Source organism: Haemaphysalis longicornis, unplaced genomic scaffold (assembly GCF_048455015.1).
Source record: "Haemaphysalis longicornis isolate Haplotype H1 unplaced genomic scaffold, Haemaphysalis longicornis Haplotype H1 scaffold_11, whole genome shotgun sequence".
NCBI lineage: Eukaryota > Metazoa > Arthropoda > Arachnida > Ixodida > Ixodidae > Haemaphysalis > Haemaphysalis longicornis.
Genome location: NW_027526214.1, coordinates 60,637,873 through 60,709,961, shown reverse-complemented (window position 1 = coordinate 60,709,961; position 72,089 = coordinate 60,637,873). Strand labels below are relative to the sequence as shown.

At 46.3% G+C, this 72,089-nt stretch overlaps 2 protein-coding genes across 2 annotated transcripts; both read right to left on the bottom strand.

The window, feature by feature from the left end:
- Positions 1–28,884: 28,884 nt before the first annotated feature.
- LOC144160660 (uncharacterized) lies at positions 28,885–29,559 on the bottom strand. Its single transcript, XM_077691881.1, has one exon. The coding sequence runs from the start codon at positions 29,557–29,559 to the stop codon at positions 28,885–28,887; it is 675 nt and encodes a 224-aa protein (XP_077548007.1).
- A 9-nt stretch (positions 29,560–29,568) lies between these two features.
- On the bottom strand, positions 29,569–48,857 carry LOC144160659 (uncharacterized). Its single transcript, XM_077691880.1, has 2 exons — positions 48,789–48,857; positions 29,569–31,398 (listed from the first exon to the last, which is right to left on the bottom strand). Exons 1-2 carry the CDS (start codon positions 48,855–48,857, stop codon positions 29,569–29,571), a joined length of 1,899 nt encoding a protein of 632 aa, XP_077548006.1.
- Between the last annotated feature and the right edge of the window lie 23,232 nt (positions 48,858–72,089).

Genomic DNA, 72,089 nt, shown 5'->3' with positions numbered 1-72,089 from the left:
AGTCTGACCGCCGCCGATATCCGTTGCTTTGCAGCCACTGGAAACTGAGGGCTAGGGGTTAGCTAAAGTATTCATGGGAGGTTATGGCCATTACTACAGAAGGGTAACAAATCATGCTCTGGTGAGGCAATGCGTTACCCACAATGGTCGCCGGGATAAGGCCGCACACCAAGCCTGCTTCTGCCATTCCGTCGAAAGGTACATTTTTCTAATCCGGTTGGAATTGTTTGGCACCAGCATTGAAGCCACGGCGCTTCTGCTTGCGAGGCGGGTTCTTTGCCTTTATGCCGTCGCTGTACCCTGATTTAAAGTCAATTCCATACAAACGCGTTTAGTCGATTTTGTTGATTTTTATATCATTTGATTGACAACATAAATGTGATCCGTGGTTGAGTACCATTTCCTACACCCAGCCTAATTTCTGGGCTGTTGGAAATCCAGGCTTCCACTTATGTGGCCAACTATACCTTCGGTCAAAACTTTATACACAACAGAGAGTAGGCTAAAGGGTCTGTAATTGCCGAGCTTCTTGGTATGTCCCTTCTTATAAATGAAGATAATTTTGGCGTTTTTTTAGGCAATTAGCATTTTTTTGTCTTCAATCATTCACAAAATAGTATAGGAACTTTTTCAAGAACAATATCTCCTCCCGCCTTCAAACGATGTTCGGTTATGTCGTCTTTACCTCTAGCTTTATTAATTTTTATGACTTTCTGAGCCTTCCTTACATCCTCTTTATTACTAAGGGCACATCGTAAGTGAAGGTTGTACTCGGCAGCTTCCACTGGTATAACGTCGCTGACATTCAGCCTTGTGTACAATCATTCCGCTACCTTTATGATACCACCGAACTCTAGCATTTAGTTGTCGTGCTCGTCTCGGTGGAACATTCTGAATTTTTTTTTGCGTAGACCTCTCTCAGTTGCTTTTAAGATTCCCGCTTTGTTAAACAGTTTCTCAATGGCTGCCGTGTTATATGCACGAATGCACTGTTTCATTTCTTCTAATTCATTTTGATCGCTTGTTTTGTTCAAACAGCCCTGCCATACTTGGCCCTAAAGTGTAATTACGCTTGCCAATTTGTTACTGCGTACTCTTACTAGTATTCTTTGTTTCTGTCTTTCTACCCTACATGTTGCCTCTCAAACAGCCGCTGTTGGCTCCCTGAGTGCCGATGTTAAGTGGTCATTTGCCCTCTCTACGCTGACCTCACTGTGCAAGTCCATTAACGCGAATTTGTTTTGAAGAGTTATTTTAAAATCTTGCGATCTGGCTCTGACTGACGCCATGCGTGGTTACGTTGTTTTCACGAGTTTTCTCTTTTCTCTTTTAACATTCAGCCTTGGCTTGCACGTACCTATTATACATCACTGCTCCGAATAATACATCAGGTTTTAGTAAATGTTGCCCATCGAGTAGCCAATTATTTGCCCATCGATTTCTTTGCAATTGAATCCTGCAATTCCTTCCAATATGCTTAATTTTTGAATAAAGGCAAGCAACGTGCCGTACGTAAGGGGTACGCTTAGCAATTCGCCACAGTTGCATATTCTCGAATGGGCATTACTTATGTGCAGGGAGTTATAGCAGTATTATTGTTATGGCTACACAGCGGCAACTTTTTTAAAAGGAGGTCTAGCAATTGCGCCTGGGCACCGCTGACATCACTATGTGTTTTCCTCAGCAATGGTCACCGCACTGAACGTCGTCAAGATAAACATGGTCACCGCAGCCACGGGGATAATTTAAGGAGCACTGACTTGGTTCCCGCTAGAAAGATTGTTAGTAGATGAAAACATCAATGCGTTTTTGCAACACTTCAAAAGTATTCAGAAATATGCGGGGAAATATTTTCGCCGCAGCACAGAGTACGTCTTTTCTTTTCATCTTAGCACGACTTTCAAGCACGCAGCGCTTTGAGGACGTCCCGGGTGGAATTACGGGTGGACCTACGTCAATGTTGCTGTTCTTTTATAAGAACACTGAGGAAGCGTTCTTTTGCTGATGTTTCCTATAATGTATTTTACTTGAAGATAAAACAGGGAGGACCACCGCCTGTTTCGGTATTTAATTTCATACAAAAGGTAGACGCTGAGTTATATCCCCCACATTTAGGTTAGCGTTTTACAACTGGGGCCTATTTTTTCGAGCTTTCTTTTCAGGTTCTCCAAAATATCGCTTAGGGCTTCTTGGATTGGTTTTAATTATTTCTGGTTGACTTCGCAAAATTATGACACACCACCGGAGACAACCTGCACCAACATATTTGCGTGTAAAATTAGAAAACATTTAAAAGTGGCCCCTGTAATTCCCACAACGCAATGCATTTTCGAAGGGCATAGGAAAGCCTCTCGGAAGACTTCGCAATCAGTGAAGCACTGCCTTCATAAAGGACGCCCGTGTGATACGTAGTGAACTTTCATTTCGAAGTTCTCATGTGGAACAGGTGCAAATCTTTATCCCCATGGTTCACCCGTTTATTCTTACCGGCACAACTGTTTGCGTAGAGGAAGCATTCATGTAATCCTTACAATTTTCACCATAGCTTGCTGCCATTTCCCGCAGCATTCGAATTCAGTGACAACAATATCTTCCTAATAAACACTCCCGCCATTTTGAGGCTGTGGTGTTTGTACCAAATCTCGTGCACCACAACCGCTGTCAGTCTTCGAGGCATAGAAACATGGTGTCGCAAAAACGCCTCCCGATTCACTCTCCCTGCCGGATATGCCAGCTTGTGAGCCCTCCTAAAAATGCGTAATTATTTGCTAAGTCGGACAGCTACCACCCTTGGCTAGTTAGACCAGCTTTCGTCCATGATGCAGGAACTCGCACAGTCTACCAGCGTGTGTTTCGAAAGGAATGGGAGGTGCGTAAGAGTGTGTCAAGGAAAACGTAATATCCCTTAAATCATTGTTTTGCCGCATTCACTAAAATATTTTTGTGAGCGCTAAGGTCGAATCTGTAGTCCTCACGATTGCATTGCAGGTCTCTGTTGTGGGGTACGGCGTCCTAGTTCCTATGTTAATATGTGTTGCTCCCTTTAGGGTGACTAAGCCAAAACGGAAGCCTCTTCACGTCAAATGCAACAAAATAGCCCCAGGTTTTCGACCCTCCTGTCTTAAAAAAACTTGCGGTATCTCCTACCGTTTTTGAGTGCAGAAACGTTTCTGGAAACTTCCAAATTTCCCACCTATTTTACCCCGCACCAAAAGAAGTCTTCAGTCATCAGCAAGCTGAAGCTTCCTTGGTCAATGTAAATAAACGACTGTCTTTTAACCCCGAGTAAGCGTATAATTTAATATTTACCGCTATAAATATTTGCCATCCATAGAACTTCATTTCTGGCGAAAACGCCATGTAGTTTTCAAAATACATTAGCATTGTTACATACTGCAAAGCCGTTTTCACAAACACCATGCGGACCACAAACGGAGGCAGAAGCGCGACTGTCGTCGTACCGGCCTCTTATTGAGTACACCTAATACTGCATCCTATACCATCACATGTTTCTTTCTCTCTTTTGATTTATTTATATTAGCGACATTGTATCTTCAATATTATTATTTTGAATTCCACAGCCATCTTTCTTATCAATTGTAGTAAATCAATTTCTAGTTCGTCGCAATATGACGGTAGTGAAACCGCCTGCGAATGCTGTAATGACCCCTACTCCACAGGTACTCTGAAGTGACAGCTGTGGGAGCCGTCCCTAATGTTTGACGCACCCTCTGAGAAATGCGACGCAAAGAAAAAACTCTGCTGTCAAATGCAGCACCATGCAGGCGAGTAATTTAACTAGTGGTCGAGGCTATATGCAGAGCTGGTCAGGATATTACACAATCCGGAGAAAGGTCGGTTGGTTGAATTCATCTTTCTCTTGATATGGTAGGCATTAGGACAGGATTGCAATTCAACAATAGGTATTTAGGACGCCTTTTCTCAACTGAAACCACTTACCTGAAGCAGGGACAGTAACCAATGCGATATGAAAGCGAATTTTGGCTACTAAAACAACCACTCCGTCACCTATGTGCATACCAACATATGAAGCTTCAAAGGACTAAATCTGCTCTACGAGAAAGTGCCAGAGAGGAGATTTGTCGCGCTTACACATTTGTGTCTTTAATAGTACAGGACCATGTAACCTGCAATATTTATTACCTTGTTGCAAACAAGACTTTCAGCTTGCCTGCAAAGTTTTTATACCATTGTGTAAATATTATGCTGGGAAGTTTGAATTTATAAAAGAATTTATTATCACATATTGACGCTTTTGTCTGCGGGACATCTTTCGCAATCGCTTGTCATTTTATAAAAACTAAAAAATTTTACTGCTGCAAAAACTTACCAAGTTCCTTTTATGCAGGATGCAAATTTTCTGTTGAGGATCGATCGTCATGCTGCTAGTTCTTAGTAGGCTCGGAATTGTGCTTTTATGTAAAAAATGTTAAATATCTGCTTATACATTAGTTCATACTTTGTGTATGTGATGTGAGACATAAACGCTAATTTACAAGTTTCTCCCCTGAACCTGTATATCATTTTCGGTCTTCAGGCCTCCTGAGGCGTACAATTTATGAATATTTGGTATTTGTGGTTAATAATCAAACTGCTCGCGAGGTTCGTTTGTTTTTCAATTTCACTAGTACTAACTTTAGGATTGCCTATTGTGTGCACTTGCACGGCTTTTCTTTTCAACTAATATATTGTTTAAGTGAATACTAAAATAATATATTCCAGGAATATTTGGAGAATTGGAAATATTTGTTGTTGCGTTATAAAAATTTATATTTGGCCCTGCTTTTAGGCAAAATTACAACAAAGAAATTGGCACTATTTAAAAGCACAAGCTTTCTGTGCACTTCTGCCACTTCAATTAGTTTTTTCTTTTTTTTGTCTGCGAAGATCCCTAAAAGCGTAAGTAAGCTATTGTTTTTTCTGCCCTTACACATGCAATGTTTGTGTTGAAACTGAAAATCCTTTAAACAATTGCGAACTCGAAAAGCTTACATCTTGGCCATGCTTGATGTAGCTCAGTGATATTTTACACTGGTGCGCACAGATTACTGAAGGTGTCTTGACGAGCCCGCCATGCAACCCATTCATTCCCAATTTGGGATCACATTTATAGTTAGGATAGCATAGATCACACGGTCAGAATGGCCACCGAACACGGAAAAACACATGCACCCCGCACTGAATATTTTACTGGTCATGTCATCCAACCGCAAGACGAATGGGGTGGAAATAATTGCGGCGAAGCCGCTAATAAGGGGCCAGGCGTCTGATGCATCTTGTCACATCATGAGCTTTCGAAGGACACCAAGCTTTTTGAAAGGAACTTATCATAAAACTTGTTTTGAAAGGTTGCAATTTTAAAAATGTTCTGAAAAAAATCAACGTTGCAAGATGTTTGCTCTTTAGCCCATGATGTAAAGATGTGTGCGTCATTACTCCTTCGGCGAGAACTGCGGCCTTATGAATCGCGATTGCCGTCAAGGATCTGTATCATCACTGCCCACTACGACGTGCAGTCGAAAGCTCGCGAGGGAGAAGGCTTTTGGAGGCCCGGCTGTGCAGTCCCCCTAAATACCACAGCTTTTGCGGCGTTTCTGACCTTTTTTTTTATTTTATCAAAAGTGGTTTGATCATCCCGCTTCTGGAAAATGTCGTAGCGGTGCCCATCGCTTTCAATACGGAATAAGCGAACTTCGGAGGTGTCTGAAGTTGAGGCGACAGGTATCCAAGGTAAGGCAGTTGTTTATTTCCGTAGCGGTTTTTAAGAACAACCAGAATGACGTCACAGACACGTGATGTCATTCATGCATTAAAATGGAGAAATCGACTGGGGAAGCGGAAGGTGCATTCATAAAAAAAGTTCAATCTAGCACGCTTCCGTCCAAACTTGAGGTAGTAAAAAAACATAAACGCAATAATGCAACTTAAGTTGAATGTTCATCTCCACACACACATTGCACTCTCCTAGTACTCATACCCTTAAGATGCAATCAGAGAAAGCGAATCGATGATCGGCCTTAATAAAAATGTAGAAAAGGAAACCAACGAATATAAGGAATTCTTGATTGACGTCACGGCTACGGCAATGTCCATGTTTTAAAGAAAGATCCAGACCTGAATCAGTGGAAAGCCATAAATGTATATTCAGAAACAACCGAGCCCTCCCAAAACTATCCGTAACACCCCCTATACAGAAGTAATTTTCTATCGATGTTCCAGATGAAGCTTGAAAAGCACGGCATGATACTTCGTTAAAACATTTTTAAGACCAAACACATATTAAGTTACAAAATTCATATCTTATATTCCGTAGAAAGAAAAGTGCTGCACATGTGAGAATTGAGCAGCGTCCAGAGCAGGCGCACACACTTTTGTAACTGGAGGAACATCTTATCAAACTGGAGGAAGCATCGGAAAACAACTTGCACATACATACCCAAAATACCGCCGATTTGGAGAAATGCCAGTCCCTGGCAATAACTTCCTTGAAATTGTTTAAGGGGGAAAAGCTTGTTGGGTAGCTGAAAATCAAAAGGCAAATAAAAGGCCTCATAAAGAGCACAGGGTATTTTTAAAACAAGTACAGAGGCAGGGATGCGCATAAGATGTCGTAACTTTGAGTATTTTGTAATAAACGTGAACTCACCATGTGCTGCAGAAGAATAGGGCACGACTAAAGTTAGGCGACGTTGGATTAAAATAATGCCGCTTGGTTAAGGCCAATACAAGGGAGTTAGCCTTCTATGACATCAATAGCAGTACTGCTCGCTATAAACTAACCCGAAAGTGTGATCTACCACAAAAAAAAATTAAGGAGACGATTCACAATCACTTCTCCGGACACATAGCAGCAAAGGCAAACACACAATTCCAAGAAATGAAAGAGCGACACCGCAAACAAATGGATGCCCATTTCATCCTGCAAATAACATATATGTCTCATTTCTTCACAGCAAAGCAAATACACGGAAAAGATCGCCTAGAAGATTTGATTCTGTGCAGTCTTGAATATATGATGCAATACCTTACACCGCTATTATAAACCCGTATTGAATGAAAAAAAAATCACCACCATAACCGAGGATCTAAGACATCAGGCTGCTGTACCTGAGAAAGCACAGGCTGGGTAGATTGGTCTATCAAAAACAACTCCCCGCAACTCGTTCCTATCGCTATTGCAGAAACGGAAAACGTGCGCTTCAACAGTTCATGAAGTACCCAGAATTAGGAATACTGTACCTACTTACAATACCTACCAACTACAGAAATACCCCTCCTAACACGCAGCCCTAGAAATCAAAGAGTGTATAATAAACATCACTATTCGAGCCTTGCCCTAAGATTGATGGTGTTCCATTAAATGAATTTTTGATGATTTCTCTCAACCGGCGATATTTGAAATCTAAGCATGGCAAAAACAACTCTTACTAAACACCTTCTCACCGCACGGGCTGATGCATTTATTGCGTTTGAAGATGGCAAAAAGGGCTCAACTATGCAAAGCGCACGTGTGCTTTTTGTTATCTATGTTCCTCGGTTCGTTAGCACGATGGCTTATTCGTGGTTGTCGGTGGGGTCGGTGCCACTCTGCCCGGACAGGAATGAGTTTTCCCTGCTCATATTAGTTCGTCCGTCAAACTGTCGCCACCTGCTTTCCCTTGTGCTGACCACTGTGGCGCTCCGCTCCTTCAAAAAACCTTCAACTGGGCCTATACAGCCACCTCCTTTACGACTCGGATTCAGTGGGCATTTCGGCAAGTGCTCAACAGCTATGCTGACCGCACGTGTGCCCTTTGTAATGCAGAGTTTTTAGCCAAACCTTTAGGCCAAATGTAGCCACACGTGTCTCGTGACCCTGCCGTGCCCACGTATATGTTCACGTAATATGTGTGACTATGAGTTTGTTTTAAAGTTCTCTCATTCGCGACAGTTAGAACTATTATCGGTCATATTACGCGCTCTGCTGACCTCCTTGCGAGTGAAAGCTTGCGCGCTGATTGGGCAGACAACATATATGGTGCTCTTTTACCAGCTCACGAACGTGTAGTCCCGTTCCTTATAAGCGGAAAAGATTCAGGTTGATATAGAAGCTTGGCTTGAAACTCTGAAAGCTAGTCGAAAGAAATTTGCGGTCAGCAAAAAGAACATTCAAACGCGTCCATCGTCATTAAAAAAACTGAAGTGCTGTATTATTGTGAGCATCCGGGATGTGCATTGAGAATATGTCCCCTGAACCTGGCAGCACCATCACCCATTCTGCTGACCAAGGGGTATGCTCCTCGATCCCTGATAGCCAGCTGCCCATCGTCATTATTAACTGTGGATAATCATTATCATCGGGCGTTCGGCATCCTGGGAACGTTCGGAGTCAGCAAGCTAGTAAATGCGGTCTCCAGGAACAACCCGTCTCTCTCAATATACATAACGAGATGGCATCACTGTCTACTTAGAACAATATTTTGCTGTCACGAGTCGACGAGAAACAAGATAGGCGCCGATGAAATGACTGGATATTTTGGGGGTTTTTTGAACTCTTTTCGTGATATTCGTGATTAAACAGAATTACTTAAAAGGGGTGTGCTCATCCGTACGCAGACGCTCTCCCCGGTTTTCCTGATAACGCATAGGTAGCGCACATCGCGTAGGGTCTCTTTCCGCCCAAGAAATCCCGTTCATTATTATGTCTAAGAAATAAGAAAAGAGTTAAAAAAGGGCAAATACTTTCTTCGCGCAGGAAACTAAGAAAAGAACATAGCAGTTTCAGAATGTTTGTGTACTGCTAAGCCGGAAATTTGCGACAAGGTAAGCTCGTTCATGAAAAGCGCCTGTAGAACCTCTCTTTCACCGCAGTGATGCCTCAGAGGTACAGGCCCCGCCTCGTACGCGGGAGGTACCGTGACAAATTGTGGTACCGCCGGGCACCCACTGGTTACTTTTATGTGTACGGGCGTCCCTGGTGCAGTGTGGACATGTGAAAGCCGGATTCCATGCCTTGAAAGCTGCCTTTCGCGTTGCGAGGGGCTCGTACCCCTTGTCCACCTGGTGGGGCCTCCGACAATCATGTGGCCTTGCGGATTTGCATGGGGTGAAAGAGTCTGGCGGCATGTCTTCCCACAGGAAGTTCCGAGTTGAGCGCTCATGGTGTCTGTGAAATGTACTATGTGCACTAGTGTGCCTTGGTTGCGCCGGCACGAACCGGTACAATAGGTACAAGCGAATCCATGGCCTGGCCCTCGGGCCTTGTGTGGGAACACAACGCTTGGGAAGTTCACCCAACTTGCATCGAAAATCGCCCCAATGGAGCGGGGCGGCTGCGAAAAAGCAGGAACTTTTTTAACCTGCGTTATAACAGAATCTGAAATAACAAGACTCACTTCATCAACAATCGGGCTACTGGTGAAATATGCGAAGTCGTATGACAACCCACACGTAGTAAAGATGAGTGTAAGTTGAACCCGCGTACATCCAGGTAAGTACGCGCTAGGCGAAGGGGTCACGGTGTGTCGCGTATGTAGGTTTCTCAATAATATTCTTCGTAAGTATAACACAAGTACACTGACGTCAACAATCGATAGATGCAATGTGGACCTTTTATTCCTAAATAGACCTGGCTAGAGCTGCATATTTCTGATCACGAAGTATTTTTTCATCGCCAACCTTTTCCGGTTATTCGGTGCGACCATGCTTTGCGATCGGGGAGAAGTGTCCTTCTAGCGTTTTCTAAAATTATCCCGTTATTGTAGTCATGTTTAAAGTAACCTGAAAACAGGTTTCGCTATCTTTGAGCTAGACTCACGATAACGTGTTCTTGGTGTTTTTTACCCCGGGCTTCATAACTCCCTAATTTTGTTAAAAAGATACATAAAGCCATCAAACTCCTTTGCACGCGTTTTCCTCCTATATTGGGGTTTCTGGTTGCTGACTAACATTTCAAATATATTTTAGGAAAGCGAATTTCCCGCTATGAGTCAATTCTCACCCTAAGCTTAAGTATTTCTGGAAACATTTTCTATTTTTTCTTTAGCCTGCTTATTTGAAAGCACTCTAGTTGAACAAATACTGCCGCCAACAACCTTTATCTTCTACTCACCTCCAGGCCTGATTATTGTTTTCGGTAATTTGCATTGACCCGGCTTAAGCAACCATGGTATTTTATCGTTTACACAAACTTACCGCGTTCGAAATATAAAAATCAGACGAAAACGAATCTGCTTAACATAAAACGGAAGTTCAGCTTCATTAACGAACTATTTAATTACGTGACACCACGCTAGCAGATGTTGACCTCGGCTATCTAAAATCTATTTGGAATTTGTTTTGTGTGAAATTATTACACTAACATAAAAGTACACACTGATTGCCACTCTGCTCTCTAGTAAAAATTCGCCGTGGTATTCTATTCAATTTAAACGCTTGTCTAGTCGCAAGAAACGTATGTGCAGATTAGGATGGCTTTTTCTAAGCTTTTTATGGTAGGCTGCCTATAAATCGCTATCCAAGGTTAAGTAAATGCTCTTGTAGTTGCGCAGGACCGCCGCGCCGAGACGACGACGCCGGCAACGAAGGCGGACCCACGAGGCGTACGCTCACGTGCGCTCGCGCTGGAGAGAATAAAGATCAGTTCGAGCCCAAACGCTGTCGCGGCTGGTTGTCTCTGCGCCGGCCGCGCCACTCTTAAAGGAGGACGAGGAAAAAAACTTAATTTGTCCCATCCGTTGAGTGCAGTTACTCCGGACCAGTGAGGGGTGTCCTCAGTCCAGGACTCCCTGGCTGTAGTCGGCCTTCCGGGCCCTATTCACCAGCCCAAGCTGGGAGCAGGGGTCGGAGCTCGTCAGCGCCGCCGCCCACTGTGAAGATGTAGGGTTGGGATTGGGAGGGAGGTCTGGGATGTTCGGGCATTCCCACACTATCTGGTATAGTGTTCCTGATGTGGGGCAGAAGATGCACTGAGGGGAGAATTGGGTGGGGAATATTTTGTGCCAGAGCGTGTTGTGGGGAAAGGTGTTAGTTTGAAGCTGGCGAAGTATAACTCCTTCCTCTTTGGTCAGTTGCTTATGTGGGGGAGGAAACAGTTGGCGGGATAGTCGGTAGTGAGAGAGGATGTCGTTGTATCTTAGCAGGGGTTGGAGCGTATAGTTAGTGGGGGTGGTTGGCATAGGGTTGTGGCTGTCCGCAATGGCCCAGTGTACTGCTTCTCGAGCTGCGGTATGCACCGCTTTATTGCCGACTACGCCTGACTGACTTGGTGCCCAGATAATGCAGAGGTCAGGTGGGTGAGTTTTGGTTTTGAGAATATTGAGGTTTGCTGGGGAGAGAGTGCCTCGCAGAAAGTTGCGGCAAGCCTCTTGAGAATCGGTCAGTATCGTAACGTAGTCGCTCTGTGTTGTGGCTGCCACGGCTATTGCTGCTTCCTCTGCAATTGCGGTGTCCGTGGTGAGGACAGTGGCTGTGGCTACGGTCAGAAGTGTATTATTTACAACTGAAATCGCATAGGCGTTTTTGGTGACGTAGGGAGAGGCATCTGCGTACAGCACCTCCTTTTGATTTTGAAATTGTGCCTGAAGATAGTTGGCACGGGTCCTTCGTCTTCCAATGTGATAAGTAGGATGCATATTTCTAGGAATTGGGGAAACGCGGATGTGTTTCCGTATAGACAGTGGAACACGTACTCTGCATCTGGAGACCGGAGGCAGTGGATATCCAAGGCGCACTGGGGTCGCACGTCCAGCATTAGTGAGTTGGAGCCGTTGGAGTTGTGAAGTGCGTTGTGCCTCACAGAGCTCTTCCCAGGTGTTGTGTAAGCCCAGTTGCAACAGCTTGGCGTTCGATGTGCATGTAGGAATTCCGAGGGCCGTCTTGTATGTTTGTCGGATAAGAATATTTAGCTTTCGCCGTTCGGCTGGCTTGAGGGACAGGTAAGGCTACCGTACGTAACTCGGCTGATAAGCACAGCTTGAATGAGTCGGATGAGGTCTGGTTCTTTCAGTCCGGTCCGTTCGTGCGTGATACGGCGAATTAATTGGGTTATCTGAGTCATGGTGCGTTGAAGTTGTAGGATTGTATGGGAGCCCGATCCGTCCTGTGGGATGGTGAGTCCGAGCATGCGCAAGTGAGTAACAGTTGGAAGGGGAAAGTTTTGAATATGGAGTTTAGGGACTGGTACTGGGGAGATTCTTCTATCCTTTGTGCGTTGTTGAAGGATAAGGAGCGCCGATTTCTCTGGTGCGCATGTAAGACCGCGCTCTTGTAAGTACCTGCATGTATATTCAACAGCTGTTTGAAGGGCTTCCTGCTGGTCTCCGATGGATCCTGTGGTAGTCTATATAGTTAAATCATCTGCGCACAAAGCATGCTTCAGGTCCGGTATGGCAGATTGTTGCGCAGATACATCTTTGATAGCGATGTTGAAAAGGAGTGGGGAAATGACAGACTCCTGTGGGGTACCACGTGGAATAGCGGTAAACTTAGGTGAGCGTAGGTTTCCAAGTCCCACTGTCGCCGTGCGCTCTGTTAGAAACGCCTAAACGTAGTTGTAGGTGTTCGAACCGGGGTTGAGGGTGGCGAGGCCTTGTAGGATGGCGTCGTGAGTGAAGTTATCGAAGGCTCCTTTGATATCCAAAGCAAGAATGCAGTATTTGTGATTTTTAGGAATACGATGAATGATGTCTTCCTTTAGCTGAAGTAGAATATCTTGAGTGGACAGATGTGGTCTAAAGCCGTACATGGTATTCGGTAGTAATGCGTTCTCTTCTATATAGTCAGTCAAGCGAGTGTGAACCAAATGTTTCATGAGCTTACCGACGCACGAGGTAAGAGAAATAGGACGTAGGTTTGAAAGGGAGACGGATTTCTGAGGTTTTGGAATAAGTGTGATGTCGGCATGGCGCCACTGTGGTGGGAGCGTGCCGCGGGCCCAGTGGTCGTATATGTATTGGAGGAGATTCTCAAGAGCCAAGTCGTTCAGATTGCGGAGGAGCTTATTGGGGATGTGGTCGTGTCCAGGCGTAGTGTTGCGGAAGAGTTTACTCAGTTCGGCTTCGAGTTCTTGCATGGTGAAGGGTGTGTCAAGGGCGGAATTGTGGCTGCCCGAGTACACCGGATATTGAGGAGAAGGTTGTGACGGGTCACGTGCGAATTTCTTTTGTAAGGTGTCAAATAATTCTTGCTCGGTGCCTGGGTGGTTGTGTATAAGGTGGTGTATGCGCTGTTCAGTGGCTGATTTTGTCTCTTTCGTTCCCATTAGGGATCGTATTAGGTGCCATGTTTTACGGGTGCCCAAAGTGCCCTGCAAGCGATCGCAGAATTGCATCCAGTTGTGTTTGCTCAAAGATTGTGCATATTCTTCAGCTTGCCGTGTGAGGTGCGCTATGCGTAATTTAAACTTCCGATTTGTCTTGTTGCGCTTCCAACGCTTGATGAGGCTGTTTCTCGCCGTCCACAAGTTGTTCAGGCGTTGGTCGACGGCTGGATAGTCGGTGGTGAGAGGGAATTCTTTTGAGTGGGCTTTCAGTACATCCGAAAGAGCGGCGGTCCATCTATCGAGGTCTTTAATTTCTTCCGCGGGAAAATGTTCGCGAAGGGCTTTCCAGTCCGTGAGTCGGGCTGTGCCTATGCGAGAAGGGGCAATGCCTTGGATAGTTATGGATATAATGTGGTGGTCGCTACCAAAAGTGTCAGGAAGGCATTGCCATGTGTATTCCGTCACGTTGCGAACAAAAGTGAGGTCTGGAGTAGTATCCCTTGATACACTGTTGCCTATCCTGTTGGGAGTGTTCGGGAGGTTGCAGAGCGTAAGCCGGTGTTGATTCATAGCGTCCCATACGATGGTGCCTTTGCGGGCATTACGGGGGTACCCCCAGGCCATATGCGGAGCATTGAAATCTCCAGTGATCACAAGCTGGTGGTGTTTAGCGAGGGAAAGCACTTGTTTTAAAAGGGAGGGGAAATCGGCCAGAGTGAGCTGAGGGGGGCTATAGACGTTTAGCACAAATATACTGCGGTCACCCTTTCAAGTTGGTAGTATTTCCACGAGGATACAATCAAATGTGGATGTCAAGGCATGGTGCTGGGCAGTGTATCGGTTGTGGACGAGCTAGCTGTGCGTATGGTACAGTCGTTTTGGAAGGTATTGTAGTCTCGAAAGGTAGGGTGCTGTGCGTCAGCTTCTTGAAGGGTGATGACGGCTGGGAGGTGTTGCGATGTATATGGTTGGAGGGAGGCTTTCTTTTTACGGAATGATCGACAGTTCCAGTGCCATATTGTGAGGGGTTGAGTAGGCGCGCGGAGTTTTCGTGGAGAGCGTGGAGGAGGCATCGTCGTCCATAATGGCGTCAGCGAACGAGGCAGGGGTGAGAGCAGGGCCCGGTTTCTGTTGCTTCTTCCGTTTGGTGGTGTCAGTTGCTTTATCTTCCAAGGCCTGAATTCTGACTACAAGAGCAGTGAATTCTGACTGGAACAGTAGTTTAAGGTCGGCAATGGAAGAAGTGAGGGGTGCCAGAGGTGAGGTAGAGGGAAGGGGGTCGGCTGGTGGGGTTGACTGCATGTATGCTGGGTGCTTGTATTAAGTAGTGTTCGCAACTCTGATATTTGTTCTTGAAGAAGGGTTATTTGACGTTCATTGTCAACTATTTGCCCTTTCAACTGGGCGTTTTCAAGGATTAAGGCGTCTAACTGTGTAGTTGGTTCTGTTTCCTGTTGGGGATCAAGGGGTGGGGAGTCGGCTTTAGTGGGAGGAGGCGGGGCGGCGACGCATGACCAGCTCACCTGTGGTTTCCGTTGGGAATCCGGCTTCAGAGGTGGGGGTCTTCTGGTGGAGGAGAGGGCGGGATGCCAAAGTTCTTGTGTTTGCTAACGGATGCGCACGTGTGCGGGGGGTGGAGGTGGTCGTAGTTTGCGGCGGCACTCTTTGCTGGCAGTAAGGTGTTCTAGTCCGCAGAGCTTGCACTGGGGGCGGCTAGGGTGGTCGGGAGCAGGATCCGGTGTGTGGCACTGGGGGCAGATGCTCGGGCGGTGAGAGGGGCACACATCGGAGCGGTGTCCGAGTTCACCACAGCGCACACAGCACTGATAGGTGTTGCAGTAGGGTTTGCAGCGAACAAGTGTTCTGTAGACACGCACGTAGAAAGGCACGTGGGAGCCGTCGAAGGTGATGGTCGCCGTGTCGGACATACCGAGCATGCGACCTTCCAGTATCTGGGGTCCTGTTGTTGTGATGAGCGTGAGGAGCTGCTCGGGAGAGGTGCCGGCATCTATGCCTGGTATGACGCCATGACAAGTGCCCGGAGGGTGCTTAAGATAGGTCGTGATTTCGTAGTCGGTGGTGCCCAAGTGACTGCTGGTAAGTTTGCGTAGTGCGTCAGCGGAGGCTTCGCTGGGTGTGCTGGCCGCGATGAGGTTCTGAGCGGGTTGTGGAAACGTGATGACTTCTGAGCAGAAGACCTGTATAGGAATGTTGCTTGCTTGCTGAATACTGGTGGCCAACTGTCCGGATGTCCAGGCGTCGACTCGTAGGCCGCCTCGAGGTCGAATGATGATCTTGTAGTCGTTTGCGGGCAGCTTTGAGAGTGTTGGCTTGCGTGGGGCGGGAGTAGCTGGAAGCGGTGGATCTGCTTGCGGGAGTCTCTTGCGTTGATGGCAGGCATGGAGCACTTGTTGCCACGGGTCATAGCGCGGGAGTGTGCGTCCACTGGCGGGATCATGCGTTGGTTGCATTTGGTTCGATTCATCCATGGCACGTGGAGGCGTGCACGAGGAGTAGAACGCTGTCGATGTGAATCGCGACGTGCTCGGGGGCACGCGCAGCCGCTGCGCGCATTGCCAGGAACAGGTTAGCGTTAACAACGTTCCCCCACCTCAAATCTTGAAGCACTGGTTGCGGTCCACTGGATGCACAGGCTGGGTCATGGGTGGTATCGGCGAATAGCTGGTGACGCTACAAACACCTTCGTAGTAAACTTGCTGCGGTGGCGGTTGTCGTTTCGGAGCCAAGGAGTCCAAAAGCGGGAGCACATGCGAGGTGACTGTGCGCTCCCACTCAGAAAACTGCAAAAATGTTTTGTTGAATACTACAGTGCCAGCAACGTTAGGAGCTGACCCTTCATTGTTTTGCGGGTTATATCACCCTCGAAGATTGCGGCTCTTTAACACATTCTGATAAAGTAAAAGTAAATAGTACAAATTAGATACACAGTATAACACACGTAGTAGAATTTAGATAGAAAGTGATATAGAAATTGGGAACACTAACATTTTTCACATTTATTGCTGCTATAGAGAAGCGAGGCAAGGTGGGGGCGTGCTTGAAGTTAACAGTTTGAGTCCTTTGCCCACAATATTCAGACAAATCTAGAAATAGTCTGGGTATCTGTAAACCTATCCCGTCGCCGCATTATCTTGGCAGTATACTATCGACTGGCAAAGTCCCCGTCTCCTTTTGCTGCAAAGCTTCACGACACCATAAATTTTGTAGTAACACATTATCCTTCAGTCCGTCTCTTTCCATTATGCGATTTTAACTTCCGTGGGACTACGTGGACCAAACTTACGCCACAATAAAATCCATTCTCTTCAATTAATGAAGAATTTATAAATTTATGCTCCGCGTTACCTAACACAAATAGTAGACCAACCTACTAGGACAAACCCCACCAGCGAAAATTTATTAGAATCTAGTTGTTACAGCGTGCCCAGACTTGTGCTCTCCGATAATGTTCATGCCTAAGTTGAGTGATCGTTCATTGCTAAATTTTTCTGTTGCAATACCAGTAAAAAAGCTTACTTAAACAACCAAAATTTTAGGTGATTTGTGAAACGCGGACTTTCCCCAAATGAAGGATGAGTTCGATACTTTCCTGACAACTTATTTGACAGGTTTTAGGACCACCCTGCAGAGTATATTTGGTGTTTATTCAAAAACAAAATCCTTGCTCTGACCCACCGTTTCGTTCCTGCACGCGTAAGCTCGTACAACCCAAAAGCACCCTAATACAATGCCCATATTCGACGGCTTTCTAACAGAAAAAAAACGCTTTCATCGCCTGGCGGAAAAATCCTGAAGCCAACACCGCTGGACTCTGTACCGCGCAGCTGCAAAAGCGTATGTTTCAGCGGTTCAAACCGCAAAAAAAAGATTTCCTGAAAAACACCTTACCAAGAATGTTTCCCAATAACCCCCCAAAATTATGGAATGTTCTAAGCCCCCTTAAAAAGAATAGAATAGTTCTTACAAGCCCTAAAGGTGGACCAGTTGGTAGAAAAGAATGCTCAACCGTATTAAACAATGTGTTTTTGATTCATTTACAAAGCCGTCATTTTCGCAACTACCAGAGTTTCCCCGCCATACTAATGTGCCTATGTATCTAATAATAATTGACAGTAGTGGTATGGCTAAGATCATAATTTGTATTAAAACATCGGGAGCGTTTGGCATTGACGGCCTGTGTTCCCAATTTCTAAAAAAACGCCCTTGTATGTTTTTTTTTATTTGCTAAAATTTTTCAGCAGTAACCGGACATCGTCAAATTACCGGATGATTTAAAAATCGTGAAATTTATACCAGCGTTCGAATCTGGACATAAACAATCACCCTTAAATTACAGATCAAGTTCCATCACTACCGTGCCATGCAAAATTCTTGAGCATATATTTGATTCGCACATCTTCAACGTTCTCGAGTATAATTCATTTTTCCGCGCGTCCCGGCATAAACTCAGCAAAGCATTCCTTTGCGAGACGCAATTCCTCCTATTCACACACAAACTTCATGGTGTTCTTGACCGTCTTCTTTTGCAGACAACATTTTTATTATTTTACACAAGCTTTTTAAAGCCTCTCACCGGTTACTTCTACTAAAACTGAAATATTGAAACTGAATCTAGTGTTCTAAAGTGGCCTAAAGTTTTCTTACTAATCCCCAACGATTTGTCACATCTAACGACATCAGCTCATGGCTTGTCCTTGTATTATCAGGCTTTCCTTAGGGAACAGCAATGAGCCTTTACTTTTACTTATTTACAATAACGACCTACGTACTCGCGTTTTCTCGTCGATTTATTCATTTGCAGATTATTGTGTTTTTTTGCCGAGAAATAACTAATGACGACATTCATGCTCTTCAAAGTGACATCAATGCCATTTCCTACTTGTGTAGGACGTGGTAGATCAAAGTAAAAGTTGAAAAGATGTAACTTCATGCGCGTTTCCCATCTTTCGACAATCACGCCTTCGTATCACCTGGATGACATTGCCCTTTCATCAGACCGATCGTAAAAATATATCGGCCTTCATATAACAACCGATATTTTCGCACCAAAAAAACACATTGATTTCATCACTAACAAACGAAACCACATGCTCGGGTATCTTAAACGAAACTCTCAGTCTGTGCCTTAATCTATCAAAGTACTTTTTTACAAATACATTGTCTACAGCCAACTCGAGTATGCCTCATTGATTATGGATCCTGACGTAAAGTACTTATTCATCAACAGAAAATGATACAAAACCACTCTGCGCGTTTCCCTCTTCCTATCAGCGAGCGTACACTGTGTCTGAAATGAATGTAACTTGGGACTGCCATTGCTCACCACGCGTCGTAAAATCTCTTCGCTCTGTTTTTTTATATCTTTTCTCGTGATACCCTTCACGACTTCTTCATAACCCCGCCATAATATGTATGTTTACGTCTTCACCCCTCTTACAAACCAGGCCAAAATTCATGCCATACAACTTTTTTTAAATCGTTTATCCCGTGAACGCCCAAAGACAAAAACAACCTTCCCCTTGATGATGCTACAATTATCCATTGTGAGTGTTTTAATGCTGCTGTTGATAATACCGTTGTGTAACCTTATTTTTAACAAACGGCGTGCCTTGGATAAACACCTTTTGATGTTATTGTCGTATGTGCGTGCAATTTTAGCCCCTGCAAAATGTATAATGTTGCATATTTTGTTTTCACGCTGCTAGGTTTTCTTGTTTTATTTTGTACTCCACACTTCTATTCAATGTATTCACACTGAGGGTATTCACAAATTTAAAAAATAAAAAAGACAAATTTATCACAAATACTGCCTTCGCACCTAAAACGCTTCGTAAATGATACCCGCCGCCCCTTCGTCCCCGATGCCCTCATTGTCATTGAAGCCTCCCAGCCGACCTCCGCCACTTAGTCTGGACATGTCCAACCTTCCGTTGCCACACTACTTTCACCGCCCCGAACCTCAACCGTACCCAACTCGTCTAGATACGTCCTTACTCATGCAAATAGCGATGTAATATTTAAATAGTGGAATAGCACGACATCTATGAGGGCGCAATTGGGAATATTTACTAATGGATGCATTTAAGACTCCGTCTAATCACTTTTTCTTGGACATCTAGGAGACATCAATGTGAAGAAGTGCTGAAGTGATTGGCTTTCATTTTTCTCTTTCTTCTCTTACCCATGCTAGAACCTCCGGTGTTCGTTTTTTATTGAATGTTTTGAATCAATCTCACTATTTTCTTCCAAGAACACATATGTAGTAGACGGCCGTATAAGCAGAAAGCCTCAGGTTACGTATATTTTTAAATATCTCAGGTAAAAAGACTGAGAGAAGCTCATGTCCACTACTAGCCCGACTTCCCGAGATCAGCCCCCAGTACACCAAATAGAGAAATTCGGGAGCACGCAAAACTAACCTCATGGATCATACCCACGGAACAAATGCAGCCTGAAAATGCGGAACCTATATTTCTAGAAGTCTTCCCCCACAGAATTATGGCTTCTGAAATTAATTTTCTTGCACGCAGCTCAAATTATGCACTTTCTGCAAATGGCATACTATCGCAAATAAAAACTCAATGTGAAGAAAAATCTACTTGTTCCTATACCGGTATTCCTACTCTGTAAACTGGTGTGAATTTTCAAATTGCTTTCTAATAGTGCTACCCTTTTTTCAGGTTATCCTGTTTAGATTATGGGTGTCTTTTTAGAGCTCTTTTTTATACTCACTATAACTAAATACGACTTTGTCTTTACGGATTCGATGCTAATTCTGTTTGTATGTGAAGAATGTAGCCCTTCTACTTATTATGATAGGACATGGTTAAATATTGCAGTAACAACAGGGATAAATATTTTATTCTTGCTCTAATGCTGTGAGTGTAAAAAGTAAGAAAAAATCGACATCTCTTGTTTGTGTTGAGAAGACGGTATGGCCCGTGTGTTACTTACGGAAGCATTACAAATGTTTAGTGATAAAACTCCCGTTTTTACTGCAGACTCATGGGAATGTTCATTACGTAATATAAAGGAAACTGTGCAGTGAAGTGCTACCAATTGCAATGTTGAATATGTACCTTGGTTTTGCGCAAAACTAATTCTTTCAAATTTAAGCCTCCCTCATGTGCCAAAAAAAGTTTGCCGAGTACTTCGGAAATTTCTTCTGCTATATATGCGATAGTCGTCAGCCAGTTGTAGTGATGGGCGACAACATTATTTCGTTTATGTAAAACGTTACTGGCAAGATAGGTCTAAAACCTTTTATCCACGTATGTCTGCCAAAAGTACAATATTACAACGACAGAAGGTTCCCCCAACAGTTTTACCTTGGGACCTCCTTCTGTACCAGTAGCTACGTGCGAGGTGTATCTACCGAAAAATGTTTAATAATGTCTTTGAAATCTTTGCCTAGAATAACCGTATTAGTGAACCGAACACCAAAATCCAAATCACCACAAGAAAAATAAAAGATGCAGTTCGTAGTATTGTAATGTTAGCGCTCTGCTGGTATGTTTGCTAAAAGCACATTCCCAAACTTTTTTAGTGTAGTTAGGCTACGTGTGAATTCGACTATCATATAAGGAATAGTACTAATGTGTTCTCCTTTTTTTTGTTTGCGACTTGTATGTGCGAGTGACTACACGAAAAGGCATCCACCGAAAATGACATCCATCCAAAGCTACAACAAAAATACATGTAAGTACAAAAGCAGTTCCCAACCATGATCCAAAAATCAGGGTTTAATGACGTCTCCTAAGGAATAGACCCAACTACTCTGCATAAAATCTCCAAACAAATATTGCAGGCATGCTATTGCCGAAAAAACGCATTATCATAAAGAGGTACTCGTCGGTCTCAGTCTGTTGTTGGCCGGGCAAAAGCGGCGTGTTACGTCGACGGGAAAACTTCGCACTCCGAGGCGCTTGTTCGGGCTGCGTCGGTGGGTGTGGTCAAATTCACTGCAGTAGTGGCACAGCGGACCATGGTATAGGGTTCAAGAGACTGCGGTCTCTCTGGGGGTGGCTGGTTGTGCAGTGGGATGTCGGGCCGGCACCAAGGCACGGTAGTACGGAACCTGCAGGCGTTAAGGTACGGCCGGCAGAGGAGGGGGCGAGCAATAGCCGTGGTCGTGGCTTGCGGCTCACTGGGTGCTCCCGACATCACCGAAGTCTCCAGTGCTTGTACCTACTTCTTTCCTGATCACGTCGGTAAAGGAAGAGTCCGGGTTGCGAAAGCGTTGTAAGAAGTTTCTGCAGTTCCCTCTCTACTACTGTGCAGTTGGTCTCGCGTAGGGTATCTGTAAGAATCCGCGTCCTGTAGACGTAGTTATCGTTGGCCTTGCCAACACAGTCGCGGTCATAGTTCTTAGGTCGCATTTTCAGGTTCTTGGTAATCTTACAAATGTAGGGCTGAAACTCCACAGTGGTTTTTGCCAGATTAGAAACAACCCCAGGAAGCAGCTCTTTTTTACACCTTCCGTTAGGAATGGTAGCTTCTTTTCGTCCCCCTGTCAGGGTCAGCAAGACTAAACAGGCTCGTAATCTTTTTGACTAACGCAACACTTTTGTTAGAGTGTTGTACGGCCGTCTGTTGTAAGACATCGGCAAGCTGTGTCCTCACAAAAGGGGTAAATGTCGTTGAAAATGTGCTGACGATTACTATTCCTGCGACTTTCTCTTTACCAGCATCGTAGAAGACGAAGCTAGTCATCATCATTTCATTAGGTTTCTGAGGAGCTGTCGCATGCTTTCGTGGCTGCGCCGACTCGCGCCTTTCTTCTAAGATTCCATTAAAGCCTCATCCTCTTGAGACATATCGGCCCCCTTAGCATCGCGACGCAGCTAGAGGACGCAGATGTCCGACACATGTTGCCGAAAACCCGGGACTTCCAGTCAACGCCAAGCACATCGAAGAACGAAGCCGCAAAAAGCAGGGGAGACGACGCGGTGCCTGTGGTCTTGGCAAGGTCTCCCACAGGCGTGCGACCAAATGGAATAGCAACTTCAACGACGCCTCATACTACAGGTTCAGCTGGATGGCCTACTAGCTTAAGCAGAAGGCCACATAAGAGGAAATCGAGAGGCGACACCATCAGCAGCAAGTGCGCTGGTAGGCCGAATGGGCGCAGTTTCTGGACAAATAGGGAACTTGGACGAGGCGACCTTTGATGAGACACGGGATGACCCAGCGGAGAGCGAGACGTTGGATGCTGGACAATACCGCGACAAGGTTGTCAGCATGACCGCGAATCTACGTATCATGCTCAAAGACGTATATTGGTGGACGGCCCAACGGCCGTCCACCCATCACCAACTGGCAAGTGGAAGCTTTTCCAACTAGAGCTCCTCAAATCTGACGGGAACGGAAGATAGTGGGGGCGATTGCAGACGCAGCTTTCGGCAGACATCCACAACAACGACGAACTAAGCACGGCTTACAAATTCAACTACTTGAGCAACCTTGTCTTTAGAGCAGCTGAATCAGCCATAGTCGGACACAAGCTACCGATTACGGCTACAAGGTCGGCATCGAGATCCTAAAAAAGCGCTTCGGACGTGGTCCCATCCTCATGCAAGATCATATTAGACATCCTGGCCTTGAAGCCGGTGTCAACGTCATCCGACGTCGGACAACTGAACCACGTTCATGACCAAGTCCAGGGCCTAATCCAAAGCCTCAGGGCGCTTGGCAGAGGCATCATTAGCTACTGCACCATGGTGCGTGAGATCCTGTCTAGGGTCCAAATGACACACTACGTCCTACGATTCCATGAGTGGTGGAAGAGGTCATTTAGCGCAAATGCCGCTTTATCTAACCGACATGGCGACTCAATCGGGCGAACCGCCCCATCCGAGCACGAGCTTCAAGTACTCTTAGATTTTTTCGATCATGAGCTCAGGCGTCGGTAGGCCATTGCTGAAAACGCTGCGCGAAAATTCACTGTATCTCCGCAGATTGACAGAAACCAAATTTCCGCGTGATGTTCCCGCAATATCAGCGCTGCAAGGCTCAGCGAGCGGCCCACAGCAGTGCTTTTTCTGCAAATCTGGAAAGCACTCTGGCGAAGCCTGTGATACAAAGGAACTTAGCATATAACGCAAAAAGCAGATGCTAGCCAAAACTGGAAGATGCTTCAGTTGCCTCAACCAGGGCCACTTGCCTAAAGAGTGGTTGTGTTGTGTTTTATGGCACAAAAACGAAAGAGTTTATCATGTGCCAAACATAAGTTTATGTATTTTGTGGATAATAACTTATTGTTACAGCACGTTACAACGTTACGGAGGAAATTTTAACAAGAGCGTTTTGGCCTAAAAGTAGACTGGGGTGAAATGGTATGTGTTCGTCGCAGCACAGCCTTAACAGCTTCTTTCTTGGGGCCGCAAATTTTGTGCATGCCAGTAGCATGTGGTTTACTGTTAGCTCTTGGTCGCATTCCTCAAATCTCGGTTTATCGTCTTTTATAAGAATGACGTTATGTGTAAGATGCGTATGTACATTGCGGAGACGACATAAAACAACTTCTGTGAAGCGTTCTACCTGTTTGCTTGATTCCCATTTTACTATGGTAGGTTTAACTATGTCAAGTAGGCTATTTGTTTTGTTATAACACAAGCACTGCCATATGTCTCTCAGTTTACTTGGTATGAATTTCATACAGTCGCTATGAGGATAATGTACTCGTGTTACGTTTTGCTATCTGCCTGTGAAGCACATGCATCGTGTTCTCTCGTTACAAGTGATCCCAACATGGCTAAGAACGCAGCACAACTTAATTTCCTGTCCCTGTGTTGTTCGGTCACTAAATTGTGTATGATGTCTCCTATTATCGGCTGAGCTGCATTTTCGAAATGTAGTCCATCTTGATCTCAAATGGCTTCTGGTGACCGCACCAAATTCCATATACCGCCCGCAAAGTTACTCACAAGATGCTGTTATCAGCACCTACGGTCAAATCACCGTAGCCTGTTGGTACTGCTACAATTCATGCAAAATTCGAACACGACAAAGTAATTTTGCAAATACACGCGGCAGTGACCATTGCTTTCATTGGCGTGGGGCGCCCGATGAACCAATAAAGACTCACTATGGCGCGTCACAGCCTGGAGTGTCAACAGTTGCTTCTCAAGCTGAGTAGTTACTTGTATCAGTTAAGCGATTAAATCAAGAATTGGGGGCGGTTTGTCTGATAGCGGATCAGTCTTTCCCATTCTATGCAAGTTAAGTACGAAGGAATCTTCACTTTCATCGTTCAAGGATAATTTCCCACAACCCTTAGCGAACAAACTACACTCTTGTATATCAACATACCTTTGGCTGCAAAATTATGTCTACCCGACCCGTACCACAGCCTCTATGCCGGGCGCTGAAAGAAAAAAAGCTAAAACGCGAGCACGCACGCTCAATAAGCGGTTACAATTTATATTAATAAGCGCAAATACTGTGATGAGAAAACTCGAACGATCGCTTGCGCAGCTTTCGGCCGCTACTGTCTGCGCCAGTATATTCGACGCACATTGCTTGTGGGGGACCGCTGGCGGAATGTAAATTGTGCCGTTGGCAGGTCAGGTTTTAGCGTAAGTATTCTGCCGGTAATCGCTACATCAAAAATCCGGCGAGCCAACAAAACATAAACATATTTAAAGAACTTCTGAAAGCTTTCCAACATGCATTCGGTCGTATAGCTCGCGGGTAGAAAACAGGGTCGAAGACGAATAAATAACAAAACCACTCTGATCGCCGTAAAGGGATCCCATGCAACCGCAATAGATTTGCGAGCCCGAAATCCGCCCGGAGAAGCAGCACCGACCCGAATTATTACAAATCGCCAGTTTATTCCGAGAAAACAAACACGGAATAAATAAACATATAAAGTTAGAAGGCCCTAATAAACTAGTACCGAAGAGTGCACATAAATAACGTAAATAAAGCAATGCGGAAAATGAAACACTGCTTGTCCTGAAACATGCGGTATGGTGCTGTTCCTCACTAAAGTGTCTTGCGTGACTAGGACCTACGTTGGGTTGCTCCAAACTTTCCAGAATTCGTGATTATGGTGGGGCACCCCACGCCGCTCTCTTATCCGAGCGAACTCACCCGTCCCCTCAAGTGAGAGTCCCTTTTCCGTTCCACTAGCCCTTTTCTGCATATGTGGAGTCACACGTACTTCGCTACCTTGTGTTCAGAGGAGACTCACTACGTATAGCCACAAACCTGTGATGCACAGAGCAGGGAGTAGTTACGTGCCCACAGTGTGTACATGAGTAAGTAGGCAAAATAAGAGTCTACATTCCGCTTCACTGTCACTGCACAATACCGAGACACCGATGATAAACTAACAAACCGTCTCTATGCCTATCTAACAATCCGAATATCTGTAACGAATCACTATTCACCTTTGTGTCTTTAGTTGCAGCGAAGTAGTCTTATTGATGTGTGGCCCAGTGAATACTAGGCCACACTCTACTCTAAAGAGAAATGACTCTAAAGTTTACTCTAAAGAGAAATGATCGCGCTTGGACCTTTCTACACGAGAGTTGTAAAGATTGTTTGCTTTGTAAATTAACATAACAATTACTATGCACGGAGGAAATGCCAGGAAATGTGCTCCCTAAGTAACCCAGCAGTAGCCCCGCGCTGGTAATGTTCGTTGAAAAAAGTGCGATTTATGGTAATTTTGTCTAAACGTATTGACTCTGTGCCGTAAAAAAAGTGACCACCTCCTCTAGTTCAAACTCATGCTCTTTCTGGGTGCCTTGTTCGCGCCGTCTTCAGCAGCTTGCCTATATTTGTTCTCTTGATTATCAAATGCTGTACTTCATAGGACCATAAAAAGGCACCCTTCATTACATGAAACGAGCGAATAAAGTTTAAAACAAGAAAGATGATTTCACAAAGATGACTACCCTCTTTATTTTTTTTATTGAAATAAAAACAAAATAAGTTTAGAAACTCGGCAAATCGCGATTTAGTGGAAAGCGAAGATTGTAGCGAAAGGGAACCAGTAAACCAGACGTCCGGCTATCAGCGATGCCTACGAAAGACTGCCGCGAGAGCCGCGCTCGTGGAGTGAGCCCCCGCTGCCTGCCTCGTGGCGCGCTTCTTTCTCTTTATTCAACATACTCCCGCGGCCCCAAGTTGATCAGGGGTTTGCTTCAAAAAAAGCACAACCGCTGCACGGGACGACGTATTTCCCGTCCCGATGACAGGCGTAGGGAACACGAGCGCACAACTCCGTCGCGTCCGGGAAATAGTTGAAGAATGCGCCCAAGTTGCCAGAAGGCCGGCGGCGAATTGTCCTGTACGAGCACTACGTCCCCCACTTGGAGCCTGGAGGGAAGCTGCGCTGTTGCCTCGTGAGCGGATCGGAGCAACAGGAGGTACTCTCGTTTCCATCGACGCCAAAGACGCTCCGTTACGATCTGACGGTGCCCAGCTCGTCTGCGTAGCTCGCTGCCCGTGGACAGCGGTTCTGGAAGACCGAGTTGCTGAGGCAGGTACGTGTTACTTTTGCCCAGCCAGAAGTGCGCTGGGGTCAGCGGGTATGGCTCAGCCGCGTCTGCCGAGATATACGTAAGGGGCCGGCTGTTAATTACTGCCTCGACTTCGCAAAGCGTTGTCTGCAGCTCTTCAGTAGTGAGGCAACCTCGGCCGAGAATTCGCCGTAATGTGTCCTTGGTGAGCCGGATTAAGCGTTCCCACCAACCACCCCACCACGGAGCTCTTTCGACGTTAAATTTCCAAGAAATGTCGCGGCCACTGCAAAAATCAAGGACGGGGTCTTCCGGAGCTGAACGGAGAGAGCGTGCGCAGTGGTGGAAGGCTAAGGCGTTCTCCGAGTAAATTGTCGATGGAATACCGCGTCTAGCGATAAACCGCCTGAAAGCGGACAAGAAGCTCGATGACGTCATCTGAGATGTGAGCTCAAGGTGGACGGCTCGTGTCACACCACAGGAGAAAACGGCGACGTAGGCCTTTGTTTGCGCAGGATTCTTCGTGCGACAGAACAGCGGTCCACAGAAGTCTACACCGACAACGTCGAACGGACTGGATTCAGTGATACGATCTCGGGGTAGAGGCGCAACTGGAGCTGTTTCTGGTGTGAGTTTGTGTCGACGACAAAGCAAGCATCCATGCAGCACTGTCTTCACCACTTGACGACCCTTGATAATCCAAAATCGGTCTCTCAGTTGTGTGAGAGTGCTGTCAACACCCGCGTGCAACAGGCGCTGGTGGGTTGCGATGATTAGTAGCCGGGAAAAGTCGTGACGGCCCGGCAGGATGACGGGGCGACGGGTGTCAACCGAGGATCCTAACTGCTGTAGGCGTCCGCCGACACGCAGGATTCCATCGTCGTTCAAAAACGGCCGTAGTAAAATGAGGCGAGTTCCAGTTCTGGCACGCTGACCACGTGACAACGCTCGTATATCCTCCGGAAAAGCTTCCTTCTGTACGAACCGGAGCCAGTAGCGTTCCGCCTTGAGAACTTCATCGCTCGTCAGTGGTCCCCTTGCTGAATGCGTTAACTTTCGCGTATTTTCGACGAAGCGCTGTATCCAGGCAGTTACCCGAAGAAGCCTGGAGTACCGACTGTACGACTTGATACTTAGCAACAGCTCAGCTGGCGTTGTTACTAGCGCGCATGAAGCTTTCTGTAGAAATGGCGGTTCACCGACGTCCGCAACTCTTTCTCTGTCCTTTGGCCTATCCTGAGATTGCGGTGCGAGCCAATGTGGGCCATGCCACCACATTTCCGTGGCTGCGACAGCGGATGCGGCAAGGCCTCGAGTAATCAAATCGGCTGGGTTATCCTTGCTGCGACAATGAGCCCACGTCCCTTGGCCTTGTGTCAGTCGTTGTATCTCGGACACGCGATTTCTCACGAATGGCGGCCATCGGCTCGGTTCCCCCGCAATCCAATGCAGGGCGATTTTTGAATCGGTCCAGAAGAAAGACCGAACTTCTGACAGGCACGGCAGCCGTTTCAGGAAATCAAATAGTCGGGCAGCTATCAAACAGGCGAGGAGCTCAAGGCGTGGGAGAGAGGTGGTTTTGATGGGTGCAATGCGGCCTTTGCTGAGCAGCAGGTTCACTTCCCATCTTCCGGTTTCCCATGATAACGACCGGACGTATACTGCAGTACCATAGGCTCTCAGGCTTGCGTCAGCAAACACGTGGAGCTCTCGAGTGTCGTGTTCCGTGTACTTCATCGTGAAGGCATGCCGTGGCAAGCAAATGCGTCTTAGGTCGCTGAGCTCGCTGCACCAGCTGTTCCACGCTTTGAGTTGTGCCGTCGGCAGTGGTGAATCCCACAGATGCTGCAGTTTCCATAAGTCTTGGAAAATGATCTTCGCTCGAACTGTGAAAGGGGCCAGAAATCCTAGAGGGTCGTAGAGCCGCGCGAACGACTGGAGCATTGTCCTCTTTGTCACTGGCTTTGTGGATACAAAGGTGGCGACATTGTCTGCACTAAGAACGACACTGTCGTCTGAGCGGTCCCACTGTATACCCAGCACCTTCATGTTACAAGGGTCCCCTCCTTCCGTTCCGAAAGCCACGTTGTCTTCAAGGAATTGGGTTCGCAGGGACGAAAGGTTGGAGGCCTATGTCCTCAGTTCCATACCAGCACCCGCCAAAATGGACCTCGACTCGGCGTAGATACGCTTGGCTTGCTCGGCGTTGTCGACCCCGACGACAAGGTCGTCCACATAAAACGCGTCAACCAGCTTGGCGACCGTGTCTGGGAACTGGTGTTTACATTCCTTTAGGTGGTGACGAAGTGTTGCGGCGAGTAGGAATGGGCTAGACGTGGCTCCGAATGGCACTCTTGTCATGCGCCAGTGGACTATCTGAGGAAGAGGGTCTTCTTCATTCGGAAGGTGCTCCACCCAGAGGAACCTTAAAGCGCCCCGATCTTCCTCGCGAATAACCATCTGCACGTACGCTTTCTTTATGTCTGCCACGAGAACGACGTGATGGCACCGGAACTCAACCAGCAACTTCAGTAAGTTTGCGTCTAACTTTGGGCCTTTCAGTAGCACGCTGTTCAAGGATGGATGGCAGGGACCATGGGACGACGCGTCGAAAACAACTCTAAGCTTGGTTGTCACAGCATCACGACGCACGACACCATGGTGTGGCATATAGTAGGTGTTTGGTTTCCCATCCTCTTTGTCGCAGGTCACTCGTTCCACATGGCCCACATCAAAGTATGCGCGGATGGCCTTGTCGTATTGCCTTAGTAAATCTGGCTGACCGCGGAAGCGTTTGAGCTGCATACAGAGCCTCTACTCTGCAAGCCGATAATTGTTATCGGAGACATCGAGCCCCAGCTCTCGAATTAGAAGGGGCACTTCATAGCGGTCGCTTGCCTTGCGAACTCCCTGCTGGAACTGGAGGATGGCGGGGTCATTGAATCCTGAGTTTTCCGATGATCCCTGAATGCCGATTGCTTCCAGGCGCCACATGGACGACAATTCAACGTCAGCGGCGGCGTCTTCAGGGGGCGCTTCCCCGAGCGACAAAAACAGCGCGCTGGAGTGCGCGGTCGAAGGACTTGGGCTTTCAAGTTGGGCACCTTGCACAGTCCAGCCAAGAACTGTTTCCACGGCTGTTAGCGAGGGAGAAATCCGAGAAATTAGTCCCGTGGCCACCTTCCAATATGCGTCCGACCCGATCAGCACGCTTATCTGATGCTCCTGAAACGTGGCCGAAAGCCGGGCATCAGCCGCAACTTGACACTTAGCGGCCATCGAAGTGAGAATCTCTTCGCTTACGGGGGGGCTTGTGACGTTACAGATATTGGGGACTTCTAGGGCCTCGATTGTGATGCGCTGGCCATCGTGCTGACTTTTGAGCGTCAAGGAGACCCGGTTGCACGAAACAGGTGTGCTCGTGCGAGTGTTTCCGAAAGTAGCAGTGGTAAGACGTTCGACCCCGTCGACGGGACAATCGAGTGCGCGGGACACATCGCGTCGGATGAAGGTCCGCTGACTGCCAGAATCCAACAAAAAGCGGACGAGCAGCTGGCGGCTTGTGCCGATGCCCCATGCACGGCCTGTCTGCAGAAGGACTGGCGTAAGTCCTGCAGCACTGGTCGAAGCGGACGTCACTGCCTTGGCTGTGCCGCTTGTCGCCCTGTCGCTGGGCCTGGGATCTTGTCTTCTGCTGGGGGGTTCGAACCTTCCAGCTGGGCATTGAATGTCGCACAGCGTCGTGAGGTGCCGACGTGAACAAAGGCCGCATACCAGACTGTTCGCTGACCTGCACTGCTTTGCTAAGTGATTGCCTTTGCCGCATCTGAAGCAGCACTTGCTTGCCTGCAGACGCTTCCATTTCTCCTCGGGCGACATTGGCGCTCTGCAGTAGGCGATGTCGTGGTCCCGAGCGTTGCAAAGTTCACACCCGTGTAGCCCCGAAGACGGCAATTGGGTACCGAGACTCATCGCAGTTGGCGGATCGATGCGCGGAGGCGAAGACTGCTGTCTCCCCTGGCCGCGGCGCGTAGACGGATCCGAGCAATCGGACGTGCTCTCCTCTAAGATCTCTACCTGGACGCGGAGAAAGTCCAGGATCACCTTGATTTCCTTGGATCTGGCAGAAGGGGACGCGGACACCTCGGATGCGTCCTGGTGCTCCTCCTTCAGCCTTTGCCGGTACAGGAGGCCCAGGTCGTGCGGCAAGGTCCGCAGCATTACGCGATGGAGCACGACGGAGTACTGGTCCGGGGAGACTCCCAGTCCCTCCAACGCGTTTATGCGAAACGTGACCGTGTCGTAGAGGACCCGCAATTTGTCGGTGTCGACCGAATTCTGCACCGGCTCCAATGTGAGCAATTTGTCCAGGTGGTCGTCCACGAGAAGGTCTTTAAGCCCAAATCTATTTGTAATGATTTTAACAGCGATATCGCAATTGTTTACGGCCAGCCTGATGCCCTCGATCGCGTCCTTCGCGGGACCGGTCAAGTACGAGAGCAAGTACTTAAACTTCTCGACGCGCGGCAAAGTCGTGTTCGAGTGGGTGCTTGACTCGAACTGGTCCCAGAACCCTTGCCAGTCGTGTCGGTCGCCCGAGAAGTTCGGTATCTGGAGCTTCGGGAGTGCGGCGAAGCGGGTCCCCTGCGTTGTCGGAGGGGTTCCCGGTCGAGGCTGAGAAGGTGCGCTCCCACAAGGCTCACCAGACTCGGCTGTAGCTGCGCTGGCTGAAGGGGCCGGGCTCGTGCCGGAGCGCACGCGCGTGCGAAGGGGGCAGATGCGCTCGTCGTAGTCAATGGCATCCAACACGTCCGCGTCAAATTCCTCTTCTGTGAGAGCCGCCTGAATCTGGCTGTCCAGCTCGTGCAAGGCTCACTGCTTGTCGAGAATCATGTCCAGAAGCGTCTGAAATTCGAGAGTCGGTGCCGTCGGGTTCTGCAGGAGCGCGTCGAGTGCCGTCATCTTCTTCGCGACGGTGGCGCGAAGAACTCCCCGGCGGCGACGAAGTGATTCCATGGCGCGAGTCGGCGGGACCGGACGGCGGGGGGTTTTCGGCACCAGAGAATTGTGTAGCGAAAGGGAACCAGTAAACCAGACGTCCGGCTATCAGCGATGCCTACGAACGACTGCCGCGAGAGCCGCGCTCGTGGAGCGAGCCCCCGCTGCCTGCCTCGTGGCGCGCTTCTTTCTCTTTATTCAACAAAGATAACGTGTTACACTTGTGGGTAATAAGAATGGCGTTAATCCTGACCACAAGTTTCGCCTTGTTTGGGAAATTTATTTCTACATACTCCCGCCAGGCTCTGGACACTTTGGCAAGTTTTATTATCGCAAAATCAAGTGCCGCCAGGACGCTTGTAGCCAAGCGAAAATATAGCAACCTCGGCATATCCAGCTTTATTTTTTCAACATACGCAGCAGTAAAGTGATTCCATAATGTGTAGAAATAAAATGTGTTCTTGGCTGTTGCCTTTTTTGGCACCCAATTTATTTAATTTATTCGCTTCATTCATTGCGCCGATGGGCAGCGCTTTCGCTCTTATCTCTTCTGGTGGTATCCTATCCTGTGCATCCGCTCCTGCAGCTTTCAGTGTGGGCACGAGTTGAAATATTGTAGTATGCCTTGATGGGGAAAGTTGGGTGTCTGCGAGTGCGAACGGGCTCAAAATGTCGGAGAAACTACGAAAAGGACACAACGCGTGATTCGACGCTGTGCGGTGCGACAACTCGAGAAGGAAAAGCACAGCAAAAGTTTTCCTTTTCCCAGCGAGCAGCAGGTCAGCACACTTTTTATTCAGTCAAACGTATGAAGAAGCAAGCGCTATCCTTACAAGAAAAGCTACAGGACGAACCGAAAAATCTTGTGCTGTTTCTTTACAGATAATTTCGTGTTGTTTGGTACAACGCATTTGTCAGTAATGTTGTAAGCATGTGAAGCTACTTCTCCACAGTTTCTCATACACCGATTGATGCCAGCAGACACGCAGACAGAAACTTCGCTTCGGTATCGGTTTGGTGAGCGGTTGCTCTTCATTTTCTTTCGACCAGACTAAAGCTAGGAATTTATGTTCGCCTAATGTGCTTAAATGCTTCTTCGGCGAACTGGTGTGGCTTATGAGCGTTCCGACGATGAGTTTTTTATAGCGACATTATCACCTTTGAATGCTTATTAACACGAAAGAACTTCGCTTGAGATACGTTGCTAATAAAATAAGTGAATACACAACATTTCCCGCCTAATCCTTCTTTTTGCCGAAACAAAAACTGTCACGCTTCCGGGCGTAATGATTTGCCCGTATTGAACTAAGAAGGGTATCCAAAAAAATGTTTTGTGCACGTGCTGAGAGCCCAAGCATATTATCACCTGAAAGCTGTAGAAAAGATGTGCAGCAGCAACAAAATCTGAAAAGCAAACTGCAAACCGTGTTTGTTCATGCTTGCGGCACACAAAGACAGTCGCGCTCGTTCAGCCCATAGCAGACGATAAGAGGCACGACGTTTCCTCCTCGCGCATCCACGAAAGCGTTGCCATAGCAGCATCAGTTATTTTTTGTTGTTTTTTTCGTTTGACAGTTTTGCCAACCAAGCACCAGGGGATAAAATGGTGCTAGTGGCGCAATTATCGGTTACCTGGGGGTATTACAGCTGACCTAGCCGTGCTCCCGCCATGAGAGACTACGGCATTAGTGGGCAGACACAACTCGCGCTCAAAGGACAAGATGGACTTGCAAACAACACTAAACACGATGCGGCTATCAATAACAAACAGAATTTTCTGAGAAGGAACAGGTATGGGTTTAGCCAGAAGGTGCTTGTCACTTTTTATTCTATCGGGCAACAAATTTTACTTGCATATAATACTGCCAAAAAATGCAGTTTAACATTGAGGGTGTGAAAGACCCGGCGTGAATGGTTAAATCACTTTATTATTATATGATAATTAGAAGTAAGACGAGATCAACAGAGACAAACACTTCTGGGCTTCTGTATCTGGATGTACAGCTACGTTTGCTATAATGATATAACGGGTGAGGTATGACTAAAAAACTAAAAATTGAGATCATGACTGATACAAGCACTGTTTTGTTATGAATTTAATTTTTTGGTATCTCACATACCATTATGAGCTCAAAGAAGTCATCATTATTAGTCCATAGCGCAGATTGCCGACATTTCTACTACAAGCTTAGATCCTATTTGCGCTTCAGCTAACGTACAATGAAGGTATAACATCTATTTATGGCTGTATTTGCAATATAGTTGAACTGTAATAATTAAAAAATTAGGCACGAAAATAGCAATGAGGTATTTGTGCGTTTTTTCAGGATATTTATTGAATGCGTGTTTATTGTGCCATCGAATACATAGTAAATATATAGCGGCTAATTCTCATCATTGTGCAAGTTTCTAACAACAGAAGTCCAATATAACGTTACTGTAGAAATAAATAAACTAGAAACGAGAAATGCTTGAAACGCACCGAGAAATATTCCGCTGAAAGCCGAATTTTTCACTTACAACTAAGTGCCAAGATGGGAAAGAAGGGATCCAGCACTGACTACTGGCAAAACACGATGGGACGTAACTTTGAATGCGGGTTGTGTAAGAAGAAGACGAAGATAAAGAAGAAGAATACGCTTTATTCCAAAAAATACATATAATCTCTGAATGACGCATCTTGTTCCTTAGCTGAAGAGGCTAGTCCGGACCCATTACAAAATGGTGTTTGTACATATTCCCTTCAGGATAGCTCAGACAACAAACATTAATACAAGCAGGATAGCTCAGATTACAAACAAATAAAACTGTATGGGCGAAAAGTATGACACTCGGAAAAAAAGATATTTTTACGATAGCGCAAAATTAGCACACACACACACTATCCAAAAGGTAACTGGTTTCATACTTTGGACCCAATAAAATATTTTAGACGACGACCATATACATTATACACTTTTGGCAAATTTAGGTTATCCTGGCAGGCATGTCGCGGGTCTCGCAAAGGCAATAAAAAACTGATGACGGGTAAGGTGTATTCAGAGTCAGAACTCTGTTAACGAGAAGGGCCGTTTTGTATTCACGAACTATGTTAAAAGGCATTAAGCTAAGTTCGTCAAGAATTGGTGCTGAGGGGGATGTCCTTGAAGCCGATGCCATGATTCTTAAGGCTCTTTTTTGAAGAGTGTTTATGTGTGCTAGGTAGGATGCATAAGTGAATCCCAAGGACTCTAAACAAAAGGTTAAGTGACAATGAAAAACCCTGAAATAGAATATACGTTTCGTTTCTTTATAAAATGTTTTCTTGCTATATTTACGTGTAATTTCCGTAAGCTAGTATTCGACCTAATTCTTCGATGTGTGGTGCCCAGTGAAGTGAAGTGTCCCAAATATTTGTACTGGTCAACCTGGTCGATTTCTATCCGTGCAATTTTTAAGGAACACACTTTCGGCCATTTTTTACGGTTCAAAAAAGAACAAAATACATTTTGTTTTTTGTAATATATAACAAGAGCTTGTTCGCATTGAAAAACCTAAGTGTATTTTGTTGTTCTTTATTTCCAAGTGACTGAATTTTAGTAAGTGAGGGATGTGTAACAAAGAAAGCGGTATCGTCTGCATATAAGACGGCTTGCGCTTTATACAGGGAGCCAGGGTAATCATTATTGAAAAAGGAAAAGAGTATTGGTCCTGAAACAGAGCCCTGTGGTACTCCGTTGGTTACATGTTTCACTTACGATTTGTAAAAGCACAAATTGTTGGCGATTAGTTAGGTAGCTTGTGAAAAATTTTATGGCTGGCCCTCGAAACTCATAGCTTTCTAACTTAGTGATGAGAATTTCATGATTTACAAAGTCAAATGTTTTTTTTATATCTAGAAATCTGCCTAAAGCGAATTTATTATTGTTAAGCGCATTTTAGATTACTTCTGTGACTGAGTGCACAGCCGTTGCTGTAGAATACTTTTTGCTAAATCCGTGTTGATTTTTGCTGAAAATATTATATTTTTGCATATATCTTATCATTCTTTTAGCTAATATTTTTCAAACGGGATGTTTACGCAAGACAATATTGTTATGGGACGGTAATTTGTGATGATATTCGGGTCATCTGCTTTGAATATCAGTGTTACCCTCCCAGTTTTAAGTGCTTCCGGGTAAGTTTCCTTACAAAAATGGGTTCTGAATTTCTGTTTACGTTTCATTGAGTTCTCATTGATTCAACGAAAAATCAACAGAAACTCAATGTTCATTGAGTTTACACATTGAGAACACAACGGAATTTTCATTGTGGTCCGCACAATGATTTTTCTATTGTGGAGTTCTTGTTGACTTTTTGCTGTATTTTAAGTGACTCGTGGTGATTATTTGTGAAACTCAATGTTCATTGAGTTTACACATTGAGAACACAACGGAATTTTCGTTGTGGTCCGCACAATTATTTTTCTATTGTGGAGTTCTTGTTGATTTTTTGTTGTATTTTCAGTGACTCATGGTGATCATTTGTGGGCAAGTCATCAGCAACTGATGCTAAATACTATCTGCATGCTTCTTCGACATGGACAGCCACGTTCATTAAAACTTTAATACCCACTGTCCTGGGTGTATGAGCCTCATTAGGCAGCATCTTAGCATATTTTTCTGCAGTGTGAGTGTATTAAATAAGTTGCATTTTTCAATGAAGTGGCATTTTGTACAGGTAGCCAGCTTTCACAATGCAACTCTCAGTGCTTTCTTGTACCGGTACGTATATCCCAGCTGAAAATATGGCAACATATCCATACGGCATGCATGATATCATAACGATTTCAACGAGATGTCTTCAATATCACAAAGATTTCAACGAAAATCAAGTAACTTTTACGGCGTGTTGTCGACACCTTATGAATTCAACGACATTTCACAGTCCTCAACATCATGAAGGTCCAATATCGCAAATATTTCAACGACTTGTCGAATAAGTATAACGACATGTCTTTAATAATAAGGACTTCTACAAGATGTCGATATACTGCAAGATTATAAAGGTCTGATATCGTAAAGAGTCAAACAACATGTCGAAGATTAACAACATGTTCATGATATAAAGATTTCAACGATGAGTCCTAGACGTTCTGCAACATGTCTTCAAGGTATTCTTACAACATGTCACATATCGCACAAATCAGCGCTTCATGTCTGATACTTTGTGTAACATCTCGCAGACAATATATGTTCTGCCTTGTCAGCATTGGAAGCATGCAAAGTACAAGATACAGCACAAGATAAACTACAGTACAAACTCTGATAACTTGCACTTTCAGTGTTATCGAACAAAATTCAAATTCTTGTATATACTGTTGTTTTACCAATGTTTCTTGAAAGCATATTTCAATTTCAGCCATTCAGTTAACCCATAAAATTTACTTGTCCACACTACAAAATATCCGCTGCTTCATCACCAGCTAAAAATTTGTGTCCACATATCATTAAACAGCAGCGCGTATATCTGGCATAGACGCTATACGTAAACGTTTGCGTTCTGATTTTTCCCTTCTAGACGGACGATAGCATAAGGATGTCAAGATACGCTTTGACTCATACCACGGCAAGCACAATCGTTTGTTGCTGAAGCCTCGGTTGCTCTTCGTCAACAACAAACTGAATCGGCACGACAGCTTTCTTCGATGGCGTGCTTCCATTTCTGCACAGGCCGGCGGGGGCGGCCCATGTGACATCTTTTTTCACTCGTCCCGGCCACCCACAGTACCTGTTTGCTGCCCTTATTACGTCGCCGCCACCGCATCTCTTTCTAATATTGCCTTGCATTATCCCCAACTTGTTAAAAACTCAGATGTTTTCGCTGCTGTATGCGCCTGACATGCCAGGAGTGACATCGCTTGTAGTTTTAACGCGATGTTGCTTGTCTGCAAGATCGGTGCGTGACAAACAAGCGTTACCAACGCCACAATTCTAACGGCGCATGCCATTTCCTTCGTGGCTACCATGGCTTGCGAAGAAAAGAGCGCGGGTGACATGCGATAGCTTTGCTTGAGTCAAATAAGGGAGCTCCGGCTCAATCGTTTGGAGTACTAACAATGTGACCTCGTCTGCAAGATCGGTGCTTGAGAAACAAGCGTTAAAACAGCCAGAATTCCAAAAATGCAGCATAAACTAGACATAAACGACAATTTTTATTGGCGGCTTACGTAAGTATACAATCATTTTAGTCGTCCGCTGAAGCCCCGCCGATACGGTCGAGTGGTTACGCCTTCGATTACTGTTTTGAGGGTCCGTGGTTCGAATCCTCATCGGCCGTTTTTTTTTTCGATGAAGGTTTTATTGCCTCTTCTTTTTTAAAACCAGAGTAAGCGCCTGTTCCTTGCTTTCAATCACACCGACGTTTGCCACCCTCTTCCTAAACGCAAAGTACTTCGTTTTCTCGCACCTCCTCTGTAGAGCAACCCGCCGTGAAAACCAAACCAAAACTAACTTTAAAACTTCTTTGCAATTAAAGTATATATGTCAGTTATTTTACTTTTAACCACTTTTGCGTTTAAAACCTCAAATTCAAGTTATAAACACTTTTAAGACTTTGAAAGCAGGAAGTTAATTACCAATAACACAATTTTCGCAAAACATAGAAATGCTGCTATTGCAGTCTGGCAACTATCGCTCCCTTTTTGTGTTTGTTTATGGAGTTGGTTTCGTATGGAGTGGTTGCGGGGGCGATTTGTTCAGTTTTATCGATTTCAAGCTTAACTCATAGTTATAAAAGCTTTATAGGTTGATGATTGCCCTTCCAACCTATGCGTGTGTTGAACACGCGGGAACGGGAAGAACGATCATCGCCTCAACGATCATCGCGCGTCAAAGGTGGATGACATTGCGTCCTAACAACAAAGTGTGTTGGTGTTCTTGAAGGTGAAGACGAGCGTGAAGAAGGATTTTAGGTGGGAAACGCCGTTTCTGCTGGGGCGAGTACGCAATTTTTTGTTTTTCTGTTCTTGTTCGGAACGAGTTCTGGTGCTTATGGGTCAGTAATTCGGTAGACCCCCATCTCATTTGCTCTCAGAGCCTACGCGATATAGCATACCTACTTGTTTGACGCCTTGGATTTACCAGTCTACCGTTCCCGCAGCCGTCAGCACCAATTTACGCTGAAGCTAGACCTTGGTTACGATTCTCGCGCTGTATAACGCGGCAGCTAATTATTTCACATCACGCAAGGCTCTTAAACACCAGGGCGTTTGTTATGTGTATCTCAAACAGTGCCTTTGCGGCGACTGTTAATTCCGTGCAGTGCGCTTCGCAGCTATTACGCTCGCGAGACCGGCTGCCGCCGTCGCGACCCATCGCGTGGTCTTCGGGCCGCGATAAGCGTCGTCATATGCGTGCCGTACTCGTGAAGCTCACATTCACATACTGGAAATTGAAGGTGAAATGCGCGCGCGTGACCTCGCAGGGGCGCCTGCCCACTCAAGTCTATTTATATTGGCGAATCGAACTTGGAAAGGCAAACCAGGCATTGAAATGGAGGAGCCCCAACTAGTACACACCAGTTCCGATTGAAAGCTAGGGGTGCATATGATTATGTACTGATTATGTACTTTCAGGTTAGTTATTTCATGTTGGAACCTGTCATAATGTATGCCTGTTAGCAGTGCTGTAGCCCCTGGTTATTTGAAACAGTTTCATGAAGCAGTGTTGTGCATTTTGAGTGTGCCATTGCTTACCAGGGATATTGTAGCGAATCTGGGGCCAATGGCTAAAGTGCAAGAATAGAAATTGAACTGACTTTGAAGCAAGTATCCGTATGTAATCAAGCCAAGCAAACATTTAGGATTTTCGATATGATTTTGAGAAACTGGTGTGAAGCTACTTTCCATTTTAAGTAAGCTTACAATATTATCTACTTCAGATCATACTGTTATTAATCACACTATACCGAAAAGTACATAGCGCCATCTCTAGATTTTGTCGGCACTTTTTTCGCAGCCTCTCATGACAGGCACTATTCTCAGTGATTGGAGGATAGCCGACGTAGCACCAGTCTTTAAATCAGGGACGGTACTTCACCATTAAATTTTCCTAACAAGCACCATACGCTAGGTTAGAGAACATTTCATCCACTCTCAAGTTGCTAATTAGTTGTAATATCGCATTCGAATATCAGCACGGTTTTCAAAAAGGTTACTTGAGAATTTTTCGCGTACCCAAGCTGCAGCGTAAGTGTCTGATTGATTTTCGTCGGCTTTCCGTTGATGAAACGGACCAAACATACCTCCAAAGAACAGAAACATGCGATAAGGATTGAGTATGAAGGTGATTAAACAGCGCTTCCAAAAGCGGCGTACCACCGGGCTCATTCTGGGAAATTTGCCAGGCTCTAAATCTTTGCGATTGAGCGTGACGACCCATTTACGGTGACACTCAAGCGACGCAGGAAATTTTTGCAGCAAATAGACTCCGCACATGTAGACACTTGTTTTGTCATGGCGCACTTCGCAAGTTCTTGCATGAGCACTTTGCGCTTACGCTGATTGTTGGTGCAGCCAATAACGACGTAATCACGCCTGCCCGGACATATAGCTTCTGAACATCGCCAAATAAAAAGCAATGACGGCAGTTTTCCCAGAATTTTGACAATAAACATCAATTGGGGATAAAAAGGTCAGGCGTCCTGCTGGCAGGACGAAACGTGGCCTCACAGGCAATGCCTGTCATGACAAAGCGGTGTGGACTGGGCCGCCACCTTAGCGGGTCAGGAACCGAATTGATGGGCAAACGGGACTCCTCTTGGAAGAATTAAACGTTCTTCTTAGGCACTGCTAAACTTGTTGCTGCTCAAATGCCAAATAAATGACACCGATTTTCGATGCCGTTCGCGGCGTCTGATATTCACGCACGGCACGGAGCAACAGCGTGGGACTCAGCGTCGTCTGCTCGCCCCGCAGTCCCAAAGAATTGGTGGCGCCTAGTGCAGGATCGAAATTCTTGTCTATCATGTCTGCTGTAAAATATGCCCATGTGTTCGAGATTTCGGCGCATGTAAAGATGCGCTGGTTGTCAAAATTAATACGGAGCCCTCTACTATGGCTCACCTCACAGTATGTGTAGCGTTGGTGCATTAAACCCGAGAATCAATCAATTATAATTGATGCTTCATCTACATTGGAAAGAAAACACTTGAAAATCTTTGTCCCCCAGGTGGAATCTCTGTCACCGCCACTGCATGTAATTTTATTGCACTCTTACCTCGCAGTCGTTTCCACCCAGATCCTGTGCATAATCGCTCAGCATTGGAAGCTCAGGTGGAGCATGGTCATGCACTCAACATACCAGAACAATGTCACCAGAGCACCTCTCAAACTCTCATACTCCTCAAGAAGCGCGCAGCATGCCTGGGGGGCAGAGTAAACACGGTGCCTCTTATCAAACGCCACCACCACATGAAATATCGTTGCAGCTTTAAGTGCATAAATTTTCCTTATTCGAGCCACAGTCATTTGAAGCAATGCAAAAAAATAAGGCAATCAGCGCGCGGAGATGACACAGACTGTGCAAAATGGACCACCTTATCTGAGCCGCTGTCCGCACCTGTCCAATTGTCACGCCAAGTCAGAATATCTTCAAGCACTACCCTAGCATTTGCTTCAAGAGAAAAAAAAAACTCGCTGTGCTAGCAATCGTCGTGCAGCCTGCTTCGTGTCTGTGGTTGTAGGAGGCGTGAACAGTGCAATGCGGAATTTCAAACCAAAAACAATGCTGGGTACTCCTTACGAGAAGGCATTCGCAAACCCACAATCCTGCAGAAAGAACACCAGCCACACAAAAAGTTCCTGCTAGCACCACGCCGCAAACCACATTTCGCGTATGAACCTCGTGCACTGCTAGCCAAAAAAAAAATGAAGGAGCAAATTGGCCTAGTTGTAACTAGGGTTAAATCTTTTCAATTTAAATATATTTAAAAATCAATAATGGTCTGCTCATTTTATTTTGCTGAATCGGGTGCTAAAAAAGGTCCATTTTTTATGGATAGTTGCATGAGACAGGGCAGGGCATCGTACTGCCTACTTAGTGTGCATTACAGCGGTCTGACTATTTTAGCCACATAACCTTTCATCCAGATTGACCTAACAGCACCCAAATGGTTTTTTTGGCCTTTCTACCACAAAGCAATACACTCACTGTGTACTGCAGTGGGCACTTTACAAACACTTTAATGAATTCTTTAAATGCATGTTTAAACAAGCCAAAAGCATGTTGAGGTATGTATGTTCACCCATAAAAACTAAAAATATAAATTTAAATTAAATTTATTCGAAAAGAATTTTTAGTGGATCAATGCCGAAATCTGTAAATGAATTACCGTAATATTCTGAGAAATTGTTCATGGGTACTCAAACTCTTCATTGTCTCAATCCTGGAGTTCATGTTGGTTCAACTTTTTTGGTTTTATTTTCTGCTCGCAGGGTGACATTGGCGGCGGTGTGCTAATTGAGAAGGGTTACCTGGATCAGCTGGTGCATGCGTGTGCGAGTGGCCCTGGCAAATTTGCTAGGGCTCTTTTGCGCCATGTCTTCACTCCGGAGGAGCTCAAGGGGAAACCTCTTTTTGGAGGGAAAGGCAAAGTCCAGGGCGACGCTCCTACAAAGCCACTGTTGGACCCCGTGCGGGTGAAGGCTGTGGTCGGTGAGTGCACATGATTCGCATTTGGAGTGCCAAGAACAAAGCTGTCATCTTTGTCAACTTGTAGCTAATCACCCGTTTTTCTTCATCTGCGCAGTGAGATCAGTGCATCGCTTTTATGCTTTTTGGGAAAGTGTCTATTTTTGCACACTTTTATTACTAATTTTGAGAACTTGCTTAACACTTTTTTTATTTTTTATAGTAAATCGTAAATTCATTCTATCTCTTGCAGGCTACACGGGCCAGAAGTTTCCAGGTGTGAGCGCCAGTTACATAAAAAATAGCCTATCATCGCTTTTGAATCGGGAAATAATGTAAAAAGAAGTGCACTTTGAACACCTTGGTTTTCTTTTTTGCATGTCTGCATGAGGCAGAATTTTTAGTCACATGACATGCACTACTGCCACACCATAAACTCGTGTATTGGTGGTGCATTAAATGTAGATTCTTGTTCAACCTACAATGATCGCAAAAACCTTTGAAAGAAATCGCAGCAGAAACACATTGAGCACTCGTGTAAAACTCAACAAATATCAACAGAAACGCATCAGGCACTCATAAAAATCTCAACAAAATGTCAACAAAAACGCATGCGGCACTCGTAAAAATCGCAACAAAATATCAACAGAAACACAATGGGCACTCATTAAAACCTCGACAAAATATCAATACGAAATTCAGTTGAGACCCAACTGAAAGGCAACAGAAACTCAATGGGAATTCGACGTAGGAAATTCAACGGAAAATCAATGAAACCACGGTGGCCACTTTTTCTGAAAAACTCAACAAATCCTCAACACAATCACAACAGAAATTCTTTGGATACTCAACAATATTGGTTTAGTGAATTCAGTAAAATTTCTTATGAAACTCAACAATCATTTTTGTAAGGGTTCCTTTGGTCAAAAATTCTTTTCAAAGGATGGCATAATATATCAATGTTTTCTTGTAGTACATGGACTCTAATTTTATCGAGACCGACTGCTTTATTTCCTTGCATCGGTTTTGTTATTTATATAATTTCCTCCGCTGCAATTTCTTCGAAAGCAAAACTATTTTGAATTGAGCGGGCAAAATAGGGTTATGCTGTCCGTCATTATCATTCGATGAAAACTGGTTCCCGACATTCATGCAAAATTCGTTGAACATTTCAATTAGACATGAAGTGTCACAGCCCAAATTGTCTGAATCGGCCATTTTATACAAGGTTGTTGCCTTTTCGTGAAAGGGTTAATTATTCGCCAGATCTCTTTCGAGTTCCCGTTTTCTTTCAGAATGACGTTACAATAGTATTGTGTTTTACGCTTGCACATAAGCGCAAGTGATAAGTTACGCGCCATACTGTACTGCTCTTTGTATTAAGCGTTATTTTTGTGTTGCTTCATTTTGTTACACCAGTGTTCTTTGTTCCTGATAACTTTTAGAATAGAGACGGTCATCCAGGGGCACATTGGGTTTTTGAAGTACCCTGCTCTTCGAGAAGTGAAATGCCTCTTTACGCAGCTTGATTCTAAAATACAAAAAAAAATGTTATAAGCCTTATGGACGTCGGTATGCGGTGAAGTATTTTTCCTGCAGGTGCTGTTTCGTTTTTGCGTAGTCCCACATCTGCAAATTAGGTCTTGTATTTTTCATAGACTGCCAACGATCAATGTTCACCGTGATATGAATAAAAAGTGGTCAGTTACATTTTCATGTATAACACCGGCCTCAACTTTTTCAAATTCTAGGTTAGAGATGAAATGATCTATAGTGGATGAGGACGTTTGCGAAAACCTTGTGGGGCTTGAAATGTGGTTGTGAAAGCCATAAGAAAGCAGTAATTGCTGATACCAAATGTTGTGGTTGTCATTAGTATATATATTGGAATCCCCACAGATAATTTCTTTGCTATGTGTATTCGTGAAATATTGTAATATGTGCTCCAGTATTTGCTAAAATACTGGTATTCTGGAATTAGGTGGCCTGTATACTACCCCGATTGTGAGGTTATTTTAAAGTTCCACAAACAGCATGTAAATTTCACAGGCACTTGTTCTTGTTAGCCTTTCTATATTATTATATTCTACCGTAGACGAAATGTACAATGCACTCCGCCACCTCTCGGACCAGATTTCCTTGAATAGGAAACAAATTTGTAGTTTGTCAGGTTTTTAAACTCATCTATTCTGAGCCAAGTCTCTGACAAAGCTATAATGCTGTATTGAGCATTTGTTTCCGATAATAACGCGAGTAATGTATCAAAATGTCTGTTCATACTTCTATTATTACAGTGAAATGTGTTCAGTGCACATGCTTCGGGCTATTATTGGCCGGTGTAAAGGCATTGGTCATGTTAGTACGAGTAGGACAAGGCTACGAGGGCTGCGACATGATGTTTACATGATCTTAGAAAGATCACCCGTGCTTTATATGACAACTGTCTTAGAGTATTCAGTCCTTCGCGCCAAGATCTTCGACTGTGATACCCACACAAACCGCTAGTTTTTCTCGTTCTTTTTTGCAACACAATTCCGAAAAGTGCTTTGTACTCGCGGCACAGACATTCGTGAATGAACACTAGGTGAGTTTCGCTTAAGCCAATGTCATTTGCTGCAAGCCTTTTCTTTTTGGCGTTTTGCAGGACACTGTCTGTTGCTCGTAGGTACAGGAACCTCATAATGAAGTTACTACTCTCTTTGTTCATGGCTGGCACCCTATGCACAACATAAATATCTGACGGTTCAACGGTTGTGCCAACCGTTTCAGTAAATTTCTTCACAACTTCCACGAGTAACACGTCTTTCTCTTGTGGAACTTCCTTAATTTTTATGTTGTTTTTTCTGCTGTATTGCTTCAGTTCTAGAATTTCGTTTCGTGCGGAAGCCACTGACTCCACCAAGTGCTCCTTTCCAATCTTCAAGACGGCATGCTCCTTTTTTTTGCAGCTATCTCATCCTTTGTCGTTCGAAGGTCTTCAAATGTCTTATTCATGTATACCATGCTTGCCATCATCTCCTCTACTTCTTTCTTTAGACTTTCATTCATACCTGTGCCAATTTTGTACAGGTGCTGGTGGTTTCCCACCATACTGAACAGCGAGCGATCCAAGCATCCGGAAAAACAGTTTCAAAATACTAAAGAAATCACCAACATTTAAAATGCGTCGAAATACTGATTGCTCCAAAGCGTTCCGGCTAGGATCGCTTGCGGTTTTGCTGAGTGGCGGCTTCCTGCAGCCCAGTTTATGTCCTCCGGGAGGAGACTTTCTGTGACGGCGCGTAGGCGGTGACACAGCGAAGTGGGCACCGACTATTCGCTCGTTTCGTCCATGCTGTGGGATTCCTCGTGGGCAAACGGTAGGCTGAAGACCGTCCGTTACCACATGACGTCACCGGAGTACGATGGGCGGAAAACTGCAACATGCGTTGAATTACTGATTGCTCCGAAGTGTTCCGGCTGGGATCGCTCGCAGTTCTGGTCGCTGTATTGGCAGTTAGTCAGCCTGACTGTAAATATTTGCATGCGTTACGAAGATTGTTTAGATTTTAAACTAACCTGTGGCAGAAGCTCAACAATAGAGTTAAGTATTGCCTTCAGTCTGAAATGAATGCACTGTCCATTGCGTTAGAGAAGTCGAAAGATATCGCATAAGCCTATAAATCGTGGTCAGTTCTACAGCCGTTATCAGAGAAAAACGGGCCTAATTGGGACAGTGTGAAGAATTCTTTCCGTAAACAGTGTTTTATTTGGGTAAATGCTTGTACTCAAGAGAGAGAGAGAGAGAGAGAGAGAGAGAGAGAGAGAGAGAGAATCACTTGAATAAAGTTCGTGCAGCTCGGTTAGATCCTCGTGGCACGGCGGTCTTCCCGGGAAGCGGCCGTGATGTCTTCTTGACTTGTCCCTCTACATCAGCTCCGGCCTCACTACTCCCTTCGGCAGGCTTCGCCTGCCCCTTGGATGGGGCGGTAACCTTTCGTCGGTTTCACTTAATCGTTGCTTTTTATTGGCAGCCGAGATGTGCTAGACAGCCTTGGGCTTCTGTACCTAGTCGTAGCTTCCCGCTGCGGCTTCAGGGTGCGGCGTGATCGTTTTTTTAGGTGTGCGAATGCTGCATATTCACGACGTTTACAGGATAAAATAACAAAATAACATTTTTGAGATTACAGGTGGTAGATTTCTTACCAATGGTTTTAAAATAAATAACATTTGAGTTTCCAGAACAATTGCACAATTCTATTGAGTCATTTGGATAAAAGTACGGCCAGTTATTCTTGTGTCCTTAGGGATTAAAACATTAGAGAATGGGTCAGATACAATCAGGTGGTGCTCATTTTTGGGATCAACTTTATAAAGAAGCTATAAATCAATATTACCATGTGGTGGATATTGCTGCGAACCATGTATAGGTTTCTTTAGTTATTGTTTGGTTTTACGGCCGGGCCACGCCCCGCTGTGTTATCTGCGTTCCAAAGAAGCAAGTCTTACATTCTTTATATTTACGCCGCACGGGCTATCACATTAAGATAAGCAGACTGTTTCGCCAAAACGTCACTGGCCCAGAATAACCTTCTGTGATAAAGAATGTTCTGGATGTGAATCAATGTTTCCAGAAACACTTGTGAAGAACGATAAAAGCCTGCAGATCAGAAGCTGCGGCATTCGATTCGACGACATTCGCCTGTGCAAGTTACTTTGTTCACCGCTGCTTTGCCGCCTCTGTATTCTTATGAGTTGTTAGGGGAGCACAAGTTCGCTACAATAAACTTTTTCTTCTTCAAGACAACTGCTTTCGTAACATTTGGTGAGGTGCTGGTACTAAGTCTTTGTGCTCTCTACGTGATCTGGAAGCCGCCAAGCCAGTCCAACCATAGAAAGCCGCCGACTCCAAGGATTGCTACCCGAGTTCGGTCTTCTCCCAGAAGGGCTCCAGAGATAGAACGCTGCAACCAACACCATGGTGCAAGAAACAACGTTGCCAATCGTCCTTCAGCAGCCCCGAGAACCACCATCGTTCCGGAGAGCCCCACTCAAGTGCCCGAAGAATGGTTGGAGAAGCTGGAGTGCGTCCGCATCTTCAACAAGTGGGACGACGAAGAAACTTTTCGGCATGTCTTCTTGTACTTAGAAAACTCTGCTCGAACTACGTTCGAGAACCATGAGAGTTCTTTGACCGACTGGATTGAATTCAAAAGCGATTTTTTTAGTACCTTCACCACCGTGGTGAAAAAAGAGCGAGCTTCGCTTTTGCTTGAAACTCTAACGCAGCACCCCAACGAAGGGGGGGATCTTCGTTGAGAAGATGAAGCGTCTTTTTCGCCGTGTGGACGACGGAACGAACAAGGAATAGAAACTCTGATTTCGTCTGCGAGGAGTGAAGCAATAGCTTTTTCCTTGTCTATTCCGTAAACCGCCGAAGACGGTAGCGGAATTCGCCTCTGAGGCGGCCGCGATTCGAACGCGGCTGTACGACCGCCCTGTCAATGCAATGTCCTCGGAGACCATCGGTGTCGCAACTGTAAGCTCCGATGCATTGCGCGAGACCATCCGAGCATGGTCAAGGAGGAGCTTGAGACGCTTTTTCCAACGACGCCGCAACCTCAAGTGGCTTCCTTACTGCCGTCATCCGAGAAGAGGTTCAACAGGTGCTGGGGACTTCTACGCCTTCAGAAGCACCCCGTGAGCCCCAAGCGATGATCTACTCCGCAGTTCTTCGTCAACCCTGCCATGCTCTAACGCGTCGTCAAGAGGCCGAGCCATACCACTGTCCAATGCCGTCCTCCCGATGCCCCGTGGGCCAATACCAGACGACAAGGAAGACCGACGTGTGGCGAACGCCCGCTAATCTCCCGCTGTGCTGCCACTGCGGACAGGCCGACCACATATACCATCGCTCTCCCTACAACAGGCTCGGTTTGCGAGGGTTTTACGTCGAGGCCTCACCCCCCTGATATGGCCAGCGCCCTGCTGACATAGAAGAATACCTCTCCAGCACCAACGAAAGACCAGCCCGCTTCAACCGTTCACCGTCGCCCTACCCGTATTTGTCACCGAACCGCCGAAGCACTGCTAAATTCTCACCAGGAATGTCCCCAAGCCCACGCGGGGGAAACTAAAAGAAGCAACTACGGGAGGTAAAGTTGCACAACGGTGGAAAAATGAAAACCCTCCAACGACGCAGCGACTCGCTGAAGACCATGATTCACGACATGTCCCGACCCCGACGACACAATCTAACCCTGACGTGACTCTTGACCACGACAACAGCAAATAGGTGCGACGTGTACCCAACATGACCGAACCGGCCGATGAGAATACAACGAAGACCACGACGCGCAATGCCCGACCGTCAACACGCAGAAGCCGAGATACGACGCCACGACGTACCCGGAACTTGAAGAAGGCAGCGTCCGACGTCCATCTCTCCGTTGATGGCTTTGAAGTAGTCGTCCTCATAGATACGGGAGCCGACTACTCAGCCATGAGCGGACCTTTTGCGTCTATGCTGAAGAAAGTTATGACCAGATGGCACGGTCCGCACATTCACACAGCAGGAGGCCACCTCGAGACCCCAAGTGGAACGTGCACATCGCGCGTCCCCATAGCTGACACAACGTACACTGCGGCGTTCGTCATTTTGCTTAACTGCCCCCTCGACGTAATTCTTGGAATGAACTTTTTGCCGGACAACGGTGCAATAATTGATCTACAGACCAAGTCCATTACTTTTTCCTCCAATCACTCCATGACGCGGGAACCTAACCCCGTACGCCGTGCTGCTTTAGGGATAGCCGATGATTATGTCAAACTGCCAGTCCGCGCAAGCTTGAGGATCACTGTCTACTGTGAAGATGCTGTTCCTGACGTCGACGCTATCGTAGGGAGTGAACAAAGGTTGCTCCTCCACCGCGGTGTCTCTGTTGCAAGAGGCATTGCGCGCTTTACGCAACGCCAATCCTAAGTTTTGGTCACTAATATCAAGGAGGAATACCAGCATTTAAACACGGGCGCTGCAATGGCGTTCCTCAAAGAAATGCGAGAAGCAAGATACGTTATCACGATTGCCTACTTTGAATGCGTACCCGAAGATACCTTCAAGCTTCCGAATCCCTTCGATGTAAATCCGGAGTTACCGCAAGAAGAACGGAAAAAATATTGGATTCGCTGCATCGCTGAAGAAAGTGTTTTTCATCGAACTAAAAACAACGTCAGACACCACTATCGAAGCACTAAATAATAACCGATGATGGAGCCCGACCTACCCGACAGTCACCGTACCGCGTTTATTCACACGAGCGTGAAGCATTCCTAACTCAAGTCGATGGCACGCTCAGCGACGACATTATACAGCCATCTAAAAGCCCCTGGCTGTGCTGGTCGTACTCGTGAAGAAAAAGATGGAACATTAAGATATCGCGTTGACTACCGGCGACTGAACCAAAACACCAAAAACGACGTGTACCCGCTGCAACGAATCGACGACGCCCTCGACCACCTCTGCCACACGAAGTACTTGTCATCGATTGATCTGAAGACCGGCTACTGGGAATTTGAAGTGGACGAGAGAGACCGAGAGAAGACTGCATTTATAACCCCGCACGGCCTATACGAGTTCAAGGTGGTGCCATTCGGGTTTTGCGCGGCACGAGCAACGTTTCAACGAGTCACGGACATGGTGCTAGCTGGCCTGAAGTGGCACACCTGCCTCGTATACCTCGACGATGTTGTGGTATTCTCCCAGACTTTCGACGAACACCTTGCCGGGGGCCAGTATGCACTCGAAGAAATTCGTACGTCGGGGTTAACGCTGAAGCCCGAAAATTGCCGCTTAGCGTACGAAGAACTCAAGTTTCTGGGCCATGTCGTCAACGCCGCGGTAGTCCTGCCTGATCCGGCAAAAACTTCCGCCATAGCAAACTTCCCAAGACCGAAAGATAAGAAGGGTGTGCGGAGATTTCTCGGACTATGCGCATACTACTGGAGCTCCCCAGAAAGTTCGCCCGCATTGCAGAGCCACTCAACCGGTTGATGACCGATAGCACCCCTTTCAGCTGAGAAAATGTCCAAGCAACAGCCTTCTGCGAGCAGCAACAATGCCTGCAAAGGCCGCCTGTGCTCGCGCATTTCGACGAAAACACCGAAACGGAAATGCACACGGACGCCAGTGATATAGGCTTGGGTGCAATCCTTGTACAAAAGCAAATCGGGTGCCAGAAAGTAATGGCCTATGCCAGCCGTTGTCTGTCCAAGAAAGAAAGGAACTACTCAACCTCTGAGAAAGAGTGCCTCGAGATTATATGGGCCATTTGAAATTTCGCCCATACGTGTATGGAAGACCATTCAAGGTTGTGGCAGACCATCATGCATTGTGTTGGCTTGCCAATTTGAAGGACCCTTCTGGCAGTCTTGGTAGGAGGAGCTTGCGCCTGCAAGAATTCGACGTTAGGGTAGTCTATAAATTCGGGAGAAACACTCCGACGCCGGCTGCCTGTCCAGTACCCCCGTCAACTCACCACCACAAGACTCTCAAGAAGACAGCGCGTTCTTCGGAGTCATGACTGAGAGCGACATGGGCGCCCAGCAGCGTGCCTACCCCTATCTAGGCGTCATGATCGACTATTTCCAAGGGTGCAACGTCCCCGTACCCAGGGCCTTCAAACGCATTTTACCTGCATTCTGTCTGAAAACTCCGTCCTCGTGAAGAAGAATTTCAGCCCCGCAGCGAGAGCGAATTATCTTCTTGTCATCCCGGCAGATCTTCGTGACGAAATTTTTGATGCGTGCTACGACGACCCGTCTTCCGGACATCTCCGTAGAGCTCGCACAATTCGGAAAACCAAGATAAAGTACTAATGGCCCCGCCTTGCATCCGACGTAACCCACTACATCCGGAGCTTCCGTGACTGCCAGCGACGAAAAACGCCACCGACGAGACCCGCCGGACTTTTGCAGCCGATCAGCGTTCCATCTAGACCCTACCAACAGAATGGAATGGATCTTCTAGGCCCGTTTCCTGCATCCCGATCCGTGAACAAGTGGATTGTTGTAGCGACAGACTACATGACGCGGTACGCAGAGACCGCCGCTCTTCCGAGGGGGACTGCACAAGAAGTCGCAAGTTTCTTCATGAGCCAAGTGTTGCAACGACATGGAGCGCCGGAAGTCCTAATCACGGACCGCGGAACGGATTTACTGCGGAGCTGATGAAAGGGATATTACGCTATTAAGCAAGGGATATTACCGAAGAACGAGGGCGTACCACCCCCAAACGAACGGACTAACGGAACGCCTGAACAAGACAATCGCGGATATGCTTTGAATGTACGTTGACGTTGAACATTACACTTGGGAAAAAGTGCTACCATTTGTCACCTTTGTCTACAACACAGCTATCCAGGAAACTAACATATGACGCCGTTCGAGCTTGGCTACGGAAGACGGCCGACTACGATGCTCGACGCCTTGTTTACGCACGTAGAGGACGACGACCTCAACGCTGACGTCCAAGGATACCTTCAGCATGCGGAGGAGGCCCGCCATCTCGCTCGAGTTCGTACGACGAACTAGCAGCTTGCAGCTGGTGGATGCCAGGCGCTACAGCCTCCGACCTCGAGACGTCGAGTACCACCCATGGGACCGTGTTTGGGTTTGGACTCCCATCCGTCCACGCGGACTAAGTGAGAAGCTTCTGCGACGGTATTTTGAACCTTACCAGATTCTATGACGTTACGGCCAACTTAACTACGAGATGATCATCAAATGATGATTCCGGAACATCACGACGAAGCACGCGGCCCGAAGTCGTCCACGAAGTTAGCTTGAAACCTTACTATTCACGATGACTAACTTTTTTTGTTGTTCTTTCGGTCTTTATTTTCTTTTAGCATCGGGTCGGTTCGATGCACTGTTAGAGGGGGGTAATGACGCGTACCATGAATGGGTTTTTATTTATTGTTTGTTTGTACTGCCATGCCACGCGCAGCTGTATTATCTGCGTTCCAAACGAAGGGCGTCTTACATTCTTTACTTTTATTCCGCACGGGCTATTATATTCAGATAACCAGGCTATTTCGCCCTAACGTCACTAGCCCTGAATAATCTTCTGTGATCTACAATGTTCTGGATGTGAATCGACGGTTCCAGAAACACTTGTGCCGAAAGATAACAGCCTGACGAGCAGACGCCGGGGCATTTGTTTCGACGACACTCGCCTGTGCAAGTCACTTTGTTGACCACTGCTTCGGGGCTTCTGCATTTATTTGATTTGTTAGGGTAGCACAAGTTGGCTACATTAAACTTTTTTAATACAAGACAACTGCGTCGTCCTTGGCTTCGTGACAATATCACTTAACAGTTCTAGTTCGGCAGCAACCGGAGAATAAAACTGTTGGTGACATTGCTTGCAGCTAGCACTGTGTTGCAGGTGGCAATGTTAAGGAACAATAATGGATGGACGATTCATGTGTGCATTTTAAAATATCACGCTGATGCTCATTATGAAAGAAGAAATTCGGTAAATTTTGGTGGCATGACTCTTGTTTGGCCAGTGTCTTCTCCGACGGGGTGTCAACAAGGGAGCGTGCATTGCAAATCTCAGCTTGCTCACGTGACACCAGAGCGGTTCGATCGTTATTCAACAAGCAACAATAGCCCGGTTCCTTTGTGACCCAACTTCAGTGGAGCCCACATGACGCAGAGTGATCAGGCATGAGTTTGTGTGACTCGCATACCGCTACAGCCACGTCGGCAAGCCGAAGCTTGTCGACGTGGATTGGGCTTAACAAGATTTTGCTTTACAGGGTCCATCTGAATTTCCTAGAAGAGTTGAGACGCTTTGCTCTAGAAAGAGGGTGGGAGAGTTTTCCTGAATATGTGGGACAGATTACCGTCCGCTTTATTAAACGGGAGCAAAAAGGCAATTTATGGAAATTCTAGTTTAGGCTTTTAGGGTAGCCGGGGGTATTTATTTTTATGGTGATGTGCCTGCTCGCTAGATGGGTATTGGTTGTGTGGAAAAGCATACGCCGGACCAGACGTAGGCAGTGGGTGATTTTGTCGTGCCCGATGATGCGAGTGCATCTGCCCGTAAGGTATTTTTTCCTTGTCTTGTGGAATATCACTTCCCGTAGTACGTACACCGTCTAGGTACCTATTACTCAGGATAGGTTTGAGCCATAGAATTGGTATTTGTCACTGTGGAAGGAGCGGGCTGTCGCGGATCGCGATGTAAGAAAGGAGCCCGACAGCCGGTCGCCCGTTCGATGCGCTGATCACGAACCAACTGCCCCGAGCACGAGGCGCGAGCTATGCCCGTACCCGCGTGCCCGTGCAGCCCTGCCTCTTTTATTCATTATCCACAACACACTCCCCCCGCCGCCAAGGTGCGCATGTGGCTTCCAAAGGGAGAACAAATTTACCAATGAACGATGGCTGAAAAAGGCAGTCAGAGGCGCACTGCGAATTTCAGCAGGGGAGAAACGGAACGAGTCTCAGGAAAGGTACTTGTAGAGACCATCGTGAACATGCCTGCACCCTGAGTCCGCCGACACAATAAGGATGCGCCGGCAAACGGGAGGCAGGACGCGAACGCAGACCAAGGGGTTCATAACCTGTCGCCTAGTCATCCTTATCCGATTGTACCACGGAAACAGATCCGTCACTATCATCTTACTCAGCTTGCGGCGGCCAGATTCTTTGATCCTGCCTACAAACATCCCTTCATCATCCTAATTGGGTGATCTTGGTGTGGCTGATGGCAACGGAGCAACGAGGTACTTCTGGTCATGGCTGGCAGCGAGATGATACCCGGTGTCTCTGTCGCCGTCCTTGTCGACTCCCGGTTAGCCGACGCCACAAAATCGTACGGGAATTCGCACGGCATCCGAAGTGCCAGGGTGACCACGCAGTAGCCAACCGCGAGCGCGCTCACCAAACGTAGACCACACGAACGCTGTCCGGGAACTCTGTGTCCCGTCTGGTCACCCCCTAGCCGTCCGTAGCCACCAGGATCATAGGGAAATACCGGGTACTTGCGGCCCAGTCATCGGTTAACGGGCGCAGTCGTGTACCCCTTGCAGGCATGTGCGTCGCCAGTACAGTGCTGCGTGGCTGGTAGCTGGACACCAGTGATCACTCCTTGTCGTGAGCTGCACGGATCCTGATCATGAGCTGCGCAACCGTGCGTCCGGAACGGTGATCGTGGCAGCGGATGGTATGGCTTCCAGGAGCTTCCCAGGGGGCCGCCAAGCGCGGCAGCTGAAGCTGCCCTGTTGCCGTTCACGAGCTCGCCGCAACAAGGGTCGCCTGGCGGCTCTTGAGATCCAACTCGGAGGGCCGGTGCGCCGATCAGAGTCGGGGATACCAGGAAGCGCTGACGCCTGCTGAGATTCCAACGGAGAAGCCAGCGCCCGGATCGATACGGCCACCGTCGTACAAGTGGGAACGGCGCCCGCTCGCGACACTTAACAACCACATGCTCTCTCAGCAAGGCACTCCCCCGAGCGGCAGCGATGTCCGAAGCGTCAAGGAGCATCACACTGGACGGGTTCGCATCACCGTACATCGTGGTCATGGGGTCCTTGGAGAGGTCAGTTCCGTGGCCGTCCTGAACGACGACGCAGTCGCCCAAGGGCGGGCGGCTGGGTAAACCCACTTGTGCCTCAGTTGAATCTGTCGTGCTCTCCGCTGGCCTCACTGGCGGGACAGACTCGTCGACAGCTCTAAGGACGTTCCGATGGTCAGAAACGCACGGCTCACACGCAGCGGGAATGTTCGCCACCTTCTCAGCCTCCGCGGCTATCCTGCTCTCAACAGAGGGCACCACGGTGTTGCCGTGCCGGATGACGGCGGAGTAATGGTTTGGTGCTCCGGTGCTCCCAGCAGCCGATGGCGAAGGATGCCCCGGTGCGTGCGACGAGGTGTCGAAGACGACTCGAAGTTTAGTCGTGACTGCATCTTGTCGGACCACTCCATGATACGGCATGTAATATGTATTCAGCGTCCCGCGCGTTCCTTGAGCGGGTACTCGCTCCGCATGGCCCTCATTAAAATAATCACGTATTGTCTTGTCATACTGTGACAACAAGTCCGGTCGGCTGCGGAAACGCCTGAGCTGCATGCGCAATCGCTGCTCCGCAAGTGCATAGTTGTCATGGTGGGCCTCCAGTTCTGGCTCTTGAACCAGGAGTGGGACTTCGTAGCGCCCGTCCTGCTTGCGGATTTCCCGTTCAAACTGCTTCGTGGCCTCGGCGTCTAGTCCAGGCCCTTCTGCCGTTTCCTTGATGCCAATGGCTTCTAAGCGCCACAAATCTGATGGGTCCATCTCCTCCTCGGGGTTGCTTCCCGATGGGTCCGCGTGAGTGATGAACATTGCGCACGAGGGTTCGGATGCGCCATGGCTACCGTTGTCAAGGTCGGCTCCCTGGACAGTCCACCCGAAGATTGTTTCGGCTGCCGTGAGGTGAGGGGTAAGGCGTGATATTCTTCCCGACGACACCTTCGAGTACGAATCGGAGCCAATGAGGATGCTGACTCGATCCTCCCTGTGGGTGTCCTTCAGCCGAAAGTCTGCATCAGTCAGGTTGCGCCCTGCCATCTTACTCAGGACTTCTGCGTTTACAGGTGGACTTGTCAACGCGCAAATTTCGGGGACCTCCCAAGCCTCGATGGTGATGCGTCTCCCGCCGTTCTGCCTCTTCAGAGTGATTGCGACGCGATTGCATCGCACGGATGACCTCGGACGGGAGTCTCCAAAGGTAACGAGCGACAAGTCCTCAACACCCCGAACTGGGCAACGCAGTGTACGTGACAAGTCACGCCGAATAAACGTGCGCTGACTGCCGGAATCCAACAGTATGCGGACCATCAGCTTGTGGCTGGCTCCAATCGACCACGCCCTCCCGCTTTGCAGGTAGATACGCGCCGCGGTGCAGTCCCCGGACGATGCGGACGTGACGCTAGGAGTTGCCTGTCCGCCGTTCGGCGCGGTGGCCTGACCACCTTCGGCCATTCGAATTCGTCCATTCGCAGCTGCCTGCGGCGGGTGTGCTATGTCGCATAGAACTGTGAGATGCCCTTTGGAGCAACGGACGCAAACCAACGACCTCAACAGCCGGCAGCACCGGGCAAAGTGCCCATTCGTGCCGCAACGGAAGCAGCGTCCCCCGTTTCGTAATTTGCGGCGCTTTTCTTGAGGCGAAATCGGTACCGTGCACTCTGCTATACGGTGGTCTGCCGCACATAGAGGGCACTCCCGCTGTGATGGTTGTGACCGTGGTTCCGCCCTCGTCGGAGGCAGCGAAGCACCCGCTGGTAAGGCCGCAGCCGATGGAACGCCCAAATCGGAAGTTGGGGCCTCGCGCGTTTCGTGAGGGCGCCGCTCTGTAACCCTTGGAAGGTCGAAGTGGCCTTCCTCGCGGACTTCTACCTGGATGCCCAGGAAGCCCAGTATTTCGTCCACTTGCTTCGCCCTTTCCGACGAGCTGGCTCTCTCGCTCACTTGCCTCGCACTTCCGGACGAGCTGGCTGCTCCGTCCGACGAGGATGCCTCCTTAGCCCTCTGCCGGTACAGGATCCCGAGGTCGGGTGGCAGGGCCTTCATCAGTACACGATGGAGGACCACCGCGTACTCCGTCGCCGCCACTCCCAGACTCTTCAGAGCGTTTACACGGAAGGATATCTGGTCGTAGAGGTCTCGGAGTTTTCCGACCTCCGAAGAGCTCCGCACAGGGGCCAAGGCGAGCAAGCTGTCGATATGGTCCTCAACGAGCAGGTCGGTCCGGCCAAATCGGGCGGTGAGGGTGCCTATCGCCACATCGTAGTTGGCCTCCGCGAGTCGGATCCCTTCGATTGCCGCCTTCGCCTTGCCCGTCAAGTACGATGTTAGATACTTGAATTTCTCGATGCGAGCCAAGGCGGGATTGCTTTGAATGGTGGCATCAAAATGGTCCCAAAACGCTTGCCAGCTCCGTCGGTCGCCCGAAAATGTCGGGATGTGCAGCTTGGGCAGCGCGGCGAAGCGCGCGCTGGTGATAACGGGAGAGACCGCCGGCTGACGCAGGGTGGTGCTCGAGGCGTCGTCCGGGCGATCTCCCGTTCCCGAACCCCGAGCGACGGCGTGTGGGGTATCAGCGGGCCTTGTGGCAAACTCGACACGCGCCCGAATGTCCACCACCTTAGCGTCGTAATCCCACGAGGCAACCAGATCCGCCTCGAAGTCCTCCTCGCTGAGGCCCTCCTGAATCTTCTGGTCGAGAGCCTTCATCTCCTCCTACCTCATGTTGACGAGGTTCAGAGGTCCTTGAAAAGCAACGGCAGGCGTGGCCGGATCCAGAAGCAGGGATTCAATGGTGGCAATCCCCTTGGTTATTGCGGCGCGAACCACCCCACGGTGGCGGCGGACCTTGTCCATAGCAGGAGACTCGCCCAAACCAGGCGACCCGGTGTCCTCGGCACGAGCAGCGGCGGAGGACAGCATTCGATGACGACGCCGGCGGAATGGCGCAGCCTCCCGGGAATCCCAGGCCTTGCGTACTCGCGGTCTGCGCCGCGTCAAGTCAGGTTTGCTCGTGGGTCGGCTCCCGGGTTTCGCGGCACCAGAATGTCGCGGATCGCGACGTAAGAAAGGAGCCCGACAGCCGGTCGCCCGTTCGATGCGCTGATCACGAACCAACTGCCCCGAGCACGAGGCGCGAGCTATGCCCGTACCCGCGTTCCCGTGCAGCCCTGCCTCTTTTATTCATTATCCACAACACGGGCAGCAGGGAAAAACGTTTTAGCCTCGAATTGAAGGCGGTGCCTATTAGCTGTACTAGACTGTAATTGTAGAATAGGCACAGGAGACGGCGTTTGGGTCAGCTGTTCTGCAGCTTTAACTGAGGATTGGTTTCTGATGGCGGCCGACGTCGACTTTCCAGGAGCGCAGTGAAGGCTTGCGGATCCCGTTTTCGGACCGCCCAGTTCGAGAAAATACAGCACAAGGTGCACACAGTGTAATGGTAGTAGAATATTTTCAGCCAGGTCAGGCTCTGGTTGTGTACGGTAAAATGCAGACTCTGGCGCACCACCAAAACTTCAGGACAGCGAGAAAACTTTTTAAATAAAAAGGAGCATTGTATTTATGGAACCGCTCAAACGAGACCGAAAGCCTTCGTTTAGGCACCGCTAATGGCTTTCTGGTTAAAGTCAACCATGCCAAATTGCTCTTTTCTGGTGTTCCAGCTGGGCATTTCTTTTTATTCCAGCATCGGTTTAAAATTCAAAAGGTCGCTGCCACTCTGCATTTCGTCCTTTGGATATCAATAAAAAGCGGCCAGCCACCAGTATAAAGAAAGAATGCAAGTATTCCTGTTAGGTCGGAAATTGATTGCGTCGTCTTTCCTGAACTATTAAAAATGCTCGGAAAAACTTGTGTGTTAATATGTGTTGGGTGCGAAATGCCCCTTATTGTTGTCGTGGAGCTAGATTCGTCCTGCGGTTTTCGCTAGGCATTTGTTTGCGATGAAGGCATTTCTCGTCACAGTAAAGCGAAACTGTTTTTCTTTTTTGTCAACTCATGAGTCGCCACTAGTCGACTGTCACCAAAGCCTCCTTTTTGCCGGCTGACTGACATTCAGTGACTGTTCAGATATTACAAAATTGCACTTCCTACCGCAAACATGTTCAAGAGAAAGAAATAGAGCGAGAAAGAAAAAGAGGGAGAGAGACCGGTGCATGATAAATTCTTAGATGCTTGCGTTGGCTAGGAAGATGTTTTTAATCTCACCGACTTGACTATATGGAAAATATTACTTCTTGTGTTCTTGTTCAACTATGTTCAAATTTATGAAGGAGTTACTTTGAAAAGTTTTGGTTTGCCATAAATGTGTAGTGCGAATTATCACCATTTTTACAGCCCCGAAGGGTAAGATTTTTAAATACTCAGCCTACTTCGTTAGAATACCACAAAACGTTTTTAAAAAAGCTCAAAGATCTTCATGCTACTTTTGTAGTCACTTCCATTTAAAGGATGTTTTAAAATATATTCTTTTGTCTATTTTATTAAATTACCTTCCGTAAAATTGAAATACAAAACGCTAAAAATACAAAAAACACTTAACATTTGTAAAAAAAGGCCAAAAATGCCGAAAAACTGTCCTGTCAGTGCCTTGTTGTGCCGTTTTTTGGATTTGCATTTCCGTTTTCGTAGGCTGGCCACCCTTTTATTATGCATCACCAACTTCCCCACAAAGCCTCCCTACTTAACAACTGAATTGCAGCAACAGACGGCTTTGTAATTACGAGCAGAAATCGAGGGATTACGATTGATGTTATATAAAATAATTGAGGAAGAAATACCTAAGTGATGATTTAAGCTCGCAAATTTTTGGCTAAACAAGAATATTGCAGTAGTGCATGCAATTGCCATTCAGTTACGAGATTATTTGCGGGCATCTTCAGCAAAAACTTTTGAAGTGCTCGGCTTCGAACGTGTGTAGGATGGTAACATCAGCTTCGATGTAACCCCGCCATAATGATTAAACAATTCTGTATTTTCATTTTTAAGAAAAGCATACTAAAAGCCTTTGGTTGACCGTTCCTTTTTTTGTCCTGTAGAGAGCACCGCCATGTATGGCAAATTTATTTAATGCGTCATTGTGCGATTTTCTGCTACCACATTTTTTCACAAACAAGTTAAAGATCGGTATGATGGTAGATTAACCGTATTCCGTTTTATCGAAATTGGGCAGGGTTTGGTACACTTTTTCACCAAAAATTTTCAGAATTTCGTAGGCAGGCTTCTTGAGGGGGACAAAGTCGCGAAAACGAGTTTTGAGAAGCTAGTAGTGTGCTTTCAAAATAGAAGTTATGTATCACACTAGACAGATGGTCTATTTCTATATTATATGTTGTAAAACACATGAGCAATGAAATGGAAAGATGGACATTGTACATGTTGTACGCTCAACCCAAAGTAAGGCTTCAAGGGGTTTTTTAATGACTAAGATTTGACGTTCAGTATCTTACGGTGACAACTTTTCTACAGATTTTTCATGGCAGTAACAAACCATTGATAGTTATTAGTGGGTTGTTTGCATTCTGGAATTTCAGAAAGCAAAATTTACTTTGAACCGTCACTCCCTGACATCGATTATACTGCGTCAAAGTGAGGCAGGCGCTTGAGTTGTGAGAGGCACGTGTCTTATTTTCAGTATTACGGGAGACTAAAACATGGCCGAACCGCTTGGTCGGGATAGGAACTTTCCCGCGTTTGCCATAACGATCGTGTTCAATACCTCCTTGACTGGAGGAGGTGCAAATAAACCCAACAACCTTCCTTCACTCTGGCCGACACGGCCCAATGAGGGAGAATGAATTTTGTAGTTCCTCACCTTGTTTTATTTACCTTTTCATTTCTGCTGCTACCGGTTAAGGCAGTTTAGAAGTATGTCGGCATGAAGTAAATGTTTAGGGTTTTCAAAGCTGCCAGTGTATCTCTGCAGCCATTTTCCTCACCTTAATCCCTTTATTACTTCTTACTCGCGCATTCACGCGCAATTGGCGGTGTCTGTCATTTTGAAACTCTTATATTTGAACCCTTCATGTTGTAAAAGCGCGGGCGGCTTGTAACCGTAGCAAGCAGCGACAAAGAAATTTGATAAGGCAGCATAGCGCCCACATACACTTTCAAATTTTAACTGCCGAATTCTCTCGTAACAATGCTGCGATGAAATATTTTTATCCAAACGTCGTATAAGAAAATGTCGGCAGTGCTGTGTTTACAAATAAAGGCGTTTACAGTCATAGTAAGATGGCGTATGGCTGTTAGAAAGGCCGTACAAGGGGGAGCCGTACAGACGGCCGTAGGCCAGATATCAGGTGTTGAACAATGCACTGAGAATAAGAGGAGAGACAACCTTAGACCGCCGTATGTCTCTTCGCAGGGCGGTGAGACAAGCCCATGCTACGTAAAATTTGCTCGCCGGGCCACATTCTGAAGATATGTTTAAAGAATATTCAGTGTACCTTATTTCAGCGAACTCCTGTTAGATTTCTCAACAAGGAAGTGAGATGATCAGGGAATTTTGAAGAACAGTTTTATTCTTTTAAAGTTAGCGTGATTTACAATAACCAGCTTTAGTTTTTAGGCCCTGTAAAAACGCTGTTTCAAAAATTATGCTTATACTCATGCAGGCTGGCCGGAGCTCAAACGAATCCGACATTAAGTCGGACGTTGGCTGCATCCGTCGGAGACATGTCTTCATAAATTTGCAGAAGATCCAACCCAGTGAATTTAAAACAGAGATAAAGAGGAAGTAGGTATATACAATTTTTCCTTCATGGTAACAACCTGAATGGAAGACATGATGAGAAAACTATGTAAAATAAAGGCGTCAATCACACGAATAGATTCACCCAATTTTCTCATAGGCGTTGAAAGTAAATAGGACGCGAAACTAAGTTACTATTTATAATGCTGATTGCCACGACACAATGCGCTCAGAAAAAATGTGTGCATGAGCGGCAGTTCATTTCTCGGAATCAAATGTCCAATGGTAGGCCTTGTATGTGCGTTAAACGTAGTGGCTACTAGCACCTACTCCGTGTGCGCTAAAAAGTTGATGTATTCGTGATCCAATAAGTTTGGCTCATCCAAACAGATATAAAAAACCTGGTAGAACAAACTTCATCAAATAAAACGAAAAGACGGTAAGATTACCGTCTTTTTTATTAAGCTGGTGTTTGCAGTTTGCAGCTGGTGTTTGCAGATTAAGCTGGTGTTTGCAGTGTAAAAAGGAGGTTTTTATCTCTTTCAAACTATACCTCAAATATGGGTGGTACGAAGACAAGAAAGGGGCAACTAGGAAAAGAAGTCTTGTACTTGGTTAAACCTACTTTCAAAATGCACTTTATATGGGATTTTGCTCTGGTGTTGTTTTCATTTGAATAATTGATGTTTAAGCTTTATTTGTCTTTATACGCTGTTAGATAAAACATTTTCAACATTGATCTTTCATTGTCTAGGCCACACTGTAAATTCCCTCCCCCCCGGATGTATACATCATTTTTACAGAGGGAAATGACTGTTTACTCAATCATTTCATTAGTGTAGTTCCGATTGGAAAAGAAACCGTGTGTGTAAGGATCATGGCTCTGATAAAAGAAAACAAGGAGGACATCTGCGCGCAAGTAATTATACTCGCAAAGACCAGCATATAAATCCATTGCCTCCTAGTCTGCGGGAACAACGAAGTAACTATCTGATGGTATCGACCTTTTTCGAAAAATGCGCTCCTTGATTCTTTTTTCATAATCATAAAAGGATGGTTAACACACTACGCGCAAGTATTGTCAAGCTGAATTTGTGGGGCACTTGGTCATAGCACTTGGCCCGTAGTCTCTATTTTTAAAAAGCGCCCATGTCAATACTTCGGCTTGGGAACTGGCGGCAATGCCTCGCCTAGCCATTGCTTTTTAAATAAATGCACCTCTTGGGTCAAGAGGACAGTTGTCACGGCTAAAACCATCCTTTTGAGGCTTCTTAGGACAGTGGAGTTTCTTTGCTTTGGCATGGAGAATATCCCACCGTATCGGTGGGCCAAAAACCCCATTAATCGGTGGCAGATACGCTTACATACGCGACGCCATGAGGTGAGACAGTGGTCGCACATGAAAGCTCCATTCACCAAAGGGCGAACCTGTGGCCTGTGACATTTAACAAGAAGACGTTTGGAGAGAAAGCGAAAGCTTACAAAAAAGAGACTGGTTTTGTTCTCGATTATTCATGCGTGAAGCGTGAAAAAAAAAATTGCTGCTTAGCACAGGTAAATGAGAGATTGGAGAGTCAAATGAACACTCTTGGCTGAGTAAATCGCTTGATCTGGTTTTGCGTCTTGCTCAGGAGCTGTTTGCAGCTCTACACGCAGACAACAACGGCAGAGCGAAGGCAAGCAGCATAGTCTGCAACAGTCACGTTGATGTGCACTGCAAGAACATCTGTCCAAAATTTAGAGCATGGCAGGGATGCCAACTATGGCACTCTGGAAGCGAGCGGTGAATATTCCAACGGTGATATGTATCGTCCACTGTTGAATCCGAAATTGTAGTGGGTAGCACGAGAAATATTGTTTTGACAGATGCGGCCAAACTATGAAATGAATAGGAAAATATGATCGCCCGGTCGAATAACGCATTCAAAATGATGGCGTCAACCCAAGAATCTTTAAACTTCGGTGGCGTAACTCTAGCTGGCTTAGTATTTTATTTCATTGGTTGGAAATCGAGTAACACCGTTTCGAAGATGAAGATTAAGAAAGGGCAGTAGACGTCGTCGCGAGACTAAGGTAAACACCGATTGGTGAGTTTTTGTTCGAAAGAGCAACTCAACAGATTGCCGTGTTCGTTGTTGGGTGAAGTGTGCCGATTATTAACGCGTGGTACTGTATCAAAGTATTCAAGATCCGTTCCCAGCGTAGCTGCTATAGGAGAACCATTGGCAGAGAGTTACCCTAAATACTTCTGCTGTAGTAACAGGCGACGTCAGCAACGCGAGAGCAGTTTCAACCTGTAAGCCGTTCATCGGGTGTTATTCTCTGAGTAGGAGTGCGGGGTAGGTAACATTGGCTACTTTGTAACCCACATGCGGGACAGTCTAGGTAAAATTAGTAAGCAAGCCTTAGCAAAGGTAGGGGCGTAAATAAGGGATTTATTGAATGGAGTCCCAGGTTGCCAATTTCACCCCTTGCAATAGGTTTCAATATTACAATGTTTACAGGTTCCAGCGTGAGTGAAGTCAGGAAGACAAACCTTGACCAAAGCTAGTAATAAAGTTAGGGGTAATTTTGTGAGGCCGTCATACCTAGTCAACGTGGGAGTGTCGGTTTGGAACGTGGTACTGAAGCCATATACTAGCACACTAAAGAGCGTGCCGTGCGAGCCAGTTGCATAATGGTGTCCCGTTCGTGACGTTTCTCTTTCTTTGTGTGTAGCGCTTTCTACGGAGAGGCGCCTTGGTGGTACATCATTTTCATATAGAAGATTGAATGCCTACTCCGCAATGCCCTTTAGTACGTGTGTCAGATTCTTGCGTTCCAGCATTGTCACGTGTTCGCTTGTAAATATCTAAACCTGGATGTACGTCAGGCTCGACTCGGTGATTTCTAGAGGTGTGGTACAATCTCTAATATTGCAGCAGGTTGGCGAGCAAACGCCTCAGCAAACAAATGTAGGCCCTCCTCTTTCCAGACATCTAAACTGGTAATTCCTACTCATAAGATTAGCGCCACATCCAAGCTGTTCCTTGGGGATAAAAATAACATTTGCAAGCAAGAGTGCGTAATCCTTCCTGCTATTGCAGCAGGTGCCGTAAATCTCGTGGAGAAATACTTCCGCATCAACATAATCCTCACGATAGATGCCGCCGAGCCACGGGGCAGAAACAGCGACCGGCGTTCCGTTAGAAGTAATCTCCATGGTAGGAGCCATCACTCCGGAACAACAGGGTAGCCCACTTGAACGTAGTGTGGCCGATAACTTCCGCAGCGCACTAGGCTCACGAGATGCGTGAGACTGACCAGCCTTCAGTGCAGGCTGGAGGACCTTGGCGTAGCAAACACGTTGAAAGCTCCCCTTTTGACCATGCATAAAACGCCACTTGCCTAAGGGGTGGCTTCATTCTAGATCTTCTGACCGCGCCTCAGAACGCTGACCGTCAATCCTTTCCCGAGGACGTGTGTCAACAGAAGCCCTTCTGGAAGGAGTTCAATGGCGGCGTCCATAGAAACACGACTCTGTGTTGAAGAGATTAGTTTCTCTATCTTTGAAAGTGCTTTGTAGGGGAAGCAGCCGCTCCCATCGCGGAATGGTGGAATGCAGAATATGAAGGTTATGTTCGGTGACAAGAGTCAATATATGCAATGGATTTATAAAACGATCCGCAAAATGCACCCTGTGAAACCTACATCGAACACGAGAGAGTACCACTGACCACATAACTTGGTTAAGCGGAACATCTGCCACCTGAGTGCGTTCGACATCCAAACGAGAAGCATTCCTGAGGTGCAACGCGACGTGTTGCACGAGGCGTTCCCGGAAGTGACCGTCGTGGCTTTTCATCGATACATGCGCGTACAGGAGAAAGTATGCGCTACCGTATCCCCCTCTTCGAGGAAACAAAAATTGAACTCCCCGGCTACTACAGCAAATTTTGTCATTCCCGCAATCCGAGCTGAAGGAAGAAAGCGATATGCACCACCTAAAATGTCTACAGAATACAGCGACCAGCTGCGATGCAACGGCCAATCATCGCAACGAATGAATGAATGAATGAATGAATGAATGAATGAATGAATGAATGAATGAATGAATGAATGAATGAATGAATGAATGAATGAATGAATGAATGAAGAATGAATTTCGGTGATGCGTGCCTCTTAAGCTTCGACGCCTTAACGAAACAATGCATCTTTCGTGTATTGCAAAGCACAACGGCTACGCATGCAAGCCGGCCGCTTGAACCGAAGACCAAATGAAGCCCCTTGCAAAGCATAGCCGATGCAGAAGAGGGACAATAGTAAGGCATCGATAAAAGGGGTGCAGGCGACACATATTGTGCTGAACGTAGCAGGGGAGGCTTGTGAGTATCGAGTGTGACAAGCTGTGCATAGAAAGTGAAAAAGAAGAAGACCACGCTGATCCTGCCTGTAATTTGCCAACCCAGACGCAGGCGGCGAACTCAGCATATACTGCACTCACTAGCTGACCGCATGACAAGGGAGTGTACATGCAGACCTTTCAAATGTGCACCTCCGGACGAATGATCATCACCGTACATAAGTATTAAGTTGTCACTATTGAAGAGGTGTAATCAGAATTTTTGCTGCTCCGTTTTCTGCCAGACAGTGATAACTAGGTTGGTGCTCTGTGACAGCTGGTAATGAAGCATTCACCCAAGCCTTTACTTTTTGCATTTGGGAACCTGCTTGACTGTAGAGGAGTAACCTCGTTTTGCAAAGGAACCATAAAAACAAAGGCCACGATGCAAGGAACAAATGGTTACAACCTAAGATTGCAACCGCTGCCAGCTTTCTCTTCGGAAAACATTGTTTTTCTTTCAATTCTGCCGAAACTATTTGCAGCGGAAGGAGCACCTTAACTCAGATCGTCCGGCCATATCCTTTAGATGAGGCCATTAGCCCTCTATGTACGCTTTCCTAACAATATGATTTTTTCCTTGTAGGCGACCATATTTGCCAACCTCTGCAACAGAATTTGCAATTTTATGCTTTGGGTGACGCGTAGCCATTGATCTGTAGCTAAAAAAGCATAGTAAGGCTTAGTGATGTGCTTTTGAAAACTGCTCCAAATTATCTGCATACAATGCACTGCAAAGATAGTGCAAAAAAAAGAGACAGAGGTAGAGATATCTCAGAACAAAAAAATTTATCGGCCATTATATTGTGGTCATACTTTCTTTAAATTTGGTGCAGTAATCCGGAACGCCTGTTGGTCACACTTTGTGATGGCAGTGTCAAACACCGAATATTTGGGTTTTTCGGCTTTTTAGGCCGGCCGCATGGCTGCTGCACTCAGCGCAATCGTGCTTCGCTTCCACGATGTTCTTGTTCATTTCGAGGGTGCAGTTTTCCTATATGTCGTTTGTTTAAAGGGAGCTTGACGCCATGCGTCTGTAAAAACAAAACACAGTTTTAAAACAAATGTTATTCGGAGGATCGAATGATAGTTTAGGTATGTAGGACCTCATGGCACAAAAATAATCGATAGGGCACGGATTCATGGCGTGTGTAAAAACATTTTACACGGGTTCAAGGCTGTAGGAAAAAAGACAGCATCTTGCTTAGAGTTACTTTATACGTAGACAATGAAAGGTTGCAGTGCTACGCAGTTAAACACAAACGTGGCCTTCATTGCTCTATGAAAAATTTGAAATCAAATTGTTCTTTTGAAGACACAAAAGCGAAAAAAATCGCAGTAGCTATCACCTGTGAGGAGCATCCGTACAGGCTAACAAAGCACCAGGAAAAACAAAGGATATAAATAAAATAAACGCTTTATCTACTGCAGGCAAACTTATGTTTTCCTGCAGTAAAGAAACTGTGAGGCAAATAATGCGCTCAAGTGGCACGTTTTAGCAGTGGTTGTAGATAGATAGGAGATTTCTTCAGCCTTTCTTGTGCCTAGCTGACTACTGCTGCTGCTGATGATGATGCAACGACGTGTCAAGCGAAGTGACAGTATCCACAAGCTCTCTAAAGTGAAATGCTCAATAGCTCTTGGGTTCTTATGCTGCCAACACAAAACACTGAACCACTGTAGCAGGTGTACACAAAATTGTGAAGCAATTAAGATATCTCACTAGTCGCATGCAGCTTCTAAATCATGCTGAGGGGCTTGCGTAACAGCAAACAAGGGCATCTGCTTTGTTTACGAGACAAGTTAGGAAGAGACAATTCCTTTCTGCAACAGGTCTAAAACAATGACGATAGTGGTTGTATGCTAAGCGCAAGGCCAACTCAGGCAAAGTGCGCCAAAACAGTGGTTATATCTGATAGGTGACAACGTAAACAATAAAATCAGTAAGCAAGAACCTAAGTAAAATCAATAAAATATAGTGAGGATGGCTAGGTACAAGGCCAGGTTGAGATTATGCGTGGTATAAAATTAGGTCTAAGAATTTAACTTCTGTTAAATATTTAGAACGGCGGTTAATAGAAAATGTAGAATCATTGGAAAGGAAAGTAGCTGGATGTAACGGGATCTGTTGTCTGTAAAGTTGAGTAAAGTCTTTGTGTCTGGTTTGTCGAGTGCTTTGCATTGGAGTAGTAAATTACGGATACGGCCTTTACACTTCCGCTACACAGTGGTCTTTGATATCCTATGAGTAGGTGGGAGTTTGTTACATGAGTGCGGCCTATCCGTAATGTGGCAATGGTAACTTCCGTGTGTCTGTTGTGTGTGTCCGTGGTGTATGGTCATAAGAGTGACTTTATTATGTGTAGTTTTCTGTCTGTCTGTTGATTCAAGAGTGCTTGCCATGTTTTAACAAGGTGTTGTCTGATGTGTGGCTTGAGGTCAATGTAGGGTACTGTTTCTATGTCCAGTGTATTTGTAAGTGGAGCAGGAGCGGCCATCTGGTCCGCAGTCTCATTTCCCGCGATCAGAGAGTGACGTGGAACCCAACACATGACCACCTCTAAATATATTGCATACGCTGAAATAATTGGTTTTATACACAACATTAGGAACATGGTTTTTAGAAGACTTGTTGTTTAATATTTCGTGTACAACCCTCAGTGAATATATTAAAATGATAGGCTTGGGTATTTCATGTTTGACTTTGTGAATTAAAACAAGCAAAACTCCATAGGCTCCCACCGTAAGGTGCTAGTTTTCGAGTTCAGGGTCTTAGAGACCCTCAAATCGGGTCCATGCGCGGCACAAGACACGGTAATTGCAGTTTTTTGCGCCGGTATAAACTTCTGAACACCTATATTTCCATCGCAGAAACAAGAAATGCTGCATAATTGCAGTTGTTGGCACTCATTTGCTATCTATAGCTTAAAACGAGATTGCACACGACACAGTCCGAAGCTTCCGTGGTGGTAAAAGATAAAAAAGACACGATTTTTGTGTCTCAAAAGTTACATCAAGATAAGACGCTTCATCACTAGCACGGTGTGAGAACGGAGCAGGAATAGATGGGCGACGCCCTATTAACCTTCAACATTTTTGCAATGGTCCGGTTTAATATACCAAGCACAAATTAAACAAAAACACGTAGGTTGCTGAGTTATGTCCGCCCCATACAGCGTTGTTGAATTACGTACAGCTGAAACAACACCCATCCGTCTTCTGCGTTTAGCGAGCTCTTCGGAACGTGTCGCTCGCATGCATACACCACGGCAGCGGGGATAGTTCCAGCCGTTACGGTTGCATATGCCTATGCACATGCACTTATAAGCAATACATACAAAAAGAAATAACGAGAATTTACAAAGTAGAACATTTCCGCGGTCGCACTGCCAGATTTAGCGTCCGGACCTCTTTCCGGAAATGAAGTTGGGTGTTTGAACAAATGCGACTGTTAATTCCCAAATCTAGAAAAGTTTAGGAAAGCACACCAAAGAAATGATTAGTTATGCGGTGGTTGAAGGTGGCAGTGATTGATACAGAAACGACGTTATCGGAAACGACTTTATCGGAAATTACCCCTATGGCAAAAGCGGCAGCAAAAACGCAGGAACTTTTGACCGCAGCTGTGGCTACATCAAGTTAAGACGCTTACATCAAGATAAGTTACATCAAGATAAGACGCTTCAGCACTAGCACGGTGTGAGAACGGAGCAGGAATAGATGGGCGACGCCCTATTAACCTTCAACATTTTTGCAATGGTCCGGGTTACTATACCCGGCACAAATTAAACAAAAACACGTAGTTTGCTTAGTTATGTCCGCCCCATACAGCGTTGGTGAATTACGTACAGCTGAAACAATACCCATCCTTCTTCTGCGTTTAGCGAGCTCTTCGGAACGTGTCGCTCGCATGCGTACACCACGGCAGCGGGGATAGTTCCAGCCGTTAAGGTTGCATATGCCTATGCACATGCACTTATAAGCAATACATACAAAAAGAAATAACGAGAATTTACAAAGTATAACATTTCCGCGGTCGCCGTGCCAGATTTAGCGTCCGGACCTCTTTCCGAAAATGAAGTTGGGTGTTTGAACAAATGCGACTGTTAATTTATTAGGGGTAGTACAGGGCTACGATTTTACTTATCCGGAGGAAAAAAAATCTCAGGAAACATAATTCGCAAAGCTAGAAAAATTTAGGAAAGCAAACCAAAGAAATTATTAGTTATGCGGTGGTTGAAGGTGGCAGTGATTGATACAGAAACGACGTTATCGGAAACGACTTTATCGGAAATTACCCCTATGGCAAAAGCGGCAGCAAAAACGCAGGAACTTTTGACCGCAGCTGTGGCTTAGAGACCCTCAAATCGGGTCCATGCGCGGCACAAGACACGGTAATTGCAGGTTTTTGCGCCGGTATAAACTTCTGAACACCTATATTTCCCTCGCAGAAACAACAAATGCTGCATAATTGCAGTTGTTGGCACTCATTTGCTATCTATAGCTTAAAACGATATGGCACACGACAAAGTCCGAAGCTTCCGTGGTGGTAAAATATCAAAAAGACACGATTTTTGTGTCTCGAAAGTTACATCAACATAAGACGCTTCATCACTAGCACGGTGTGAGAACGGAGCAGGAATAGATGGACGAAATAAAAGAAGTTGGGACGTAGATGTCTCAGAGATTACAGGATTCAAAGGATGTTTGCCAACGATGAAACCTTAAACGCGTTTAAAATATTCATGTATGTTCTCTGGTGGTCCAACGACCATTTGTCACATTCGACATACAGCCTCTGTACAGGACTAGTGCGAAGTGCACCCGACGTAATGCGAATCCCAAAGTGCAGCACTGGGTCCAGCCCTTCCAGCGCTGTTTTTGTTGTCGACCCGTAAACCACACTCCCATATTCCAAGCGAGACCGCATCAAGAAGGTAAAAACTCGTAGGAGTAGCTGCTTGTCCGAACCGCGGGACTGGTGAGAAAGAACTTTCAAGATGTTCATTATTTTTACGCATTTATGATTAAGTGCTTTAATTAGAGGAATTTGAGAACGGGCTTATTTTGAGTTTTTTGTCTAGCACTACACCTAAGAACTTTTGTTCACATTTTACAAGAGTTGAGTCACCATTAAGTTTAATGTCTGTGACTGGCTGGATTCCACGCCTCTTCTTAAATATCACGATCTTACTTTTCGTGGGGTTAAGTTTAAAGGCATTTTGATCTGCCCAGCGAGCAAGCTTATCAACGCCAAGCTGCAATTGGCGTTCACAGATGGACAGATTACAAGATCTGAAGGACATCTTCTCATCATCAACAGACCTAGAATAAGAAATTGGTGGTGAAGTGCCTTTCCCAGTGAGTTGATCTTCACAATAAACAATGTGCAGCCAAAACTCCCCCTGAGGAACACCATTTTCCTGCACGGGAACCCGAGAAAGAACAGAGCCTTCTCTCACACAAAATGTTCTGTTAGACAAGTAGCTTTCTACAGTATCAAAAATGTTACCTGATATTCCAAAGATTTGCAGTATCTGAGTATGCTATAGTGCAATGCTGTATTATATGCTTTATCAATACCGAAACATACCATCATGTAATATTGCTTATGTAGAAAAGCATCTTATATGTGTGATTCAAGGCTCACAAGTTGATCGTTGGCGGATCGCTCCACCCTGAAGCCTGCCTGGAAGCTGTCGAGAAGACCATTGTACTTCGAAAAGTACGCCAGTCGTGTGTTAGTCATCTTTTCGAGCACCTTACACAGGCAGCTTGTCAGGCCAATGAAACGATAACTTGGAGGAGTGGAAGGCGCCTCCTCTCTTTCAGAAAGGCTACTACGATGGCCTTTCTCCAATTTCCTGAAAGGCGCCTCGAAAGATATATTTTGTTGTAGAGGTGAAGGAGGGTTTCAAGTGTGTCTGTGTGTATGTAATGTAGCATAGTGTATGTAATGTTGCCTGCGCCTGGAGCTGAACGTTTACAAGTACTGAGTGCGATCTGCAATTCACGAAGTGTGAAGGGGGTAATATAGAATGAGGATGGCTTATTACTACC

Coding starts and splice junctions, on each gene's coding strand:
- LOC144160660 (XM_077691881.1), bottom strand. CDS start 29,559: ATGCAGCTCAAACGCTTCCGCGGTCAGCCAGATTTACTAAGGCAATAC.
- LOC144160659 (XM_077691880.1), bottom strand. CDS start 48,857: ATGAGGACGACTACTTCAAAGCCATCAACGGAGAGATGGACGTCGGAC. Junction 31,399..48,788: donor CTGCCTTCTTCAAGTTCCGG/GTACGTCGTGGC, acceptor CCGACAACGCAG/GGGACCCGCTTCGCCGCACT.